Source organism: Elephantulus edwardii, unplaced genomic scaffold, assembly GCF_000299155.1.
Source record: "Elephantulus edwardii isolate Elephantulus edwardi_28Jun2011 unplaced genomic scaffold, EleEdw1.0 scaffold00227, whole genome shotgun sequence".
In the NCBI taxonomy this organism is placed as follows: Eukaryota; Metazoa; Chordata; class Mammalia; order Macroscelidea; family Macroscelididae; genus Elephantulus; species Elephantulus edwardii.
In genome coordinates, this window is record NW_006399977.1 from 1,414,506 (window position 1) to 1,477,806 (window position 63,301).

The 63,301-nt window shown below is 39.6% G+C and overlaps 2 protein-coding genes across 2 annotated transcripts; one reads left to right on the forward strand and one right to left on the reverse strand.

Moving 5' to 3' along the window:
- Positions 1 to 13,012: 13,012 nt before the first annotated feature.
- Positions 13,013 to 44,794, forward strand: RPF1 (ribosome production factor 1 homolog (S. cerevisiae)). Its single transcript, XM_006898357.1, has 9 exons — positions 13,013 to 13,272; positions 23,687 to 23,743; positions 26,001 to 26,081; positions 27,381 to 27,476; positions 28,374 to 28,527; positions 37,347 to 37,429; positions 37,746 to 37,927; positions 38,087 to 38,213; positions 44,605 to 44,794. Exons 1-9 carry the CDS (start codon positions 13,048 to 13,050, stop codon positions 44,644 to 44,646), a joined length of 1,047 nt encoding a protein of 348 aa, XP_006898419.1. The 5' UTR covers positions 13,013 to 13,047; the 3' UTR covers positions 44,647 to 44,794.
- A 1,294-nt stretch (positions 44,795 to 46,088) lies between these two features.
- On the reverse strand, positions 46,089 to 55,745 carry GNG5 (guanine nucleotide binding protein (G protein), gamma 5). Its single transcript, XM_006898358.1, has 3 exons — positions 55,649 to 55,745; positions 49,193 to 49,337; positions 46,089 to 46,315 (listed from the first exon to the last, which is right to left on the reverse strand). The coding sequence occupies exons 1-2, from the start codon at positions 55,727 to 55,729 to the stop codon at positions 49,212 to 49,214; spliced, it is 207 nt and encodes a 68-aa protein (XP_006898420.1). The 5' UTR covers positions 55,730 to 55,745; the 3' UTR covers positions 46,089 to 46,315; positions 49,193 to 49,211.
- Between the last annotated feature and the right edge of the window lie 7,556 nt (positions 55,746 to 63,301).

The following is a 63,301-nucleotide window of genomic DNA, read 5'->3' on the forward strand; positions in this document are numbered from 1 at the left end:
ATTCTTATTCTTCACCACCCCCCCCAGAACATCTTTTGTTGTTGTTGTTTTTTAAATTTTTAAATTTATTATCTATCACACATTTCCCCCCCTTTCCTTCCAGCTCCCCTACCCACTCCCACAATGGCCCCCTTGCTCCAAACTGTTCTCATACATATAATGTATAATCATATATTCCTTTCAAACAGTTCTTCCCTTCATCTGTTTCAATCCAATGTTCATTTTCTATCCACCCCTTCCCCATTCCTTCTCCAACTCCCCTATGTCTGCCATGTTTTAGAACAGCAATGCTATGCAGTAATTATCCTTTTGTTACTGAGATATTTCACTTAACATAGTGACCTAAAGAAGCTCCCATATTGTGTAATGTTTTACTATTTCGTTATTTTTCAATGATGTATAATATTCCATATTGTGGATGTACCACAGTTTTTCCATCCATTCCTTTATTAAAGAGCACTTGGGTTGCTTTCATCTCTTTACTATTGTGAATAATGAAGCAACAAACATGGATGTGTATACATCTGTTTGAGTTGTGCCTCTTACTTCTTTAGAGTATACTCCTAGAAGTGGAATTGTTGAGTCAAATAGTATTTCTATTTCCAACTTTCTAAGAAAGTGCCAGACCACCTTCCATAGTGGTTGTACCAATTTACATTCCCATGTACAGTGAGTAAAAGTTTCAATCTCAGTCACAAAAAGACAAATACTGCATAGTGCCACTGCTGTAGAATGGGACTGACATCAGGGTTGGGTTAAGAATGAGAAAAACTGGATAAATTATGTATACTGCATTGAAACGGATAAGGGAAGATAACAGTTTAAAAGCAATATATTACAGGGCATTATGATTATCGTAAGAATCCGGAATGAAGGTTGCAGAGTGGAGTATACTTGGGGTGGGGATGGCGGGAGTGCGGGAGGATTGTATACCAATGAAGGAATTTTTCTTTTACTTTTAGAGCAAACTGAGGTTTAGGGGGGTGTGGTGGGAGGGGAGAAAAGTGCAGCAGTGAATTAATGGAAACTGCATATCTCTGTAATTGTTCATTGAAATTCATTTTAAAAAGTTCCAATCTCTCCACAACCTCACCAGCATTTGTTGCTTGCTACAATGTTGAACTTTGTTGCTGGCCTGAGATGGTATCTCAGGGTTGCTTTGATTTGCATCTATCTAATAGCTAGGGATTTTGAACATTTACTCTTGTCAGATTAATTCCTTGTCCAAATGCATAGAAATAACTGAAAAGACTATGACCTGAAATAGGAACACCACACTTTGTCTTCAATCATTGCTCTTCAGTAATTTGTAGAGGTCTCAGACAACAGACTTGCTTAAATGCAATATCAACTGATTGCTGGTACTAAGGGTGTGTGAGTGTAAATTCAAGTAAGATAAAATTATTGACAACTTCAACCTTTTCTCCATCTATCATGTTGTTGCTTATTGATCCAGTAATGAGGACTTTTGTCCTCTTGATATTGAGATTCAATCCATATTGAAGACTACAGTCTTTGATCTTCTGCAGCAAGCATTTCTTTCTCCTGCTGAGAAGATGGAGGTTTAGTGGTACCACATGCCTTCTGTTTGATAGCACAGTTCCTTACCACCAGACCAACAGAGCTCATTACTCTCTGTAAAACCATTTCAACAGACTTTCTGGGCCAGTGAACCCTGGCAAACAAATCTCATGAGTCACAGAGAAAACATAAGGTATCACTCACTCTCTGCTGCCGAGTTGGTTCTGATTTACTGCACCCCTTCACTGGATTTCCAAGGCTGTAAATCATAATGAAAGGACACTGCCAATCTCTCTCCCAAGCAACAAGAGTGGATTAGAACTTCAGGAGATACATAGATTAGCAGGGCAACTTTTATAGATTTTATCACCATAGCTTCGCAATTTTAAGTACAGAATGAAACGAAAAGACAACTCTCAGAATTCCTTGCTGTAATACCTGGAAAACATCAAAAGATGAGAGTCTAGGTCTCTAACAGCATTGCTTTTCTTACCAATAAACTGTATAACTTAAATTCAAATTCATTCATTTATTTTTTTATTTGCCAAATAAAATCTGCAAACCTCAAAACTGGTATCATTACTCTTAGACATTGTATTGATTTTGTATGCATGCTTTTGTACTATGTTCTGTTATATAAAGAACTTAAAATCATATTGTAAATAAACAAGATCAAATCTTCTTAAAAGAATCTTCATTTGTTTGAATAAAACAAGAATTGTAGTCTTTCTGCCATCTTTCCATGCTACCACATGAATGACCTCACTGATGCTCACAAGAACATCAACAATGCCGAGTAGAGAAGCAAGCACCAGATTCTTATAAGGCCGTGCTCTAAAGTCATAGCTCAGACCTTAAGAGTGATGATGCAGCATGGCTACACTGCCAAATCTGAAATCACGATCTGATGATTACAGAGCAGGGAAAATTGTTGTCAATCTCATAAGCAGGGAAGCAACTGTAGCATTATCTGTTCCAGATTTAATGTGCAACTCAAAGATTTTAAAAAGTGGAAGAATAATATGCTTCCATCCCGTCAGTTTGTTTTCATTGTTCTGCAACCTCAGCTGGCATCATAGACCATCAGGGAAGCAAGGCTAACACACGCGAGAAAAAAATCTTGGGATTCTTTTTCTAGGGATTTAATACACAGTGCACATAAAATGCCTGAGTGGGGAAAAAAAACCAAACAAAATTAAACTCTAAGAGTCTGTCAAATGTCATAATCAAAACAAATAAGCAAAAAAAGTTGTTGAATACTAAAATTACTTATTTTCTTAAAAATAAAACACCATACCCTATTGGTATGGGCCCTTAGAAATGAGAAACAATCAGTGAGAAAAAGCAAATGGTCAAAATGCTCTTAAAGTTAAGGAAGAGTTTACATTCCCCTCATTTTAAAACCTGATGTCATATATTACTTTTCTTCTAAATTGTAAATTCATCTTCTAAATTGTAAGCTACTTGAAGGCAAACATTGTCTTCCTCCCTCTGACTTCAAAGTGGACTGTGGGAAAAGAGAAGGAGGAAATTGTGGAACAGTGAATTTTTTTTTAAAGAGAAAAGTGAACTGGGTGAGGGATAGGGAGGAAAATGTGCAAGAATGGATCCAAATTGTCTATAAACTTTCGTTAAAACGGCAATTGTTGTTGTTGTTGTTTTTGTTATGTGCCATCGAGTCACTTGCGACTCATAACGACCCTATGTACAACAGCCCTAAACTCTGCTCTGTCCTGCGCCAGTCGCACTGTCTCTGACACTCCCATCCCAATTATCCCAGTCATTGAATCAATCCACCTCATAGAGGGCCTTCCCCTCCTGTGCTATCCCTCCAACCTCCCAAGCATGATGTCCTTCTCCAAGGACTGGTCTCTCCTCACACCATGTCCAAAGTATGTTAGACGGAGCCTCAGAATCCTTGCCTCCAAGGAGCCACCCGGTTTAACCCTTTCCACGATGAATCTGTTTGTTTTCCTAGCAGTCCATTATACTCTCAGTACTCTTCTCCAGCACCACAGCTCAAAGGCATCAATTCTCCTGCTATCCTCCTTGGTCATTGTCCAACTCTCTGATGCATAACAAGTGATTGTGAAGACCATGGCCTGTATCAGACGCCCCTTAGTCTCCAGAGAGACACCATTGCTCTTCAGTACTTTTGAGAGGTCCCTAACAGCAGTCTTTCCCATGGCAATGCGCCTTTTAATTTCCTGGCTGCTGGTGCCAAGACTGTTGACTGTGGAGCCAAGCAAACTAAAGCTGTGTACAGTCTCAATCTCTTCACCATCCATCCTGATGCTGCCAACTGGTCCAGTGGTGAGAATCTTTGTCTTCTTGACATTGAGCCTCAATCCACATTGTAGGCTGCAGTCCTTGACCCTCTGCAGCAGGTGCTTCAGGTCCTCCTCAGTTTCAGCAAGCAGGGTTGTGTTATCTGCATAACGCAGATTGTTGATAGATCATCCACCAATCTTGACCCCACATTTCTCTTCATAGAGCCCAGCTTCCTAGATAATCTGTTCTGCATACAGGTTGAAAAGGTATGGAGATAGGATGCATCCCTGGCATACGCCTTTCCCAAATTTGAACCATGCAGTGTTCCCTTGCTCTGTTCTGAAGAGTGCCTCCTGGTCCAAGTATATGTTTCACATTAGAATGATCAAGTGTTCTGGGATTCCCCTTCTTCTCAGAGTCAGCCACAGTTTGTTATGATCTACACAGTCAAATGCCTTTGCATAGTCAATGAAACACAGATAGACATTCCTCTGGTATTCTCTGCTTCAATTAAAGTTTAAAAAATATTTTTTTAAAAAAAACCACATCGGTGATTTTACAGCTTATATAAATTTTCTTCTTTTTAATTTTTTTTAATTTTATCGTGTGTGTGTGTGTGTGTGTGTTGCAACATAGCTTCTTGCCATTTTGGCCACTAGAGTTCCCTTAAACTTATACTCTTTATTATATAAATATGATTATTTCCATTTTTAAATGCAATTTTGTTCTTGGAAGCTAAAGGCAGGTTTTCATGGGTCTTTCATTCTAAATGTAGTTTTGGTGGTTTTCAAATCAAACTTTTGTTTACAAGAATTTGAAGCAGTGAAAAATACAGTAGAGACACACACAAATTGGATTATGAAAACCCTCAAGACACCAGAGTTGAAAGTAGGCAATTTCTAGAAACTTGACTTTGAACAGTAAACCAAAAGACATTTTTCCACTCTTTTTGGAGAGCGTTTTCACACAATTAAATTGCAGAATATAGCAAAATAAACGGTGAGGGAAACTCTTAATTTGACTTCTAAGACTCTTGATCTTCCCTTTTCTTTCTACTTTGCTAATTTATTTTCTTTCCTGCTTTTGATATGGAAGTGCTTCAAACTTAGCACTTGGTGGTTTTGATTTTTTTTCCTTCATTTTTCTCCATACAATCACAATTATAATTTAACATATTTTCCATACACTGATAATGTCTAAATTTTATTTGAAACATCACATAGCTTTTCTCCAAACATTCAATTGACTCCCTTACAGGATCAATTAGTCTGTGTTGTTGGGTCAGAACTGGCTCACAGCTGTCTCTCCAGTAGTTTCTCCAAGGTAGTAAATCTCATGGGAGATTTCCCATTTTTTTCTCTCATGGAGCAGCTGGTAGATTTGAACCACCTGCCTTTTGGTTGGCAGTATAACTCCTTACCACTTAGCCACCAGAGCTGCAAGGCAGAAACAATTTTAGTGCCTGAAACATAATTTTCAAAACTGAAGTTTTGAAATTACTTCTCAAAATTGTTCCACCTACCATCTTTGCCATCTCAATTGATAGAAAGCAATAGAAAGCTACCAACTTCCTGACACTTCACTAGTGAGTGAACAAGTTTCTGTTTTAAATGCCCTGTAATCACTTGAAATTAATACTCTGCACTACCTTGGCCAATAAGAACTGTCTTTTGCAACTAACAGATAAAATAATTTACAAGTAACCTCTCAATCAAGAGATGTTGTTATTATGTGCCATCAAGTTGCTTGCGACTCATAGTGACCATTTGCACAAGAGCCCTAAACCCTGCTCCAACCCTGTGCCAACCTTATTGTCTTTGATACACCTACTCCCATTACCCCAATCACTGAATCAATCCATCTTATCGAGGGTCTTCCTCTCTTGCTCTCCTTTCACCCTCCCAAACATGATGTCCCTCTTCAAGGACTGGTCTCTCCTTGCAACACGCCCCAAGTATCTCAGACGAAGCTTCAGAATCCTTGCCTTCAAGGAGCAGCTCGATTTCACCCACCCCAGAACAAAACTGTTTGTTCTCCTAGTAGTCAACGGTATACTCAACATTCTTCTCCAGCACCACAGCTCAGAGGTATCAATTCTCTTTCTATCATGCCTAGTCATTGTCCAACTCTCTGATGCTTTGCATTTGTAATTGTGAAGACTATGGCCTGGATCAGGTGCACCTTAGTCTCCATCCTGATGTCGTTGCTCTTCAGTACTCTGGAGAGGTCCCTCATAGCTGACTTTGCCAGTGTAATTCGTCTCTTGATTTCCTGGCTGCTTGTACCAAGAGTGTTGACTGTGGAGCCAAGCAAACAAAAACTGTTAACGATCTCATCTTCACCATCCATTATGATGCTGCCAACTGGCCCAGGAGTGAGAATATTTTTGTTTTCTTGATAGTCCTTGACCTTCTACAGCAAGCATGTCAGGTCTTCCTCCATTTCAGCAAGCAAAGTCATGTCATCTGCATAACTCAGGTTGTTTATTAACCTTCCTCCAATCCTGATGCTACATTCCTCCTCGTATAGCCCAGCATCCCAGATGTTTTTGCATACAGATTGAAAAGGTATGGAGACAGAATACATCCCTAGTGGGCACCCTTCTCAATTTTGAACCATGCTTTGTTCTGAGAACTACCTCTTGGTTCAAGTTTAGGTTTTGCTAAGCACAATCTGGCAGCAGCCTGAGGTGTTCAGAAACACAGAAGCCTCCAGATGGCTTGAGATTTAAGCCATCATATTAAGGCCTGATTAAGGGGGGAGAGAGGTGTTGAATGGTGTAGGTGGAAGTAGAAAGGGATGCTGGTGGAGTAGGGAAAGGGGTGGGTCAAGATACACATGATGAAGGTGGGTGGTAACACTAAGTCTATCCATCATTTCTCTAATTGGGTAAATATCTTTCATCTGCTACCTTCTGTAAAATACTTGTCTGTCAGATAGTATTGTTGTTGTTGTTGTTGTTAAGTGCCGTTGAGTTGTAGGCGACTCATAGCAACCCTATGAATAAAAGTCCTCCTCGACCCTTATGTGACTTTCATCCTTTCTCCAGGTTCACAGGGTTTCCCGAGGCAAACTATTTACAGAAGCAGATGCTACTGCTGCTTCCAAACTTATTTTAACCAGGGAGCATCACCAAACACTGTCCACCATGGGTAACCATTGTTGCATTTGACACATCCTTGTCACAGTGTTCACCTTCACAAGTTATCTCTGTATAGAAGTGGACATACCAGGGTTATACAACCTAGAAGAATGTTTGAACAACACGATTTAAAATAGGCCTTAGGGTCGCAGATTAGAGTCACCCATCTCTGGCTTGGTAGCATCGCTTTCGGTCCACTAGGCCAACTGGTCTCTCTCTGTGTTGTTAAGTGCCGTCGAGTTGTAGGCAACTCATAGCGACCTTATGAACAAAAGTCCTCGACACTTGTGTGCATGACTTTCATCCCTTCTCCAGTTTTATAGGGTTTTCTGAGGCAAGCTAGTTAGGGAAGTGAATGCCACTCCTGATTCCAAGCTTGTTTCTCTAATTGGGTAAATATCTTTCATCTGCTCCGTTCTGTAAAATACTTGTCTGTCAGATAGTATTATAAAAAAAATTAAGACAGATTAGGAAGAAGGATTGGCCATCCACTTCTTAAATAACACACTGTCAAAAACCCTGTGTACAATAGAGTACACTTAGACTAGAAGACATGGTAATTGAGGTTAAGATCTCAAATATGGAAACACAAAGAAAGAGGAACAGTTGTAAGCAGACACTAGTGATTGGAACATGGAATGTGAGAAGCATGAACATAGGAAAATTAGATGTTAAGACAGAAACGGAATGCATAAAAATTGACATACTAGGTATTGGCAAAGTAAGATGGCTTGGCATGAGTCATTTTGAATCAGATGATCATAAGATCTCCTATCCTGGGATGAAAAGGTGAGAAAAAAACAGGGTTGCTTTCATAATTAAAAAACTCATTTCTAGAACTGTCTTGAAATACAGTGAGTGTCAAGATAATATTCATACACCAAAAAGGAAGTCCAGTGAATAATACCACTATAATTCAAATATATGCACCAATAACTGGAGCCAAAGAGGAGGAAATAGAAGATCCCTACCAACTTATGCAGTCAGAAATCAATCGAACATGCAATCAATTAAGGATAATAACCTTTTATGAGATGGATTGATTCAGTCACTGGGGTAATGAAGGTAGGCATATCAAAGACAATAAGATTGGCACAGGATAGAGTAGGGTTTAGGGCTGTTGTAAATAGGGTCGCTACTAGTTGCAGGAGACTCAGCAGCACATAACAACAACAACCTTTTATGAGAGAGCTTAGTGTTAAGGATTTGTGCTATCAACCCAAAGGCATTCAGTTTGAATCTACTAGCTGCTCTGAGGCAAAAGATGGGCAATTTCCTCTTAAGTGATTTAGTGTCTCTCAAAACCTTCTAGAAGGTCAGCTATGGGTCAGTTCCAGATTTATGGTATACAGCATTTCACATTAGGAGTTGTCTACGACTCGATGGCACTTAGCAACAATAACAACAACATAGAGAGAGTTCTGTTGACCTAGTGGACAGAAAGTTATGCTACCAAGACAAAGGTGGGTGATTTTAATCTGCAGCCCTCAGGCCTGGTTTTGTTATTGGTCAAGCATTCTTCTAAGTGGTATAGCACTGATCTGTCCACTTTCTGTACAGAGGTAACTTGTGGTTGTGGTGATGCTAAACACTGTAACACTGATGTGTCAAATGTAATAATGGTTACCCATGGTGAAGAGGAATGTGGAATCAGGATTGGTGGAAGAATCATCAAAAACCTGCGTTATGCAGATGGCACAACCCTGCTTGCTGAAACTGAGGAGGACCTGAGGCGCTTGCTGCAGAAGATCAAGGATTACAGCCTCCTATGTGGACTGAAGCTAAATGTCAAGGAAACAAAGATTCTAACCACTGGGCCAATTGGCAGCATCAGCATGAATGGTGAGGAGATTGAGATAGTTAACAGTTTAAATTTACTTTAATTTAATTTAGTTTACAGTCAACACTCTTGGTAACAGCAGCCAGGAAATCAGGAGACGAATTGCATTGGGAAAGTCGGCTGTGAGGGACCTCTCAAGAGTACTGAAGAGCAACGATGTCAGGCTGGAGACTAAGGTGCGCCTGATCCGGGCTATAGTCTTAGCAGTTATGTGCTATGCATCAGAGAGTTGGACAGTGAATAGGGCTGATAGAAAGAGGATTGATGCCTTTGAGCTGTGGTACTGGAGAAGAGTGCTGAATATACCATGGACTGCTAGGAGAACAAACAGGTTTGTCCTGGAGAGGGTGAAGCCAGAGTGTTCCCTGGAGTCAAGGATTCTGAAGCTTCGTCTGACATATTTTGGGCATGTTGCAAGGAGGGACTGGTCCTTGGAAAGGGACATCATGTTTGGCAGAGTGGAGGGGCAGCAAAGGAGAGGAAGACCTTTGGTGAGATGGATCGATTCTGTGACTGGAGCAGTGGGAATAAGTGCGTTTGAGATGGCTAGGTTGGCACAGGATAGAACAGCATTTAGAGCTCTTGTACATAGGGTAGCTATGAGTCACAAGCGACTCGATGGCACATATAACAACAACAACAACAACATGGTGGACAGTGTTGGGTGGAGCTCCCCACTTTAAACAAGCTTGGAAGTAGGAGTGGCATCCACTTCCAAAAAGCTTGCCTCTGGAAATTCTATCAACTTGGAGAAACGATGATAATTATACAAGTGTTCAGGTCTTTCATTCATAGGGTTGCTATGTGTCATCTACGGCTGGCTCTATGGTACTTAACACCAACAACAACCACAATTCAAAGGCATCAATCCTTCTTAAGCCATCCTTATTCACTGTCCAACTTTCAGATGCATAGGAAGTAACTTTAAGTTTGTTCTTGGAAAAAGTACAATCAGGTTGATCCTTCTAGAGGTCAGGTTGGTAAAATTCCATCTCACATACTTCAGGCATGTTCTCAGGAGGAGCCAAACCTTGGAAGAAAACATCATGTCAGGAAAGGTAGAGGGTCAGAGAGAGAGAAAGAGAGGAAGACCCTCACAGAATTAACTGACACAATAACAATAACAACGGGCTCAAGCCTGTCAGAGATTGAAGATGGCACCGAATACAGCAAGGCTCAGATCTGTTGTTCATAGACTTCTCTGTCCTTGTATCTTTCTCAGCATTGTGTCTCTTTTTCCAAGAACTGATGTAAGATGAATTTTCACCATCCTTATCATTAAGGAGAAACCTGGTTGGGAGATCATAGTGGCATGTTTTTTGACTGCTGATCTTGAGCTTCTTCATTGACTCTTTCCACAGATATAGACAACTTGATTCCTGTGTAGTCCATCAGACTATGTGTATAGATAATGTATGTTTTCTAAAAAAAGATATTTGCAATGAATAAATCATTTGTTGTGCAAAATTCTATTATCTGAGCTCCAACCTCATTTCTGTCACCAAGCCTATATTTTCTACTAGTCTGTCATCATTTCTACCTTTTTTATTCCAGTCATTAATTATTATTAATGTTTCTTGATTGCATGTCCCATAAATTTCAGAAAGTAAAAGTTGGAAGAAGTCCTGAATTCCTTCATCTTTGACTTTAGTGCTTACTGTGTATATTTGAATAATAGATGAATTATCAAATCTTTTTTGTAACTTCCTTAAAGCTCAGTATTAGCATTCAAAACAAGGCCAGAGGCTGACTGTGGAATAACCATCAGTTTGCAACTCACATCCAAGTTCAAACTGAAGGCAAGGACAATTAAAAGACTTCAAAAATAACTGAAATACAACTTTAAATTTATCATACCTGAATTTAAAATCTATCTGGATAGATTTTAAGAACTAGTTAGAAGAGCTAGTGAGTTGTGGGAAGATATCAAAGATATCATCCATGAAGAAAACAAAAGGTCATTACAAAGACAAAAGAGGGGGAAAAAAGAGCCAAAATGGGTCGGAAGAGAAACTAAAACTTTTACTAGAAGGTTGAAGGCCAAAACAAAGGGAAGAAATGCTGAAGTAACTGAGATGAACAGGAATATCAAAGGGCACCTGGAGAAGACAAATAAAATATTACAATAAAATACACGAAGTGGGGAGTTAGAAAAGCAAAAGGGAAGGACATGCTTAACATTTATGAAGCTGAAAGAACTGAAGAATAAATTCAAGCCTCAAGTTACAACACTGAAGGATATTCTGAACAAATTTTGAATAATATATGCACCAAAGAAGATAGAAGGAATACATAGGGTTGACATGTAGTCATTTCAGGAACAATGAAGGAAGAAATTAAAGCTAAACTGGAATTGATGGAATATCAATTGAGGTGTTTCAATAAACAGATGCAGCCTTGGAAATGCTCATTAGTCTATGCCAAGCCAGTTACATGGTCAACTCACAGGGGGTAAAAAATCTGTATTTGTTTCTATTCCAAAATAAGGTGTTCTGAAACAATATAGAAATAATTGAACAATATTATTAATATTATATGCAAGTAAAATCCTGCTGATGATTGTCTTTAAATGGCTGGAACAGTACATTATTAGGGAACTGCCATAAATTCAAGCTGGATTCAGAAGAGGCTTTGGAACAAGTAATATCCTTGGTGGTATCAGAGGGATCTTGGCTAAAGGCAGAATATACTAGAAAGATGTTTACTTGTGTTTTATTGACTAGACAAAATCATTTAACTGTGCGGATCATAACAAATTATGGCTAACAATATGATGAATATGAAGCCCAGAACACTTATTCATGCAAAACCTATATATTGAAAAAACATGTTGTCTGATTGGAACAAAGAAACACTGCACCGCTTAAAATCAGGAAAGGTGTGTGTCAGAAAGCTGTATTCTCAAAAAAAAAAAAAAAAAGAAAGCTGTATTCTTTTTTAATATTTATTATACTAATGGTGGACAGTATTTGGTGAAGCTCCCCGATTAAAACAAGTTTGGAAGCAGGAGTGGCATCCATTCCTACAATAACTTGCCTCTTGAAACCCTATGAACCTGCAGAAAGGACAAAAATTACACAGGAGGTATCTAGGAATTTCGTTCATAGGGTCGCTATGAATCGCCTGCAACTCGTTGGCACTTAACAACATTTGCTAAGTAAATAATTTGAGAGGATGGACAATATGAAGAACCTGGCACCAGGATTGGAGTAAGACGCCTCAACAATCTGCATTATGCAGATAATACAACTTTACATAAATAGTGAAGAGGAAGGACGTGAAGCTCTTGCTACAAAAGAACAACAACCGCAGCCGTCAATATGGTTTACATATCAAATTAAAGAAAATTAAAATCTTCACTACCGGACCAATAGAAAACATCATGATGGAGAAAGAATTGAAGTAGCCAACGATTTACTTGGACTTGGATCTACAATCAACACCCATGATAACAGCAGTCAAGAAATCTAAAGATGGGTCAGGAAAAGCTGTTGTGAAGAACTTCCCCAAAGTCCTAAAGAATAATGACGTCCCCATGTTATTTTCAATTGATTTGTTTGCATCTGAAAGTTAGATAATGAATGACAGAAGAATCGATGACTTTGCGTTTTGGTGGTGGAGTACTGAATATCCCATGGACTGCGAAAAGAATAAATAAGTCAGCCTTGAAGGAAGTGCAAACACGGGACTCCTTTAAGAGGCAAGGATGGTGCATCTTCCTCTCACATAATTTTGAGAATGTTTTCAGTAGGAAAAACCTTGGGAAAAGACAGGCTCAGAAAAGTGGAGAGTTAGAGCGGGAGGATTTTTTTTTTTATCTTTAGTAAAGTGGGATTGTTAAGATGCTGCAGGGCAGGGTAATATTTTTTAAAAAATTTGCTGTTTATAAAATCAGTATTGATACTCAGTTGATTCGATGGAACCTAACAAGTAACATAAGTGTATGTAGTCCATCGGGAGCTGGGCGGTTAACCTCAAGGCTATGTATAGCCTGAGGTTTTAATCTATAGGACAGAGATGTGGAACCTCCACGCTTGTGACTCATATTTTATGTGCCGTGAAGTCGCTTGCCACTCATAGCGACCCTATGTTCCCTATGGGGCTCAAAGCCTGTGAAAATTCTCCACTGGAAATCCAGGCTTGCGTCTAAGTCAAAGCCTTAAGCCTTACCCAGGAGGTGTCAACACCTGTGCCACCCCGGAAGTAAAAGCTTAAAGCCGAGGTCAGAGTAAAAGCACTTCCGTTTCCGTACAGAGGCTAAAGAGCAAACACGATGGAGAAGGCCGGCGGGAATGTTAGTGATGGGAAGAAAGCCCTGAAACGAAAAGCTGTTTCCGAAGAACCAGAGGAGACTACAAACTCTGGAGATGGGAACGTGGAAGGTGGGGTCCACCCGCCGAAAGCGGCTGCCTTTCCCCCTGGTTTTAGTATTTCGGAGATTAAGAACAAGCAGAGGCGACACTTAATGTTCACGCGGTGGAAGCAGCAACAGCGGAAGGTAAGCAAGGGGAACGAGCGGACGCGGCCAAAGCATGCGCGATATTCTTATCCCCGCGGTGTCTTGGGCTTGCTTGCCCTAGACGTGAACTCATTAATTCACAAAGTAGATTCCGCCACTCACCTCACTTAGATTTTCTTTTAGCCAGTGCCTTCCTAGTCCCCTCTGGTAGTGACAGCCCCTCCTGGCTTAGAAAGAAGGAGCTCGGATTGCGTTGTGGGTTGTTTTGGATTCCTAACTGAAAGGCACAACCCACCCACTAGCAGGAATAGTGGAGAAAGATGGTTACACTCTGCTACTAAAAAGAGTTACTGTACTGCCACAGAATCCCAAAGGAGTTTTCTGATCAGTATAACTGGAACTGACTCAAAAATATGTTGTTGTTGTTGTTGTTGTTGTTGTGTGCCGTCGAGTCGCTTGCGACTCATAGCGACCCTATGTACAACAGCCCTAAACTCCGCTCTGTCCTGTGCCAATCGCACTGTCTCTGACACTCTCATCCCAATTATCCCAGTCACTGAATCAATCCACCTCATAGAGGGCCTTCCTCTCCTGCGCTGTCCCTCCACCCTCCCAAGTATGATGTCCCTCTCTAAGGACCGGTCTCTCCTCACAACATGTCCAAAGTAAGTTAGATGGAGCCTCAGAATCCTTGCCTCCAAGGAGCCACCCGGTTTAACCCTTTCCAGGACAAATCTGTTTGTTTTCCTAGCAGTCCATGGTATTCTCAATACTCTTCTCCAGCACCACAGCTCAAAGGCATCAATTCTCCTTCTATCCTCCTTGGTCATTGTCCAACTCTCTGATGCATAACAAGTGATTGCGAAGACCATGGCCTGTATCAGACGCACCTTAGTCTCCAGAGAGACACCACTGCTCTTCAGTACTTTGGAGAGGTCCCTAACAGCAGACTTTCCCATCGCAATACGCCTTTTAATTTCCTGGCTGCTGGTGCCAAGACTGTTGACTGTGGAGCCAAGCAAACTAAAGCTGTGTACAATCTCAATCTCTTCACCATCCATCCTGATGCTGCCAATTGGTCCAGTGGTGAGAATCTCTGTCTTCTTGACATTGAGCCTCAATGCATATTGTAGGCTGCAGTCCTTGACACTCTGCAGCAGGTGCTTCAGGTCCTCTGTTTCAGCAAGCAGGGTTGTGTCATCCGCATAACGCAGATTATTGATAAATCGTCCACCAATCTTGACCCCACATTTCTCCTCATTAACCCAGTGTTAATTGCTACACTCTGTATCAAGAGGTGCATTATGTCGAGATTAGTAGTTTCTAGTAACATACGGCCTTTACAGCATTGTTCTCGGTTTGAAATCATTAGCCATTGATGAAAGTGCTTATCTGTAATGCATTTGAGATTCAAAGCAAACATTTGTTTGTTCTTACACATCTAGGAAAACTTAACATTCTTAAACTTTTTATTTCCTTGCTTCCTCACACCTAACTTTGTCTAACTTAAAAGATGTATTTCAATTATAAGTTAACTGTGGTTGTTGTTAGGTGTTGTGGCATTGAGTACAAATTCATTAGCGACCCTTTGTACACCCTCGTCAACTGACACTCTTGAGCCTGTTGCTGCAATCACTGTGTCTGTCCATCTCATTGAGAGTCTTCCTCTCTTGTGCTGATTCTTCAACAGGAGTGGAAGCTTTGCCTCCAAGAAGCATTCTGGCTGCACTTTGTACAAGCCATAACTATTTGTTCTTTTGGTAGTCTACAGGATATTCAGTACCTTTTTTCCCAATGCTACTACTCAAAGGCATCAAAATTCTTCTGTCATCCTTATTCATTGGATTCACTCTCAGATACATAACAAGTGGTTGAAAAGACCATAACCTTAATCAGGCACACTGTAAGCTTCACACTGACATTATTACACTTCAATATTTTGGGGAGATCCCTGATAACAGACTTGCCAAAGCAATAAATGTCCTGACCTCTTGACTGCTTGTTCTGTCAACCGAGGGTGCCAATTGTTGACTCAGGCAAGAGGAAACTATTGACAGTTCAGTCCTTTTCCCATCTATCATGATACTGCCTATTGGCCCAAAGGTGAGGAATTTTGTTTTCTTAATATTGAGATGTAATGACATACTTTGGACATGTTGGCAAGGTAGGGCAAGTCCCTGGAGAGGGACATTATGCGTGGGAGGGTGGAGGGACAGTCACAAGAGAGAAAGACCCTCGATGAGATGAATTGATTCCGTGACTGGGGTAATGAGGGTAAGTGTGTCAGAGACAGTAAGATTGGCACAAGATAGAACAGGGTTTGAGACTGTTGTACATAGGGTCACTGTGAATCACAGGCAACTTGACTTCACATGACAACAACAATTCATATTGATTAATGGTAGTTTCATTGAAAACAGTGTTGAAACACTACTCCTCTTTTCTCCTTTATTTTTAGTATTTTCCTAGACAAGTAGAAAGCGTAGCTATGGCTTTCTTTAGCATGAAACTAGGTGAAAAGGAGAAAAAAAAATCCAGACAACTTGTTTAGATATTCATCTTGGTATTTAACTAAATTTGAGAATTTATGGTAAAAGTTAAGCAAAATTTTAGATTCTCAAAATTGTCAGTTTAAACGTTTTTGAATAAATGAGATTTTTGGTAAAGAAATCTTGTTAATTGGCTGTTACTAAAATTGATGTCAGGATTTTATCTTACTAAATTATCAAGATTGCCTAGTTTGAGTAACCATCTTCTTACGTGCTGTTGAGGTGGCTCTGACTTATAGTAACCCCTACCAACAAAACAAACTTTTCCAATCCTGTGCCATCCTCACAGTCTCCTCTGATTGTGATTTAATTCATTGTTGCAAGCACTGTGTCACTTCATCATGTTAAGGGTCTTCTTTTTCATTGGCCCTTCTACTTTCAAAGGTGGTTGTTGTTGTTATGTGCCATTGAGTCGCTTGTGACTCATAGCTACCCTATGCACAAGAGCCCTAAACACCATTCTATCCTGTGCCAAACTTGCCGTCTCAAACACATTCATTCCCACCACTCCACTCACAGAATCGATCCATCTCATTGAAAGTCTTCCTCTCCTGTGCCGTCCCTCCACTCTCCCAAACATGATTTCGCTTTCCAAAGACCTGTCCCTCCTTGCAATGTGCCCAAGGAGCACTCTGGCTTCACCTTCTCCAGGACAAACCTATTTGTTCTTCTAGCAGTCCATGGTATTTTCAACACTCCTCTCCAGCACCACAGCTCAAAGGCATCAATTCTCTATCATCCCTATTGCATAGCACGTAATTGCGAAGACTATAGCCTGGATCAGGCGCACCTTAGTGTCCAGCCTGATGTCGTTGCTCTTCAGTACTCTTGAGAGGTCCCTCAGAGCTGACTTTCCCAATGCAATTTGTCTCCTGATTTCCTGGCTTCTGTTACCAAAAGTGTTGACCTGTGGAACCAAGTAAACTAAAACTTAACTATCTCAATCTCTTCACCATCCATACTGATGCTGCCAGTTGGTCCAGTAGTGAGAATCTTTATTTTCTTGATGTTGCGCTTCAATCCATATTGAAGGCTGCAGTCCTTGACCTTCTGCTTCAGGTCCTCCTCAGTTTCAGCAAGAAGGGTTGTGTCATCTGCATAACGCAGGTTGTTGATGACTCTTCCGCCAATCATGATGCCACATTCCTCCTTGTACAGCCCAGTGTCTCAGATGATCTGTTCTGCGTACAGATTGAAAGGTATGGAGACAAAATACATCTCTAACTGACCCCCTTCTTGATTTTGAACCATGTAGTGTCCCTTGCTCTTTTCTGACGACTGCCTCTTGGCCCAATTATAGGTTTTGCATTAGCACAATCAAATGTTCTGGGATTCCTATTCTCAGAGTCAGCCGTGGCTTGTTGTGATCCACACAGTCAAAAGCCTTTGCATAGTCAGTGAAGCACAGATAGACATTTTTATGGTATTCTCTGCTTTCTGCCAAGATCCATCTAACATTAGCTGTAATATCCCTAGTACTATGACCTCTTCTCAATCTAGTCTGCAGATCTGGCAGTTCTTTGTTGACATATTGTTCCAGACATTTTTGGATAATTTTCAGGAGACTCTTGCTTGCATGTGATACTAATGATATTGTTCAGTAATTTCCATCCACAACTAAAGCCAAAGAGGTGGAAATAGAAGATTCCTACCCACTTTTGCAGTCAGAAATTGATCAAACATGCAATCAAGATGCATTGATAATAATGGGTGACTGGAACGCAGAATTTTCAGCAGAATCTTGCTTGCACGTGGTATTAATGATATTGTTCAATAATTTCCACCAACAACTAGAGCCAAAGAGAAGGAAATAGAAGATTTCTACCAACTTTTGCAGTCAGAAATTGATCAAACATGCAATCAAGATGCATTGATAATAATGGGCAACTGAAACACAAAAGTTGGGAACAGGGACGAAGGATCAGTAGCTGGAAAACACAGACTTGGTGAGAGAAATGAGGCTGGAAATAGAATGATAGAGTTCTGCACATTCAGTGATTTATTCATTGCAAATACCTTTTATAAGAAACATAAACACAGGCTATACACATGGATTTCACCTGATGGTATGCACAGGAATCAAATAGATTACATTTGTGGAAAGACTCGGTGAGAAGCTCAATATCAGCAGTGAAAATCAGTCCAGGTGCTGGTTGTGGGACAGACCACCACTACTCATATGCAAATTCAAGCTGAAGTTGAGGAAAATTAAATCAGGTCCACAGGAACCAAGATTTGACTTTTAAGTCTGTCCCATTCGAATTTCAAAACCATCTCAGGAACAGGTTTGAGGTTTGAGCACCAAGGAGCGTAGACCAAATAAGCTCTGGAAGGATATAAAGAAAATTGTCCATGAAGAATGCAAAAGATCATTACAAAGGCTGAAGAAGAAGAAAAAAAGACCAAGATGGATGTCTTGACTCTGAGTATTGCATTAGAGCACCAAGAAGCCATAGCTAAAGGAAGAAATTAAGAAATCAAAGAGCTGAACAGAAAATTTCAAAAGGCAGCCTGGGACGACAAAGCAAGACACCATAATGAAATGTGCAGAGAGCTGCAGTCAGAAAATCAAAAGGGCCAAACTCGCTCAGTGTTTTTTAAGCCGAAGGAGTTGAAAAGCAAATTCAAGCTACAGATGGCAGTACTTAAGGATACTTTGAGGAGAATGTTAAATGATCCAGGAAGTATCAAAAGAAGATGGAAAGAGTACACAGAGTCACTGTATTAGAAGGAATTGGCTGACACAGAGGAATTTCATTAAATAACATATTAGCAGGAGCCTATGGTGATGAAGGAGGAAGTTCAAGTTGCTCTGAAGGAATTGGCAAAAAACAAGGCTCCAGGAGTTATTAGCATACCAATTGATTTATTTCAACAAGCAGACGCTGCCCTGGATGTGCTCACTAAGTTGTGCCAAGAAATCTGGAGGACAGCCAGCTGGCTGACTGACTGGAAAAGATGGATATTTTTTCCCATTCCAAAGAAAGGTGACCCAACAGAGTGTGAAAATTATTGAACAGTATATTAATATCAGAAGCTCTGGTGGCCTAATGGTAAGAAGCTGCACTGCAACCCCTGAGGTGTGCGGTTCGAATCTACCAGATGCTCTCCTGGAGAAGGAAGGTGACCCCACAGAATGTGGAAACTATAGAACAATATCGTTGATTTCACATGCAAGCAAGATTCTGCTGAAGATTATCCAAAAACTACTGGAACAACACATCATCAGAGAACTACCAAAAGTCCAGGCTGGTTTTAGAAGGGGTCGTGGTACTAGGGATATTGTAGCTAATGTTAGATGGATCTTGGCTGAAAGCAGGGAGTACCAGAGGAATCTGTACTTCATTGACTATGCAAAGGTGTTTGACTGTGTGGACCATAATAAGCTGTGGATGGGAATCCCAGAACACTTGATCATGCTAATGCGAAATCTGTACTTGAACCCAGAGGCAGTCATCAGAACAGAGCAAGGAAACACTGCATGGATCAAAATTGGGAAGGGCGTACGCCAGGAATGTGTCCTGTCTCCATACCTTTTCAACCTGTATGAACAGATCATCCGAGAGGCTGGGCTCTATGAGGAGAAATGCAGCAGCAGGATTGATGGAAGAATCATCAACAACCTGCATTATGCAGATGACACAACCCTGCTTGCTGAAACTGAGGAGGACCTGAAGTGCTTGCTGCAGAGGGTCAAGGACTGCAGCCTACAATATGGATTGAGGCTCAATGTCAAGAAGACAGAGATTCTCACCACTGGACCAATTGACAGCATCATGATGGATGGTGAAGAGATTGAGCTTGTTCACAGCTTTAGTCAGCTTGGCTCCACAATCAACACTCTTGGCACCAGCAGCCAGAAAATTAAAAGACATATTACGATTGGAAAGTCTGCTGTTAGGGATCTCTCTAAAGTACTGAAGAGCAACAGTGTGTCTCTGGAGACTAAGGTGTGTCTAGTACAGGCCATGGTCTTTGCAATTACTTGTTATGCGTTAGAGCTGGACAATGACCAGGGAGGATATAAGGATAATTGATGCTTTTGAGCTTTGGTGCTGAAGAAGAGTTTTGAGAATACCATGGACTGCTAAGAAAACAAACAGATTTCATCCTGGAGAGGGTTAAACCAGGCTCTCCTTGGAGACAAGGATTCTGAGGCTTTGTCTGACATACTTTGGTCATGTTGTGAGGAGAGACCGATTCTTGGAGAGGGACATCATGCTTGGGAGGGTGGAGGGCAGGCGCAGGAGAGGAAGGCCCTCTGGGAGGTGGATTGATTCGGTGACTGGGACATTTGGGATGAGTGTGTCTGAGACAATGAGATTGGCACAGGACAGAGCAGAGTTTAGAGCTGTTGTACATAGGGCCGCTATGAGTTGCAAGCACCTCGATGGCACATAACAACAACAACATCATTTATATCACTTTCAAGGGTAGAGGGAGTTTTTACAGCCTAGTGGTAAGGAATTATGCTGCCAACCCAAAGAAACAAAGTCAAAATCTACCAGCTGCTTGGTGGGAGAATGATGAGCAGTCTTCTCCTGTGTGATGTATAGCCATAGAAACCCACTGGAGGGTATTAGCTGTGAGTTGGTTGCAGCCCACGGCACTTAACACTAACTCTACCAAGCATAATGTCTTTCTCCAGGGATTTGGAGCAGACAGATAATAGTCAAAGGAATAAGTCTCATAATACTCCTAAGGAGCATTCTGACTGCATTTTTTCTGAGACGGATTTGTTTATTCTTTTAGCAGTCCATGATATATGCAGTATTCACAGGCATCAATTCTTTGCTGTTCTTCATTCTTTATCCAGTTTAAACATATGTGAGACCGCTTGCATGGGAAGAGATTGCCAGTCTTTCTTCAAAGAGCAAGTGAGGAGCAATCGATCTAATCAAACCCTCTCTGCCTTTTGATTAGCAGCACAACTTCTCACCAACTAGGCCACCACCAGGGGAACTCCCCCTTTTTCTTTCTTTCCTTTTTTTTTTTTTTTTTTTGTAATGAGACTACTGTAAATACTGTGACTTGAGGCCAGGCACAGCTACCAAGTCTAAACTGGTATTTTTGGTCTTAAGTACTTTAAAAGATTCTTTGCAGCAGATTCACCCTAGGTAATAATTGGATTGTTTTGATTACTATTTTCATGAATATTCATTGTGATTAAGTAAAATTAAGTCCTTGAAAACTACAATCTCTTCTCTGTTTATCTTAATGATCTTTATTGGCTTAGCTGTGAGGATTGTGCTTTATTTTGAAATATATCCATACTGAAGGCTTCATGAGTATTTCAGATATTCCTTCCTTTTTTGCAAGATGACATCTGCATACTGGTAAAATGAGTCTTCCTCCAGTTCTGATGCTACATTTTCTTACGATCAGTTTCTTTTTTTTATTTATTCAACATACAGGTATGGTGGAAACTTTTTCTGATTTTAAACCATACAAGTATCCCCTTGTTTTGTTTGCACTGTGTTTGTTGGACTACATGTTCTCTTGAGTGTTCTGAACTTCTCTTTCATCATAAGTGTACCCATAATTTGTTAATGACCCATACAGTAGAATGAATGTTTTTGCATAGTCAGTAAAACACAAGTATACATTTATCTAATTTGGCATACTCTATTTAATGAGGGACCTCTGAGTGTGGTCCATAGAGTGCTTTGCTTGTAGTTCAGTGGTCACACCTCCAAGGTAGTTCATACATGCTCCAGATTGTCTTATTTCCTCTGTAATTGTGTCCTCTGAAACCCAGTGGAGGGTTTGCTGTAAGTCATTTCCCACTCAACAGCACTGATTTTGAGTATTTTGGAGTGACATTAACGATTTAATTTCCCGTTCTTTTGATTCATCTTCTCTTGGAGTGAGGACATATAGAATCTTTAGTAGGTTGGTCACATAGCTGCCTTCCAAATTTCTTCATATGGCATCTTTTTGCTGCAACATTTCAGTTAGTATTCCATTATTCCTGTGACTTTGCTTTTCATTGATGATTTCAGCGCAGCTTGGACATTTTTTTTCAGGACCAATGATTCTTGATCATGTGCTGTCTCTCCTAAAATGGTTGAGCATCAACCAGTTCTTACTGGTCCAGTTACCATCTTCTTGTGATGCTTCCTGCATAATTCAATATTTTGCCCATAAAATCCTTAAGTATTAAAACTTGGGGCTTACATTTGTTCTTCAGTTCTTTCAGTTTGAGCAATGCTAAATATGTTCATCCTTTTGTTTTTTTAACTCAAGGTTTGTACACATTTCTTTATAATACTTTGTCTCATTGACCTGTTCTTTGAAACCTGTTTAGCGATTTAATGCCTCATTTCTTCATTTGTTTTCACTTCTCTCTTCTAGAACTAGTTTCAGAGTCTCTTGTTACATCCATTTTGATCTTTATTTTTCTGTGACTTTAGGTTTTTATCTCCTATGATCTTGATAGTATCTCAGATCTTACCTAGTCTTCATTTATCAAATCTGTTCCTGAGATAATCTTTAAATTCAAGTAGGATATATTAAAAATTTAGCTCTCTTGGACTTGTTCTAATTTTCTTCAGCTTCAACTGAATTTTCTTAAGAGCAATTGATAGTCTGTTCTACAGTTGGCCACTGGTCTTACTCTGACTGATGATACTGAGTTTGTCCACCTTTCTTTCTTTAAATGTGGTAGATTCTTTGGTATTCTATCTGCCAAGCTCCATGCATATGGTTTCCATTTATGCTTTTAAAATATGATGTTTTGAATAAGTAAGTCACTTGTCACACAAAATTGTCTCTTGATGTTCAGTCTCATTTCTCTTACAAAGCCCCTATTTCCTAATCGTCATTCCTTTTTTTCTCATCCTTATTCATTGTCTAGCTTTCAGAAGCATAGCAAGTAATTGAAAAAACTATGGCCTGAGTTGGGCACGCTTTAGTCTTCAAAGTTGACATCATTGCTCCTCAGTAATTTGGAGAGGACCCTGACTGCAGACTTTTCCAGTGCAATATGTATCCTGACCACTAGTACCAGTGGTATTGTCTATCCAAGTAAGATAACATCACTGACAGTTTCAGTCATTCTTCCATCTATCAGTGAATAAGGATGATGGAAGAGGAATTGATGCTTTGATCCTGTGGTGTTGGGAGATACTGAGTGTCCCATTGCCTGCTAAAAGAACAAGCATATATTTTGGAGGAAGTACAGTCAAAGTGCTTCTTTAGAAGTAAAGATGACAAAACTTTGTCTCATATACTTTGGGCATGTTGCTAGGAGAGGTTATTTCTTGGAGAAGAACATCATGCCTTGGAAAGGTAGAGGAATATGAAAAGAGAGGAGGACCCTCGACCAGATGAGTTAACAGAGTGACTAGAGCAATGGGCTCAATATGTCAGAAGTGCTGAGGATGGCACAGGATAGGGTTCAGATTGTTATTCATAGAGTTGCTCTAAGTTGTTTTCCACTCGGTGGCACATAACAACAGTCTTTTGTTTCCAACTTTTGCATTTCAGCCACTGGTTATTACTGTAGCTCAGTTGAGACAGTGACTACAGCAGTGGGCTAAGCATATTAGAGATGATAAGGATGGCACAGGATAAGGACAGGGTTCAGATTTGTTAAAAACAGTGGTTGTATGTTTGGTCCATTTCAGGCTTCAAAATTTGGTAGAGAGATTCAAAATTTTTCATCTTTGGTCTTAGTCCGTAAGTGTGAATAATAATTGTCTTAGCAGGTCTTCCTTTTTTCGTATGGGTATTATCTTATCATTGACACTTTAGGATAGGTCTTGAAATATTTTTTTTTATTTTAAGTGGTTAGTTAACTGTGTTGGTAATTTATCATTTTTATGTGATACGATCGTTGCATTTTTGTTACATTATTTTTCTGATAATCTTTCAATCCCCCCTCCCCCTCTAAATTCCTTTAGGAAAAGTTGGCAGCTAAGAGAAAACTTAAGAAAGAAAGAGAGGCTCTTGGTGATAAGGTAAGTAAAATTTTTAACACTCTTCTATTGAGAAATGTTTTGCACAGGAGAGAAAGAGCCAAAAATCAGTAGAATGAAATGCACTACATGATACCATCATTAAACTAAGCCATTTGATTGCATTATTAAGAATATTTACCTAAAAAAAAAAAAAGAGTATTTACCTAGATCATAGTGTTCTTATAAAGATTTGTGTGTATGAACTTAATAATCTAAAGCAAAAACGAGAGCTTTAAAGGGCAAACAGTTCTACTCATGGCCTTCGAGTTGAAATGGACTCGTAATTATTTTTACAGCAGGTTTTCAGAGGTTGTAAATCACATGGGAGGAGATTTCCCATCCTTCTCCTGCTCAGATGTGTAAGAAGATATAAAATTAAGATAACAAAGCATTCTATTCTCTGTTCAGCTTAATAACACACTAGCAAATAATGTTGGAAGCCCTCTGTGTGCTTCTAATTGTATTCCTCTCCACAGATAAACACTATGAAATTTGTGTTTGTTATTCCCTTGCAGTTCTTTATGATTTTTATGCCTGTATTCCTAAACTTTAAATGATCCTGTTTATCTTATGCATCTTCAAAATCATAAGTAAATGAATGAATACTCTTTAACTTGCTCATTTTAGTTAACTTGATGTGATCGAGGGACAGTAACAGCTTCCTGACTTTGAGAATAAGGGAGTCCTCAGTTTGAGTCTTACAACTTAGGACAAAGATTCTTTGCTAGGCAAGAATGGGGAAAGAGGACAGAGTGGCATCTGGAGGGATGTGGGATGTGGAAGAAGGATGAATTTACACAGGTTGTGATCCTGTGAAGATGTGTGAGGAGAGAGAGAAGCCTAGATGGAGTCTGGCACGGAAAACAGATAATGCAACAAGAAAGGCTTTGACTATTTTTGTATTATCAATATGAAGTAGAAGATTTCTGCTGAAAAGTCTTAAAAGAATTAAATACTCAGCAGTATAGCAGAATTATTTTCATTTAGTTATATTTTATTTATAATTACTCTTAGATTATAATTTATGCCAGCAAAATTATTAAACCATGCTGCAATAATCATTCTTTTCTTTTATCTTAAGAAGTAATACCAAGTAACATCTTTGAGAAAAGGAAAAAGAAAAGATCATTCAAATCAAACATTCTATTTTATCATCTATTTACTTTGTAGTGTTAGGTTAAACTGTCTGAAATATCCAATAATCGACTGTTTTGATCTGAGAAATTGTATCAGGTAATGCTAGTGTTTTGTTTTGGATTTTTTAAAAATATTTTTGTGATCATTCTTTTATTCATTTCACACATATATGCAGTTTCTGCCTTGACATTTGTGCATAGGACAGTTAATCTCCCAAATTTTCATAATCTTTTATTAATCTTCATTGACTAAGACTTCAAGAACAGTTTATCATTCTCAGTTATAGCAGATTAATATACTGATCACCATTTGAAAATAGTGTCTTTTTTTTTTTTACTAGAAGATAACTTCTAGGACTACTTCCTTTAAGAAATTAAGATAATCTTTTTCTCATACGGTAATAAAAATATAAAGCTCTAAATAGGTCTCATCTCTAGTATGCTAGTATGCTTAGTATTTCCACTTAGTTTTAGTCATAATTCTGTGTTTCTCCTCTTTCATTTAACATTTTATTTATCATTAATTGGTCATTTTTCTTGATTCTGATGAAATACCATAATTTTCATACCATATACCATTTTACCCTGTTGGACATTTGTATTTTCTTTTTATTTCTTTTTCATTTTGAACAGTTCTAAAACATATCCTATAAATATTGTTCCTTTCCCCTTTTTACTCCTTAAAATAAAGAAATAGATGTAATTACTGGAAAGTTCTGGTAGCCATCAAATAGAAATAAATTTGTACCTTTTTTGATGTCTTTCTGAATAGCTTTCTGGAGCTATTAGAACAAAGCTACAGGCACATGCATTTTGTAGCTTTTCCTTTTGATTTTTTTCTTATTCATTGATATTTTTCTCCGTGGTAGAGAATTACTTTGATCCCTACATCTTCTCTTTGCTGCTACCGCCTAATTTTAAGCCATTTTTTTTCTGTATTAGCAGTTCCTTCAGCATATATACAGCTCTATGTGTATGACTCATCATAATTATCAGTGTGATTGTTGTAGCATGGGGTTGAAATGAGTAATGGATTCGGTTTATTATTTTTAGAGTTCTTTTAGAAGTGTGCTGAAGTTCACTAGTGTACTAAAATATATTTCTAAACTTTCATTTTTTAGGCTCCGCCCAAACCTGTGCCCAAAACTATTGACAACCAACGAGTATATGATGAAACCATAGTAGATCCTAATGATGAAGAGGTAATGTTAGAAATCTCAAATAAATTTAAATGACCACATTTGTTCGTTACCTGTGCTTGTGCAGATACTTTGTTTAAAACGCTGGTGAAGTTGTATAATGGATTTATTTAGATAAGATATTGGCATACTGTTCATAATTTAAATTCCCAATAATATTATAGGAAAACAAGCATTTCTTTCCTAGAAATTATTATTTTTATGCCTAGATATACTTTTATGTTTATTATTTAATATTTGGTAATACTATTGATAATAGCTTTTTATATGAGGAAGACATTGGTATTTAACTTATTAGACATGTTTTTGGTGGGTTTTTTTCCCATTTTATTTATTGTGAAAAACATGTATGGGGATACAAGGGTGTGAGGATTGGGAGCAGAAAGGTAAGGATGAGCAGGGATGAAATTGCAGGGCTGTGTATAATTTGGTGGGCAGGGGGAGTAGGTGAAGGAAATGAGAAAGACCCAGTGGGGCCAGAAGAAACAGGATAATGGTGAGCATAGTCCACTGGTGATTATTGTTTGTTTGTTTGTTTTTAACAAAGAAATTGTTTTATTCACTTGTGGGTTTCCCATTTGAGAATGGAGCACAGACTGTCTGGCTTCTTCGTGCTGAACAGGGGTGTTGATGTGGAGCAGGGAGGGGGAAGGGGAGTCCGTATAAATACCTTACTGGAGGTCCTGAGTTGAAGCTACTTGCCTTCTTGTTCTGTTAGAAGATATTTCCCTGATGTTTACTGCCCTCTGGACTGCAAAGTATTTGCCATGGTGGGTCCAGTGGAGATGGCTGGCTGAACCCTGAGGCTTCATCCTCCTTTGCTTCCTTAACTGGCAGTTATATTTACCTTTTGTCTCTGGAACTGGGTCAGGGTTCAGGTCTGAAGTAAAACTCAGTGTTAAGGTTACTTATAGGAAAGGGAGCAAACCTCCCACTCTAGGCTAAGGGACCTGTGGGCCCTGGCCACAGTGAGTGCATGGGGTCCTGGCAGGCACAGAGAGGAAGTGGGACACACCCATGTTCCCCCCAGAATCCTCTTCCTCCTGATGTTGAGCTCCAGTCCACACTGATGACCAGCAGTCAACCGCTTGGCTGTTTGGGCACATTTAAGTTGTGTTGCCTGCCTCAATGTGGCTGGCCAAGCCTGCTCACCACGCCACATCTCCTGCTGCCGCCATCTTGGTTCAAGTCAAGTCTATTCTGCGGCAGTGTGGAGGCCCGGCCACACCAGCCTCAGGGCCTGGTGTCAGCATCTTGCCTCAGTACATAATTTGTTCAAAATAAAATAATCTTTCTTCATAGGTTGCTTATGATGAAGCTACAGATGAATTTGCTTCTTACTTCAACAGACAAACTTCTCCCAAGATTCTCATCACAACATCAGACAGACCTCATGGGGTAAACATATTGTTTAGTATATAGTTCTTGAACTCTTAATTTCATATATTACATTACTTTGAAAACTATATTCAGAAAAAGTCACTGTTTTTGATAATATCTATGAACAAAATATAGTACTGGTGATTCACTAAACATGATTCTTTATGGTAGTGTTTCTTAATATTTGTACTATTCCACATTTTTGGATAATTTGTATTCTGGAAGTCCATCCTGTGCATTATAGGATGGTTAACAGTATACTTAGCCTCTGTCTCCTAAAAGCAGTGGCACATGCACTTTATTTCCATTCATAATACTAAAAAATGCCTTCAGATTCTGCCAGGGACTCCTGGGAGGGCAGAATCATTCTCGGTTGTGAACCAGTCCTATATTAGACTATCTGCCTTTAATAAAGGATGAGATGCTACTTAGACCTCATTCTTTCCCTAGTCTTGCTCATCATGTTCATTCCAACTCATAGTGACCTTATCGGATGATACTGAATTCCTCTGTACAGTTTCTGAAGCTGAAAATCCTTATGGAAGGGAACTGCCTCCTGCAATGTGACTAGTGGATTTGAACTTCCAACCTTTAGGTTAGCAGTTCAACAATTAACCTATTACACCGAAAAAGAGTTTCTTTTAGTAATAATCATTGGAGTCTCTTGGTGGAACAGATGGTGAGTGCCATTGATTGCTAACTAAAAGGTTGAAGGTTCAGGTCTACCTAAAGGCATATAAAAAAAAGGCCTGGTGATCTATTCTAAAAAATCAACAATTGAAACTATTCTACTTTGAGATTTTTGTGATCTGTAAGAGTTGGAGTGGACTTGATGTTATGTAATAACTATTCTTTCCCTAATGTTTTACCACAGTTTTTTTCATGTTTGTGGATTTTTGTTACTTTGTTTTTCAGAGAACAGTAAAACTCTGTGAACAGCTTTCCACAGTTATACCAAATTCACATGTTTATTACAGAAGAGGACTGGCTCTGAAAAAAATTATTCCTCAATGTATCTCAAGAGATTTTACAGATCTGATTGTTATTAATGAAGATCGTAAAACACCAAGTATCCTTCACTTTCTTGTTCTGCTTATTTTAAAATATATTTAAAAGAATAGGGATTCAGAAAGAATAAGTTACCTGTAACATTCAGAAAATAATTTATTTAGCAAGAAAATTATACCTTTCTATATAAAATTCTGTAGGGAGCTCTGGTAGCCTAGAGGTAAGAAGTTGTTTTGCCAACTCAATAGGCACATGGTTCGAATCCACCAGCTGATTTGTGAAAAAGACTGGCAGTCTCCTCTCATGTGACTTAAAGCCTATAAAAACCTGCTGGAGGGTCATCTGTGAGTTGGTTCCACACAACCACAAAACACATAAGGTTCTATGAAATGATGTTTTTCTTCCTTCTGCAAATGTATATCAGGTAACATGCTCTGAGCAAAGCATTATTTTAATGATTCCGTAAAAGATTTAGAGATAAAAGAAGCCAGCAGAAAACTCATACTGTAGTAGGAAAAGATAGATTTGTAAAATAACAAAATGTAATGTGACGAGTAGGGATTACACTATCAATCCAAAAGTACGCAATTCAAACCCACCAGCTGCACCATGTGAGAAAGATGGGCAGTCTTCTGCACACCTGCCTCTGAAAATCTACTGGAAGGTCAGCTGTGGGTTGGTTCCAGTTCAACAGTACACATCACAGCTAGTACAATGAAATAAAAAGATAGAGGATACAGTGGAAACACATTGACTTATAAACTCTACACTAGGCATATCAAGGGGAGAAGAGCTTTATATAAGAGTTCCTTGAACTGAGTCTGTGTAGGTGTGAAAACCATATAGAAAGCCTGACTTGGTTGACAGTCTGCAAGTAGTTTAGTCTGACTAGATTTTTTTCTTGCTAGTGAATTGGAACTGACAACAGTGGGTTTGGTTTCTATTTTAGCATTAGCTATATTTTGCTATAATGCTGGTATCATAGGGTTAAGTTTTTCAGGTATGTCATCAATCCTCTATTTAGTCGTTTTTCATTCATGCTAGTGAATGTCAAATCCAAGGTGAATGTGTCACCTGATTCTAAGATTATTTCTGTCTGTTTTGAGGTAAGAGATTATGTAAGAATATAGAGGCTTGTTTGTTGGTGCACCTATTGTTTTACTTAACAAATGGTACGTGTGAATTCAGTTTCTATAAAAGTAACTGAGGTGAAAATCATTAAAGCTAAAAATTTATGAAAACTAGAATGAAGATTTTGTAGTATGACCAGTTTCTTGTTTGGTTTTGACTTCACTGAACCCTTCTTTTTAATAGGTTAAAAGACTATTTTTAAAAATGAAAATTTATGATTTATTAATTTATGGTGTTAAGACACAGTTTTATTCACTTGTACAAGTTGCTTTCCAGAAACTGAAGTAAGCTAAAGCCAGTTGGTGATGTGGCACTGTGTTAGGCATATTATAATTTTACTTAATTGCTGGTTAATGCATCAAAGTAACTAAGATCTCTTGTATACTTAAATATTCCATGGAAGATCTGTTTTTAGGATAGTGGCTGCCCTAATTCTTTTTTTCTTCCCCCATTTTTCCCTCCACCTGAAAATAAACTTTCCAGATTTTATTCTCATCTGTCAGTAACTCTTTGGGTTACTAACCCTGATACCCACCTTTCCTGACTGTATGTTCAACTTGAATGGCTCCTTCTTGGTCTGTTTGCAGGTACTACATAAGCACAATTAGATTTTCTGGAATTCCATTCTTCTCAATGTTAGCCATAGTTTATTGAGATCCATACAATCAAATGCATTTATGTAGTCAATAAGATACATATAAACATCTTTCTGGTATCCTCTGCTTTTAGCTTTTATCAACAATCCTATCTTATTTGATTTCTCTCTTTTCTGGAGTTGAAGATCAAGTTTCAGAGTCTCTTCTGACATTTATTTTGGTCGGTTTTTTAAATTTTTGTTTTGTAATTTTAAGTCCTTTGCTTGCTTCCTTATAGTACCCTTGATAATATCCTACATTCTTTGGTCATTTTTGTTCATTGGATCAAATTTATACTTGACATAATTTTAAACTGAAGTGGGATAAGTTCACAGTTACAGTTTGACTCTATAGATTTCTTAGTTTCTTCAGCTTCAGCCGGAACTTGCATATAGTAATTGATGATACCTTCCACAGTCACCTCATGGCCTTGCTTTGACTGCTTTGTCTTATTTTACAAATGTAGTCTTTGATGCTTGTGTAATTCCATCAGGTAAGGTCCATGTATATAGTTGTTTCGGGGTTTTTTTAAAGGTATTTGCAATTAATAAGTCATTAATTCTACAAAATTCTATCATCTAATTTCTGTCACTAAGGCCATAATGTATCACTATTTCAGGAGATATATAACATTGAGAAAGTGCTGTCAAGGCCTCGCCAAAGTCCTGAAGAGTAATGGTGTGATTTTAAAGACTAAAGTGTGCCTGATTCAAGTATGGTTTTTACAGTCACTTGCTATGCATTTGACAGTTGAGCATTGAATAAGGATAACAAAAGAAGAAATGATGCTTTTGATCTATGTTGGAGAAGAGTGTACTACATATCCCAAGGACTGCCAAAAGAACAAACAGATCTGTCTTGGAGTTTAGCCAGAGTGCTCCTTAAAGACAAGGGCGGTGAAGCTCCATCTAACTTATTTTGGGGATGTCAGGAGAGGCTCTTCCTTGGAAAAGAACATGATGCTTGGGAAGGTGGAAGGTCAGTGAAAGAAGAAAACCCTCAGTGAGATGCATTGATACAATAACTGTGGCAGCAGGCTTAAGTGTGTTAGGGATGATAAGAATGACACAGGGTAGGACTGGGTTCAGATTTGTTGTTCATAGGGTCACTATGAGCCATGCTCACCTTGACAGCACTTAACAACATCAGTTAGTAATACTTCTTAATTGAATGTTTGTTCAATTTTTAGTACAAAAGTGAATAGAAATCCTCAGTTTCTTCATCCTTAGTTTTAGAATTTTGCTTGGTCTGTATATTTAACTATTTGTATTAATAGGTTTTCCTTGTATGGATATGGATATTGTCCTATTACTGATAACACTGTTCTTCACAATAGATCTTGAAATGTTCCTTGATGAATTTGACACATTCCTCTTAAGTTGTCATTTCCACCATAGAAAACCCTTTGACTAGCAGTCCGGTTTCTTGTTAGGCGTCAAGTTGATTACAACTCCTAGTGACCTGATGAACAACCTTGGTCTCTTACCTTCAGCTGTGTCAGTCCATGTCATTGAGGGTCTTCCTCTTTTTAGCTGACCTTTCCCATCATGATGTCTTTATCCAAGCACTGGATAGTAATGTGCCCAAGATACGGGAGATGAAGGAATATCTGGTTCTACTTCTTCCAAGACAGACTTATTTGAGGGGTCATTTATTTTTGTGGTTGGTTTTGGAGTTCTTTTGCAATCCACAGGATATTTAGTACCCTTTTCCAGTGCCACAAATTAAAGGTTTCTGTTCCTTTTTTGGTTTTTCTTACTCATTTTCCAACTTTCATATACATAGAAAACAATTGAAAATACTTGGTTTGATGATTGCCTTTGAGTTGAGCGTGACTCATAGCAACCCTGTGAACAAAAGGCCTGAAACCCCTCTACAACCCATAGTTTCCAGAGGCATGTTCTTTAGGAAGCTGATGCCACTCCTGTTTGGATCAAAAAAATATCTCTTCAAACTTGTAAATGAAACTCTACTACTCTTTTAGAAAGATGAGTGATAGGTAGAACTGGAATTTCTTAAGGAATGAGGAAGGGAAAAATACAGGTTAATCTTTGCTTCAGTGTTGAAAAAAAATGTAGATCAATTAAACTAAATAAAAAAGCATCTAATGATTTCAAAAGATAAGTTTCTTGGCTTGGCTAGCCACTTTTCTCACCTTTTAAATAAAGGAACTATGATTCTACATAGTTATTTGTACTGTCAGCAGATTGTAAGAAGTTTTGCCGTTTCTTTCTTTTGGCACTAAATGCCAGTCCAGTCAGCATGACAAAAATGCCTCCATATGTTTCCAACTGAGAGATAGCTGGGGTGCAGAGAGCTCTGCCAGTTAAAAGATCAGGTGCGTGTGCCTCCCATGGTTAAGATTTAGTACCACCTTTTTATAGCTGTTGGGGGCTATTGAGTCACCAACAACTCATAGCGATCTGTGAACAACAGATCTGAATCATACTCTATCCTGTGCCATCCTCACAATCTCTGATGTGCTTGAGCTCATTGTTACATTGATTGGGTTAGTCCATCTTGTTGGGGGCCATCTTCTCTTTCACTGACCCTCTGCCTTTCCCAGAATGCCGTGCGCAAGAACTGGCCTCTCCTGAAAACATGCCCAAAATATGAGGCAGTTTCACCAACCTTGATTCTAAGGAGCACTTTGGTTGCACTTCCTTCAGGACAGACTGATGTACTCCTCTGACAGTCTATTGGATATTCAGTACTCTTCTCCCAACACCATAACTCAGTCATTGATTCTTCTTCTGCCATCCTTATTAATAAATGTTGTTGTTACTGTTGATTGCCTTCGAGTTGAGAACACCTATGAACAAAAGGCTTGAAAACCCTCTACAACTATCAATATTTATCAAAGTTCATAGAGTTTTTGGAGACATGTTATTTAGGAAGTGGATGCCACTCCTGCTTCCAAACCTGTCACAGTTTGGTATTATTGTTATGTGACATTGAATCGCTTGCAATGTATAACACACCTATGTACAGCAGCTCTAAACCCTTCCCTGTCCTGAGCCAGTCTCACTAACTCCTACACACCAACCCCCATAACTCCAGTTACTGTATCAATCCATCTCATTCTGGGTCTCCCTCTCCTGTGCTGTCTGTCCACCCTTCCAAGAATGATGTCCTTCTCCAGGGACCGATCTCTCCTGGCCATGTGCCAAAGTAAGTGAGGTGGCGCTTCAAAATGCTAGCCTCCCAAGGGAAGACTTTGCTTCACCCTCTACAAGACAGACCTAATTGTTTTCTTGGCAGTCTGTGGTATGTTCAAGACTTCTCCAGCACCACAACTCGAAGGCATCTATTCTGTCATCCTTAGTTCTTGTCAAGTTCTCTGAAGTATAACAAGTAATTGAGAAGACCATGGCCTGGATTAGGCATACCTTTGTATCTAGACTGACATCATTGCTCTTCAGCACTCTGGAGAGATCCATGACAGCAGTTTTCCCAAAGCAATTCGTCTTTTGATTTCCTGACTGCTTGTGTTAAAAGAGTGTTGATTGTGGATCTGAGCAAGCTGTAATTGTTAACAACCTCTATCTCTTCTCCATCTAATATGGTGCTGCCAGTTGGCCCACAAATTTCATTGGGAAAATCTGTTGTCCGGGATCTTTGCAAAATGCTATAAAGCAATGATGTCAATCTAGAGATTAAGGTACGTTTGATCCAGGCCATGGTCTTTGCAGTTACTTGCTGTGCATCAGAGCTGGACAGTGACTTAGGATGACAGAAGAATTGATGCCTTTGAGTTGTAGTGTTGAAGAAGAGTATTAAATATATACCATGTACAACCAGGAGAGCAAATAGGTCTGTCTTGGAGAGGGTGAAACCAAGTTTCTCCTTGGAGGCAAGGATTTTTAAGCTTCATCTCACATACTTTGGGCACATGGCCAGGAGAGACCAATCTTTAGAGAAGGACATCAAACTTAGAAGGATGGAGAGAGACTGTATAAGAGGAAAACCCTTGATGAGATGGATTGTCATGGTAACTAGAGCAAAGGGGGAAGTATGTTGGAATCACTGGCTCAGGATAAGGCAGAGTTCAGAGCTATTCTATGTAGGGTAATGGTAAATCACATGCAACTCGATGGCACATAATAACAACAGGAGCTATAAAGATTTTCTGTAAGAGAGGTGAGTGCTGAGCAGTTAAGAACTAGCAGAGGGATGTTTGAGGGAATTGCTTTGATGACAAGTGGAGTCTTTTTTGAGGAAATACCATACACAGCAAAATTTACACCAGTTTGCAATTTATGCATATACCATATAGTGACATTGATTACAGTATTTAAGTTGTACAACTGTTCTCATCCTCCTAATGAGTTACTTCTTTTCACTCGCATAGACTCACTGTCCTCTAAAATCCTATCTAATCTTGGGAATTGCTGTTGTGCATTTGATACATAAATTTTAAATGCTCAAAACAGACAGTTTTTATTAGTTAAGCCATTGCTTAGTTTTACGAATACTTCAGAAGATTTAAAGATTAATTTAGGCAGTAGTTTAAGGATTCATCAAACCTCTCTTGTATCTCCAGGAAATCTGGAGTCTAAATTTGAAATTCTGTTCTGCATTGTCCCCATTTGGGTCAAAATTCTGCTATAGAATCTTTGAACAAGATGTTCAGTATGTTCAATAAAGTTAGTCAGGTTTTGTTCCATTCTTTTGGTAATTTATTTATTTATATTTATATATATACACACACACACATATACATATATACACACACGCGCGTGGGCACACCTATACATATGTAATTTTCTTTCACAGCAAAGAATGTTATAATGTTGAGTATTTATTAGTATCTTTGTTCTCTTGATGGATCAGATGAGAGAATAGTATAAAATTAGCTACACATGCCAAGATTCTTAGAGTGTGTAGGATTTTTTTGTCTTCTACTTAGCACTTGAGAAACTATTGTTACATGTAGTGTACTTGCAGAACCAAGGCCTAAATCCAGAGTTGATTTACATAATTCTGTTAGAAAAATAGCCTTGAAATGGTGAGAAGTTGGTCCAACCAGTATGTGTTCTTAATCTGGGTGAAAAAGCTGAAGGAACTCATGTACTAAAACAGTACAGTGAGGGTACTGAAATAACTGTAGATATAAAAGTTCTTGTAAAATTTTGTGGGGGAATGAATATGAAGGTAATCTGGATTAACAGAAGTTTGCTCAGCTCCACAGTCAACACTCTTGGCACTAGCAGTCAGGAAATCAAAAAGCGTATCGCGATGGGAAAGTCTGCTGTTAGGGACCTCTCTAAAGTACTCAGGAGCAACAGTGTCTCTCTGGAGACTAAGGTGCGCCTGATACAGGCCATGGTATTTGCAATCGCTTGTTATGCATCAGAGAGTTGGACAATGCCTAGGGATGATAGAAGGAGAGTTGATGCTTTTGAGCTGTGGTGCTGGAGAAGAGTACTGAATGTACCATGGACTGCCAGGAAAACAAACAGATTCATCTTGGAGAGGATTAAACCAAGAAACTCCTTGGAGGCAAGGATTCTGGGGCTTCGTCTGGCATACTTTGGACATGTTGCCAGGAGGGACGAGTCCTTGGAGAGGGACATCATGCTTGAGGGGGTGGAGGGACGGCGCAGGAGGGGAAGACCCTCTATGAGATGGATTGACTCGGTGACTGGGGTAATCGGGATGGGTGTGTCAGAGGCAGTGCGGTTGGCGCAGGATAGAGCAGGGTTTAGGGCTGTTGTGCATAGGGTCGCTATGAGTCGCAAACGACTCTATGGCACATAACAACAACAACAATCTGGATTAACAGATGCATTGATATTATTATAAAGAAATAAGATAATGTTTGCTTTTTAAAACTCATATAGATACATATTTTAAACAACCTTGATTCTGGCTGCCATTTAAGGTCTCATCCTTTTCGAGATCTGTGAAATAAACTCCTTAGGCTCTTAACCTTGCTGGTTATAGGTAAATATATTAAATTTTTAGTTTAGCATAATTCTCTGTGGATAGTATGTAGTTACTCATTGATTAATTCTAATTTGTGGTACTATAGTCCCAAGAGGAAAAGGTTGTCTCTTGAGAAACATTAAGAACTTTGACTTTCAGGAGAGAACTTAGACAAGAGTCTTGGTCCTAAGGGAAAATTACTCAGTGCTGACAGAGTATCCTAACTATATAAAACATATAAAGTCATGTATCTTTAGTGTTTTGAACATAAAGGTAAAATATGTGCATTACAGGACTATTCTACAACCTTGCTTTCATACTTTTGCAAGAATAGTTGTTATGTACTCTCAAGTCAAAACCAATCCATAGCTAACCCTCCAGCAGGTTTTCAGGGGCAGTAAATCACATGGGGGGAGATTGCCTATCTTTCTCCTGTGGAGCGGCTAGTGTCTTTCAATTGTGTGCCTGCCTTTGGGTTGGCAGCCTAGCTCCTTACCATTACACTACCAGAGCTCCCTTCAAGAATGGTAGGCAACATTAATTTTTTTCTACTTTAGTTGAATGTCTAATATAGTACACTGATGATGCCAAGTAGTTTACCATTTTGTGAAAAAGGCAGATATTATAGGTTACTCTTTTTTTTTTTTTCTTTTTTTAAGATTTAGGCTGACTTGCATGATTTACATTTTTGAGGTGGTAGGAAATTTTTCATAAACTCAGAGGAATACATTCCCCCACCCATTAACAACCCAGGAGCTGCAGATTTTAGGGCTTTTTGAGCCTACAAGGGAGCCTTGGTGGGCCAGTTGATAAAACATTGGGCTGTTAACTGAAGAATTGGTTCAAATCCACCAGCCAATCCATAGGAGAAAAATGAGCAGTCTGCTTCGCATTAAGGACCTTATGGGGCAGTTTTAAGTCAGAATTAACCTGATAGTTATTTTGGTTGGCGTTTCCAGTTCACTCAGCAGTGCGGTAGATAAAAGGCCTAGTGATCTACTTAAAAATCAGCCATTGAAATTCTGTGGATTATTAGGATTTGATACACATTGTTAGGTTGCCAACAGTCAGAAATAATTGAATAGCAATTGGTTTGGTTTGATTTGAGGTCATACAAGGACTAGTTATTGAAATAATTTAAGATTTAGGTTACAGCATTTCATTATGTTCTTAACTTTATGAACAGATGGAATTATTTTGAGTCACTTGCCACATGGTCCAACAGCTCATTTTAAAATGAGCAGTGTTCGTCTACGTAAGGAAATAAAGGTAAGTTTCATACATTCTTTGATTGGTATTGACTGACTTACCAGAATTTCACTTACGTAGAAACTGACTGAGTTAAAGCAAACAGGCATTATCTTTCATTGCTACAAAATACTGATTTCCTAGTAGTTTCTTTACAGCACATTTACTAATAACAGCTTAGATGTTAATTGTATTTTTTAAATTTGGTAAGCTTTTTGTGATAGTTGATTAAACTTTCAGTTTTTCATATAATTGTAAAGAATCTGATACTTGAAATTGGAGGGGGATATGGTGGTGTTGCCAGCTAGCTTAATTTATAATGTTTCTCTTTTCTTAGCGAAGAGGCAAGGACCCCACAGAACACAAACCTGAAATAATTTTGAATAATTTTACAACTCGGCTTGGTCATTCCATTGGACGTATGTTTGCATCTCTCTTTCCTCATGACCCTCAGTTCATTGGAAGGCAGGTTGCCACATTCCATAATCAACGGGATTTTATTTTCTTCAGATTTCACAGGTAAGGAATGTGTTTTAACTCTCAGGACTGAGTTTAATCATGAAGAACATTTTGAACATGAATCTGTTTGATAATATAACAAATATTCTAGATGGGGAAAAGAAATGTGAATACATCCAGCTATTTTCCTGAGTCCTTAAATTTTCTTTTTCTTTGAAGATACATATTCAGAAGTGAAAAAAAAGTGGGAATTCAGGAGCTTGGACCACGCTTTACCTTAAAATTAAGATCTCTTCAAAAAGGAACGTTTGATTCTAAGTATGGAGAGTATGAATGGGTACATAAGGTATGTGGTTAACGTCTTAAAATTTATCAGGAAGTCTTTTAAAATAACTATGTGCATTAACACTTGGTATTTACCTTAAGTTCTACAGGTAGTTCCTAGGTTATAGCCATCCTACTTACCCTTTTTAGTGCAGCACTTCCAGTCACTTCTGTCACAGCCAACAAAGTGAAATAGGAATAGAATTTTTTTACAATTGGGTGATTTGTTATATAACCATCACAGAAAGAAATTACAGGTCAAAGGCCAGGAACGGGAGATTGAGAAAAGGTGCTATGAGGTCTTTCATGAGCCTGGTATATGTGACTGGGTTACTAAGCTTAACTATGGAGGGCCAAATAAAATTAAATCTGAGTGGTTGGCTGTCATTTCTGAACTGCCATCTTTGAAACCCTGCTTTAATAGTATGAAAATATGCTCTTATTTTAAGTGTTTTGAACCAACCAAACAAGTCCAAATACATAATCACTTTTTGTACAGCTTCCAAATTAAAAATTAAGCCTCCTCTTTCACTAAAGTGTTAAGAGTAAATAAAAATCATATACACCTGTCCCAACTAACTCCAAAAAAGTGTATAAAGGCACACTTGGGAAAAGATCTCATTAGTAACCTAAGGACTGCCTGTATATTTGATCCTTTATTCCCCATTAGCTCTAGTGGTGTAGTCTCTAGTAAAGTGCACTTCTAACCGAAAGGCAGCACATCTCTGGTTTGAATCCACCAGCTCAGTTTCACAGAAGATAGGCAGTCTCCAAGATTGCTTATGAGTTGGAATGGACTCAGTAGCAGCAAGTTCAAATCTAATTTGAGCTAGAGAGGAACCATGGTAGTGTAGTGTTTAATGTGGTGTGCTGCTCACCAGAGTTGGTGGTCTGAATACACTAGCCATTCTGTGGACGAAAAATGCAGGCTCTTCCAAAGATTTAGTCTCAACCACCTAATGAAGGGTCACTGTGACTAAAAATCAGCTACACAGTACTGGGCTTGTTTTTTGCAGCTAGATAGAAACAATCTCTGATTTGGTATTTGGGTCTGAAGATTAATGTTGGTAGCACAAACAGGTAAGGGCTTGATTATCAGCTGAAAGCTTGGTGGTTCAAACCCACCCAAAGTGCTGAGGTGCAGTGATTTCAGTTTAAAACCAAGGTGTGCTTGATTCAGGCCATGGTCTTATAGTCATATATCTAAGAGATTGACAGTGCATAAGGATGGCAGTGAATTGATGTCTTTGAGTTCTTTTGGAGAAGAGTACTGAAGGTGAAAAGAACAAACAGATCTGTCTTGGAGAAAGTTTAGCAAGATTGCTCCTTAGAGACAAGTATGGTGAAGCTTCATCTCATTTACTTTTGGCATTTTTTAGGAAGGGATATTCCCTGGAAAGGAGACATAATGCTTATAAAGGTAGAAGGTCAGTGGTAGAGGGGAATACTCTGAATGAGATGGATTGACAGACTGTAGCAGTGGGCTCTTATGTTGGCAATGATGAGGATGGCACAGGATAGGAGAGGATTCAGTTCTTTTGTTACTAGGGTTGCTGGACTTGACAGCACCTAACAGCAGTAGCTATGGTATAAAGAAATGTTCAAAGAGATGGAGTTAGAAAATAAAATGGGAAGAACGTGCTTGACATTTCTCAAGCTGAAAGAACAAATTCAGCCCTCAAGATACAATGCTGAAGGAGGCCATAGGCAAAATCTTGACAAATCCAGGAAGAATTGACATGGAACCGTTTCAGGAAGTAGCTTATGAACAAGAATCAATGGTAAATAAGTTGTTAAAGCTGCACTGAAGGCATTGGCAAAAAATAAAGCCTCAGGAATTGGTGGAATTCCAGTTGACATGTTTCAGCAAACAGATGCAGCCCTGGAAGTGCTCGTTAGTCTGTGTCAAGAAATTTGGAAGAAGACCACCTAGCTAACTGACTGGATGAGATCCATATTTGTTCCCATTTAGCAGATTTTGGAAATGATCAGATATCACTAATACGTGCAAGTAAAATCTTAATGAAGATTATCTAAAAAATAACTAGTACATCAGCAGAAAGCTGCCAGAAATTCATAGATTTAGAAGAGACTTTGACACCAGGGATATCATTACCGATGCCACATGGATCTTAGTTGAAAGTAAAGTATACAAGAAGGATGTCTATTTGCGTTATTGACCATGTAAAGGCTGTGTGGCAAATTACTGCTAATATTGAGAAGAATGAGAAGCCTAGAACACTTAATTGTGCTCATGCAAAATCTATGCCTAGACCAAGAAGCTACTGTCCAAACAGCAGGGAAACACTGCATGGTTTAAAATTTAGAAAACTGTGTCATACATATTCACTTTGTATGCTGAGCAAATCATTTGAGAAACTATGTGAAGAACAATGAGGTACCAAAATTGGAGGAAGTCTATGAACAATCTGCATTAAGCAAATGACTTGGAAATCTTGCTGCAAAGATCTAAGACAAAAGCCTACAACATGGATTACATCTGACATCAAGGAGACAGAAATCCTCGTCACTGGACCAATAGCCAACAACATGATAGATGGAGAAAAGATTGAAGTTGTCAGTGATTTCATCTTGCTTTGATCCACAATCAATACTCATGTTATCAGCTTTCAAGAAATCAAAAGATGTGTTGCATTGGGTAACTCTGCTGTGAGGACCTCTCCAGGTATTAATGAGCAGAAATGTCAGCAGGGCGTGATCATTGCCCAGCGGAGCGGGGGCAGCACTTCCCTCACTCTTGTTACATTAAAGATCTTTAAAGTAGAAAAAAAAAAAGGTCAGTTTAAAGACTAAGGTGTACCTTATGCAAGCTATGATCTTTTCAGTTACTTGTTATGCATCTGAAAAATGGACAGTGAAAGGATGGCAGAACTGGTACCTTTGAGTGGTTCTGCTGGAGAAGAGTACTGAATATCTTAAGGAATACCAAAAGAACAAGGTGTGTCTATTGGAGAAAGTGCAACCAGGGTACTTCTTAGAGGCAAGAATGGTAAAGTCAGTCTCACATACTTTAGGATGTTAAGAGGGGCAAGTCATTGAAAAAAGCCATCAAGCTGGGAAGGGTCGATGGTCAGTAATAGAGAGGAAGACCCACACAGTGACTGTAACAGTGAGCTTGAGCACATATCAGAGATGAGAACGGTACAGGGAAGGGCAAGATACAGATCCATTACTTATAAGGTTGCTATGAGTAGTCATCAACATAATGGCGCATAACAAACTTAGCCATGGATGTTTTGTCAAGTTTGAGAGTCATAATCTTAAACCATGAATGAAAATATATTTCAGGGAGATGGATTTAGGAAGTCAATCCTCCCTGTCTCCTATAAAATAAAAAGGTACCATATAAAATACCATTGATTTGATAGCTTATATCTGAAGCTTCCTTGACTTCTGTGATTCCAATCACATCAGCTGCTAACAGTTTCTTATGCTGTGTGACCAGTGCCTGTTTAGTGGTAATGTTTCCCGAGCGAAGGTGATGTGTCCTTTAGAACTGGTGTGCAGCCTTGGGGTCTTCACGTTTGCCTGTGGGGTGGCCGAGGATTTTCAGTGCCCATTGTGTTGTCCTGCTTCTCCGCCCACCAAGATCTCTTTCTGCCCTCTCTATGCATCCCGTGAATGATTCCCACGCAGTCTTGGGGTCTTCACATTACCTGGGGGGGAGGGGGGAACTGGGATTTTCAAGGTACATTGTGCTGTCCTTTCTTCTCAACCTGTGAAGACTTCTTTCTGCCCTCAACCACTTGGCCAACTGACTGGAAGAGATCTATATTTGTTCCCATTCCAAAGAAGGGTGACCCAACAGAGTGTGGAAACTATAGAACAATATAATTGATTTCACATGCAAGCAAGATTCTACTGAGGATTATCCAAAAACGACTGGAACAGCACATCAGCAGAGAACTGTCCGAAGTCCAGGCTGGGTTTAGGAGGAGTCTTTGTACTAGCGATTTTGTAATTAATGTTAGATGGATCTTAGCTGAAAGCAGGGAATACCAGAAGGCTGTCAGGTATTAACCTGTGTTTCATTGTAACCTGTGTTTCATTGATTATGCAAAGGCGTTTGCCTGTGTGGATCGGAACAAACTGTGGCTGACTCTGAGAAGAATGGGAATCCCAGAACACTTGATTGTGTTAATGCGAAACCTATACTTGACCAAGAGGCAGTCATCAAAATAAAGCAAGGAAAAATACTGCATGGTTCAAAATTGGGAAGGACTTATGTCAGGGATTTGTCGTCTCCAAACCTTTTCAACCGATATGCAGAACAGATTATCCGGGAGGCTGGGCTCTATGAGGAGAAATGTGGCATCAGGATTGGAGATAGATTGATCAACAATCTGAGTTATACAGATGACACCATCCTGCTTGCTGAAACTGAGACCTGAAGCACTTGCTGCAGAGGGTCAAGGACTGCAGCCTTCAATGTGGATTGAGGCTCAATGTCAAGAATACAAAGATTCTCACCACTGGACCGAGTGGCAGCATCATGATGGATGGTGAAGACACTGAGATTGTTCACAGCTTTAGTTTGCTTTGCTCCATGGTCAACATTCTGGGCGCCAGCAGCCAGGAAATTAAAAGATGTGATGGGAAAGTCTGCTATTAAGGATCTCTCCAAAGTACTGAAGAGCAACAGTGTCATTCTGGAGACTAAGGTGCATCTGATACAGGCCATGGTCTTTGCAGTTACTTGTTATGTGTCAGAGAGACAATGACTAGAGAGGATAGAAAGAGAAAGGATGCCTTTGAGCTGTGGGGCTGGAGAAGAGTTTTGAGGGTGCCATGGACTGCAAGGGGAACAAACAGGTTCGTCCTGGAGAGAGTGAAGCCAGGCTGCTCCTTGGAGGCAAGTATTCTGAGGCTTTGTCTGACATACTTTGGACATGTTGTAAGGAGGAACTGATCCTTGGAGAGGGACATCATGCTTAGGAGGTTGGAGGGACAGCACAGGAGGTGAAGACCCTCAATGAGGTGGATTGATTCAGTGACTGGGGTAATCGGGATAGGTGTTATCAGAGACAGTGCGATTGGCACAGGACAAAGCAGAGGTTAGGGCTATTGTACATAGGGTCACAGTAAGTTGCAAGCAACTCAATGGCACAAAACCACCGCCACCACCATATAAAATAAAATCATTTCAGAACTGTATTAGTGAGGAAGATTCAAACATCCTGCATTAAGCTTTGCTTGCTGAAAGACTTGAAACACTTGCTACAGAAGATACAGCCTTCAGTATGGATTACATCTCAACATCAAGAAGACAAAAATCCTCACCATCAGACCAGGAAGCAACATCGTCATAGATGGAGACAATTGAAATTGTCAGCAGTTTCATCTTCCTTGGATCCACAATCATCACCCTTGGTACCAACAGTCAGGAGATCAAGAGATGTATTGGGAAAGTCTGCTGTCAGGGACCTCCCCAAAATAATGAGGAACAGTGATGTTAGTTTGAAGATTAATATGTGCCTAATTCAGGCCATGGTCTTCTGCCATTTGCTGTGCATCTGAGATATTATTAATGCCTTTGAGTTGTGTGCTGGAGGAGAGTACTGAATATTTTATGGACTGCCAAAAGAAAAGATTTGCCTTGAAATAAGTTCTGCCAGAATGCTTCTTGGAAGCAAAGATGGCAAAGTTTTGTCTCATATTTAATGCCTGTTGTTGAAAAAGGCATTTTATTCCTTGGAAAGACACATCATGCTTAGAAAAGTGGAGGGTCAGCTAAAGAGAGGAAGACCCTCAATGAGATGGATTCTCACAGTGACTGCAGCCAATGGGCTCAAGTGTGTCAGATGAAATGATGGAGGCACAAGAAGACAGGGTTCACATTTGTTGTCCGGAGGGTCACCGAGAATCATACTCAGTTCAGTGGTACATTACAGCACATAACACTTTAAAAACTATATACACAATATGGAAACAGCCCAAATCGAATGGACTGAGAAATTATGGTATATTAACATGATGAAATACTACACAGCACACAGAACAACGGTTTTGTAAACTACCTAACTTAGAAGGGACTGGAGAGCATTATGTTGTGTGAACTAACTCCTTACCATAAGGACAAATACTGTGTGAGACCATTATTGTAGAAATAACTAGTAAAATGTATATGAGGCTCTAGAGGGGGGGAAGGAGAGATATGGAAGTGGGAAAGATCTGATGTGAAAAACAATGTATATGAACTTTGTAAGCAAACCAGTATAATTTTGTATTTAAAAAACCAAAACTATACACATATGCAACTAGAACTTCCAATTCCTATGTTAGGCCTAAGACTCTTTTGATATCACAAACCAAATTATTTTAGGACTCTAGATTTAAAATATAAAGTTGAATTTCATGTTTTCTTACTCATTTTCTTTTTTTTTTTTTTCCAGCCCCGGGAAATGGATACAAGTAGAAGAAAATTCCATTTGTAAAGTAGCTTAATACTGGATTTTGCTGAACCAGGGCTGTCTTCACCTTGGTAAATTACTTCTGAAGAAACCCTTTTCAAATGGGCATTTCTTGATTTCATAAATTTACTTTCTGGAAAAATTAAAAATACCCTGAATTCCCAGTTTGTATACAGCAAGTATAAATATTTCAGATGAACGTTTCTGAGAAGTTACAGCTTAGGTTTCTGAAAACTTATTTTCAAGGTAATTTTAATTAAGTTGGAATCAAAAGCCGTATGTTCCTGTTTGCACTGTCAAGGGTTAAGTGGGCTGTACAGAACTAAAATCCTTGGTAGACACCTTTAGCCCACTAGTTCAACACTAGACTAAGTTTAGATCCCAGTGTTTCATTAATATAGGAGCTTGGGATGTTTTAATATTGTGCGATTTACTGCCTCTGAAAACCTGCAGGAGGTCAGCTATGGGTGTATCTGATTCTGATACACAGCAGCAGTCCTTTTATAAGGAAGAATTCTTTCAAGGAAAATGATTTACCAAGTTACCAAACCTACTGATGATCTTCGAGTCTTTTTTTCTTGCCACTTTATACCTCTTTTTACTGTACATAGTACTCTATTCAGGTATTGTCTAGTGTGATTTTTTTTTTTTGTCTTAAGAAATCTTTGAATTTTTTACTAATTATAGGGGCATCAGTTATTCTTTAAAATGGATTCCTTAGCCATTGACTTTCACTTTGCCACATGAATGAGCAGAATCATACAGATAGGATGTGTTCATGTTATACACAAAGGGAATGGCTAGTTTCACCATCTCACTAGCTTTAAATTGAGCAGATCCAGTGACAAATTGGGAATCTCAGCACTAATAAGGAAGAGGAAATAGTGTGAATCCTTCAGTGCTAGAGATTTCCTATGCCAGCCAGACTGGGCTCTACTTAAGAACAGGAGCCTCAACAAAGAATCAGAGACCAGTATGAGAGAGAGCTGACTTGGGAACTAAATGCCCCAATGGAACTAAAGTTAGACACCGTAACTGGCAAGACTAAGGGAACTTTGTAATACCGACCTAAGCAGACACTGAAGGTCAGAGGAACTGCAGCCACACTAAGAGATTGTATTCTGCTGTCAAGCTAATGAAAGCTTGAATGGTAACCTGTTAGTTTCCCTATTAAACTCCATAACCCTGTTTTGTGCCATCTTTGTGGCCACTGCAAGGGATTAAAGACCCAAGAGTAAAGCACTGACAGTTTAGGAAGGGGAAATTGGTATTAGAATTGGTAGTAGGGTGGGAACTTGAGCGGCATCTGTGACCTCATAGGAATCTGTTCTGTACTCTTAATGGTGTAGAAGGGGATTTGTTCCTTCTTGTGAAATTAGTGGAAGGTGGTCAGATGAAGTCATGCCCCTCCCTCCTTTTATATTACCATTTTTTGAAACTGATGACTATACATTTAAGAAATCAGTTTTTATACCAAGGACTTTATTATATGCAGCTACCAGTGTATATAAAATAATTACTACCCTTGTGAAATAGAAACTCATGAAAATTCAGAGAGGTAGATGTTAAGAACTGACAAAAGTAGAAATCTGTAGAGTATGGCACATATGTTGTAGGGATAAGCTTTTGTACAAGTTTCATATTTTAGCTCTCCTTTGAATATTCACTGGTTCTTAAGAGTGGTTTAGGAAACCTGAAATGGAAAGAAAAGGGAAATTAGGCTGAAACTGCAAAAAATAGTTAATTTTTAAAAAATAATGTTAATTAAATCATTGTTTATGTCTTATTTTTTATTTGCTCATATCCTTTGCTTCTTTTTCTGAATAACAGTGCCCATTTATAAAGTGCTTCTAATTAAATTGAGCTTATTTTCCTAATGAGAAATTGCATGTATAAAATGCCTAACTCCTAGTAGGCAGCCAAATATAAACTTAATTTTCCAAACTTCTCAGAGGTATGTATCACTCCTGTTTTAAAGACTTTTTATTTGCCAAAAGTATTCAGAATATACTGCATTATAATTTAAAAACTACTATATTTAATATAAAAAATATGGCTATCCCTAGAATACTTAGGAGAGCAGTTTTGCAATATCTAGTAAAGTGAAAGATTCAACTACAATTCTACTTAAGATAAACATACACACAAAGGGAAATGTGTTAGGATACTGACTGCAATAAACTGGAAACAGTGGAAATGTAACTCAGTTGGGGAAGCGATGTCACAATGAGTTCCAGTTTACTGAAGTGCAACTGGTATAAAGGATAGAAGCAATCAAAATGACTGAATTATCTACCGGGACCAATGGCAACCTAAAATCTCAGAAAAGCCAAACCAATAGTAGTTGTGTCTGAAAAACAATCATGTTTTAAAACTATGCAAAAAAAAATATGTAATAGAAATACAGGCTACCATCTTCAGGATAAGTTATCTTTAGGGAAAGGTGGTTACTGTTAAGAGTTATTTTCATTGTTTTACTACTCTTTAAAAAATAGGAACAAAACATTAATTTAGGATGGTACATGTATGATTCATTTTTACACCTACTGGAAAATTGAAAACTTTCCCAATAATAGTGGAGGCAGGAAAAACATGAAAAATGCTTACTGGCCTCACTTAAGATCAGGCTAATCTGCATATTATAGTAAGACAGGCAGAAAGTAATAGCAAATACTAATAGAGGAGCAAAGTATAATTTTGACAGTAGATCTCAAGGGTTTTATTAGTTTTAAATGCCCTTTATGATTAGTTTTATTTAAAAAAGATGAGGCACAAAATAGCAGGTTCCAGAATGTTCATGATAGGACAGTTTTAACTTTGGAAACATAAAATGTGAAGTATTATATAGTACTACTGAAAAATCTTGTTTATAAATAATATTTAATGAAACAGGAAAATAAGTTTTTAAAACTAGCTTGAAAAACTACAATGTTTCTAAAATTCCATTTTAAAGGAAATTAATCTGTTAATAGTTACGGAGGATGAAATAACATGATTTTCTGTTTTCCCCTTGATTTCTAGTTGCTAAATTTAGTTGTTAATTTTAAACTACCTTTAAAAATTATGAGTACAGGCATGTAAGTGAAATTCTCTACTCTAAACAAGAACTAACAGTATAATATGGGAACTTGTTAGAAAAATGGAAATCTGTATTTTATAAAGTAATCTGATATTAAAATTGAGTAGCACTGTTTTCTTATATGATCTTCCCTACAACTATAAATTGTAATATACCTCTGCATAAAACTTAACTATTATTGGGATTAGTAGCCATCAGTTTACTTTGAAATTTGGGTATAGAGCCATACATAGTTATAACCTCGAGAGAGCTATTTTTAAATCATCTCTACATTTCCTGTGAAATGAAATTAATAGTTCCAAACTAAACCTTGTATTAAATAAAATCAAACCACCTTTAAAAATGAAAACAACAGAAAACAGGTTAAAAAAGGAATCTTTACTATGTAAACATATGCATATTCTAAAAACACCATTAAGAGGTACATTATTATTATTACAAGAAGCAAGGAAATACTAAAATGTTCAGTATAAAGCTGTTAGATGGGCAGTCTCCTATGTGATTTACTACCTTTGAAAACTGGTTAAAAGTTCCATCTATTAGTCCATTCTGACTCAACAGTATATAACAGACCATTAAAAATGGGTTTTTTATGGTGAATTCATACTCAAAGCTGCTTTTTTCTGGAGTTTCAAACCTTAATCAACGTCAATCATTGTATGTACTGGAAACATACTTAGAGTTCCTGCACACTCCCAAATTTACAAAGCTTAATTAGGGAGGGCACAACTATGTAACTGGTATTTTAGGAAGCAGCTTCCTGGACTTTGAGAAGTCAGAATGTTGGGAGAGGTATGTGCCATATAATCCTCCATCCCTTTCTTAAAGCACTAGATGAAGGTTATTTCTTACAGACTAGTGAGTATTCTCTTGATTAAAAGTAGGAAGGATTTAGAAGATGGTAGCCCCCTTCAATTTTAAATTATCTAAAGCACTATTTTAGTCAGATCTATTTTTATACAACTATAATTTTGACATGTGACATTTGATCAAATCTAGAAGGTAGTCACACTTAATAACCACTCCAAATAAATGCCCACACTGTCAGCTTATTTAGGTGCCTCCTAACCTTTCCTTTCATTCAGGACTCCCAGTTAGTTCTTTGTTACTGCCCCACAGTTGGGTTCTTTCAAATCACTATCAGACTTAATCTTTATCATATGACAGTATCGTAAACCCTGCAGAACTGGAAGTGGTATAAAGTAGAAGAAACCTGTCAGAGAAGGAAACATTTTCCATTAAAAGAAACGATGGACTACATTGCCACTGTGGAATATTTGGAAGGCCTCAAACAACAGGCCCATTGAGTTCTGACAGGTTTCACAACTACTGAAAACCAGCTAGTTCCTCAAGCCTCATTTTCCCTATGACAGACTGGGAGAGTGTCAAATCAAAACAAGATGATCTGTCAATTCTGTAAACAACTTCAAAGAAAAAGATCATTAAGTACTTCTATTTTGTGAAGTTTTGTTTTTAATTAGCAAACCTCACCTTTGGAAGATTCATTTTACTACAAAAATGAACAGACTTTCTGGGGTCTAAAAGGATTTGTACTTGAAGATACTCCAGTCAGCAAGGGGTCATGTTGAGCATTCTGCAGACAGAATTGTTTCAAATCTGCAGCTGCCTGGGAAACCTGCAAATAATGAAAGAAAAGGTGTTAACATGTGGTAAAAATGTTGTAATAACTTCTGAATCTTTCCAAAGATCTGCAATAAATATCACTTCTCTTTTGTTCTCTCCCCACTGACCTCCTAACACTTCTGGCCCCTCACCAGCCTCTTGCTGCCCCTGCAACCTCATACACAGCCCACTAGTGCCTTCTTGACCAAGATGTTGCAGGCAAACAGGAGGTGTCCTGTGACCAGTCATCATCAGGACCTCTGACATACCATTGAGAGTGACCTGAAAAGGACACCCTGGATCCAGTCAAGGCAACATCTGATAATTTTTACAAAGTTGTAACAAATGTGAAATACTAATTAGGTAATTGAATTGATAAGAATAGGCACCTACTCACCATTATGATCACAGTAAAAAAACTTACTGTTATAAAAGTATAAAATTTATGACATCAGTAAAAAGTCTACAGTTCTCATGTCTGTAATGCTCACACACAGCTAAAAGGAGCCAATTCTCCAGAAGACCTTTTGCCAATCTCATAACTGACGACAGCAGCTCTTCATGCAAAAGAGGCAACTGGGGCAGATTTGGGGGGCAAATGTCCTGAGTGGTTCCAAAGGAGGTGGGAAATTTCTGCTGCTGCTCCCTATTGCTGAAGTGCCCCCACAGAACCAAATCCTGCAGTGAAGAGGGTACCAGGCATAATTCCAGATTTGGGGACTGCAGCAAAAGCTGGCGAGACCCTTCTCCAAAGCTCAGACTGCTAAGCAGCTGTTGGTCTCTCTAAGCATCAGGTTCCATGTCCTCTAAGACATCACTTCTGTGGAGTCCTGTTCAGCCTACAGGTGGCTGGGACTATAGAGGAGGCAGCTGCAAAGGGTACAGGCCGCAACCCCTCAGAAACCATCCTGATCCACAGCCCTAATGGTTGCTTGGGCCTCAGAGCAGCCAACTACAACTAATCCAGTTACAAGGAACCAGATTCACTTCACTGTCAGCCCCAATGGCAAGGCCTTAAGGGTCAATGCAGGGGTGCAGCAGTTCTAAGGGTCTGGGCTGAGGCCCTCTCCACATCGTGCTCCTTGCATAGTACCAATTTTGTATAATGACCTGTTTGAAAGAGTATCAGGTCAATAAGTGAGAAGTAGGTGTATTCTGTTCAAGTGATAACAGAAAGTACACAAAATATAAATATGTCAAAGTTTCACAAGTCTTTGTGATAAGTTATTCAATATAGCTTTTCTAGCCTTTGGCTTTGAATTTCTCCATATACTTGGGTTGATTGTCATTGAGTCCCGCACAACTGATAGCAACCCTATGAACAAAAGACCTGAAGCCTTTTCAGTAACTATCATTTCTCAAAAGTTCGTAAGTGTTAACAGAGGTATGTTGTTTAGGAATTGGATGCCACTCCTGTGCCCTACCAAGGGGACTGGACAGCTTCGTTGGTAAATTATGCCTTCCAGGTAGGAACATATAAGGAGGTGTATAGACCACTTAGGAGATTAGACAGTTTTGCCATCCTGTGAGGCAAACTTGAGCAGGTTTGGAGGCAGAAGGAGAATTTCATTACTAGCAGCAGTGAGTTTAGCTTGTCCTCTGGGCCAGAGATTCCTATGCCAGATGGAATGAGGCAAAGATGGCAGAGAACTGGAGACCTGCACAACAATGCTAAAATGGATTTGCTGCTGCCCCACTGAACTATAGCCAAAGCCAAGTGGCACGGTATGGCCTGGAGGGGGTGGGGGAGACAATGTAGTAGGGCAGAGAGCTGTAAAACAGACTAGTGTTCAAAATGAAAAAGACTGAAGATGATGAAGACATGCCTAAATTCACAAGACTCAGTTTTGAAGCTTCCTCCCTCTTATTAAGTTAGTGGAAGTCAGATGTCATCACCCCCATTACAGCCTACACTGTATTTTTTTTTCTTTCCCTGGCTTGGGTGGCATGCTGTATGTATATATGAAAATAGCTAAATCAGACTTTCTATGCCATCAGAATATGGTACCAAAGAGTGGGAAGGGCATCCACAGCCACAAAAAGAAGAGCTGTACTTCACCCACCTTTCGGCAGCATCTAGGCCAAGATTCTCAATGCAGCCCAAATACTCCCGAGAAAACACCCCAAGGAGAAACAAGCTTGACTATTATACCATCATCAGGTTTCCCCGGACCACTGAGTCAGCTATGAAGAAGATAACTCACTTATATTCAATGGGATGTCATGGCCAACAAGGATCAAACAAGCTGTAAAGCTCTGTAACATTGATGCAGCCACCATGGTCAACTTGTTCTAGACTAAGTCCAGCTGGCTAATTCTAAATACAAATTTTCACACCCCACCAAAAAAAAAAAAAAAACCAACCAAACAAACCTGCTAAATCACCTTTACAGCAAATACACTGCTCCTAAAAAGGCAGGAATGCTGTTTAATAAAGTTGGCAAATTATTGCATGCTGTATTAGTCCTTGACTTACATGACAATGAGCAGAAACCTGTCATTGTAAAGTTTCTTAATATTAAACAGTTGATGGTACACTTTTATAAAAATAGTTAAGATGTAAAACCATACATCTAATGTGCTACTTTAAAAGACATATCCTGTCATGAATTAAGAGGTTTAGGAGGATGGATGAAATGAGAACTATTTATTTCTTGAAGTTTTAACTATTACCAAAGAGACTTGGGGCAGATAAGCACTCCAGCTGAGTATGTGGCTCTTAAAAGGAGTTTTAACAGCATTAAGATGTCCTCTGTAGCAAGAAGCCCTACAGACTCTTTAACAGTATAGAGGTTTATTCACTCTTGTATAAAGAATGTCAACAAATAGTTGCCACTCTTATCCAAAGAAAATGTGTAAGAAAAGGGAGAGAAAGTGCCCTTGTGGTATAGAAGTATCTGGCAGCTAACTGAAAGGTCAAAGAAGTTACCCACCAGTAACTCCTCAGAAGAAAAGATATGGCAATCTTACTTTATAAAAATCGCAGCCTTAAAAGTACCATAGGGCAGTTCTACTCTATCCTACGGGGTCTTGGAGTTAGAACCAATTCCAACAGTGGGTTTGATTTTTTCGGTTTATAGGAAAAGAATCAGAGTTACCATTTTCTTTTTTTTCAGAGTTACCATTTTCACTATGTTATACTGCTTGGCTGCATTTACCTTAAGCATCCCTAAGTTAAGAGTAAAAAGTGTCAATTTTTTATCTAAAATGTAGACAGGCCCTAACTTAATTTTCTTCCTTTCACAAACTTCTCAAACACTGTTGTTGTTGCTATGGTTGAGTACTGTCCAGTCAGAACCCACCCAGAGCTGCAGGTTTTCAGAGGCAGTTAATCACATGGAACACTGCCACGTGCCTTCAGGATTGCAGAGCCAACTTCTTGCCACTAGGCTACCAGAGCTCCAAGCACTGCTATATGCCAAATTTATTTCTAGGCACTGAGAATATGAAGCTGTCCAAGAGACAAGGCAGATAAAGTGGTCAGCAGATAAAAAGTGTATTTGTAAGATGATGACTCGATGACCCCTACCTAAAGTAAGGACTCTCTGAGGAGGTGACATTTAAACAGAGACTGCAGTAACAGATTCAGCCAAGTTTCCCCATCAGAAACAGTTTTTTAAGCAGTGAGGGGAGCTGAAACAAAGGCTCTAAAGCTAGAACAAGTGACAAGTTCCCAAGGCAGTGCAGTAATGTCTCAACAAGTGTGAGACCCTTTCAAATTCACCAAAACATCCTGATATGTGCAGATTGTTACCCTACTATGGGAGAGTTTGCCAGAAACTTTGTATTACGAATTCCTATCATTTTATACTTAAGTGAACCTTGACAACACATTGTGTAAAGCAGTGGGGCTGATGGCCAAAAGGTGGACGGTTCAACTCTACCAGTCTGAACATGGGATAAAAATGAGGTCCTCTAAAGATTTATCACCTCAGAAAATTCAATGAAAGCTTGCTATGGGTCACAATACTCAATTAAGTTTGGGTTTTTTGGTATACAGACATAAATGGTAAATACAGTAAACGTGTGTTAGTTTAAAAATATGTATTATCTAAGGAAAAGTTTACACATAGAATTATTTTTGGGTGGTTCCTAGGGAAGGAGAAGGCTGTAAAGAGTAGGAAATAGGTAACAGAGAAATTAGACCACTAAAGGGGAAAATAAACAGAAATACGTTATCATAGAAAAGCATCTAGCAAAGGTGTGGATAAAATGAAAGCATATGGTTCAAATCTACCAGCTGCTCCTCAGAAGAAAGATGGACAGTCTCCTCCTGTGCCGTTTATTGCCTCTACAAATCTGCTGAAGGATGAGCCAGTTCCTACTCAACAGTACACACCCCAACAACAAATCTGAAAATGACCCTAACACATTTATCACTAAATCTAAAAAGAGCTAATTTAGCTCCCAATATGTCTTGCCTTGCCCTTCTCTCATCAACCAGAATTAAACTCTAAAACCAACTCACGTGTAGCATAAATGATCCTGACAAGAATCTTCAGAATTAGGTATATAAGGTAGACATTAGGCTGTGAAGTTAGTAAGGGGCCAGTTGGGGGGGGGGCGCGGTATGGTGAAGCCCTCAGCACACTTTGGCCAGAGGATGTCATCTTATTTTCTTCATTTTCATTCTGTTATACACAGGATCAGGAGAAACCATAAGTTATTCAATGGCACTTAACAACAACGTTAATAATCCTATTTACTCATACTGCAAGTAGCATTTGAAAGCTCTGTGGGGAGTTATACTCCCCCCATATTTTTTTCTTTTCTGATCTTAAGATAGTCACCTCAAGGGCAATGGTTTTAGGAAATACGGTAAAACCTGTGAAAGCCAGTGCTCGCGTAAGGCAACCTGTAAGAAAATGAAAACATTTTCCATAAAATGAGCAATAGAAAAGACTGCACTCTGTGAGAGGAGGAAACCTGGTGAGAGCTGGGAAAACAGGGCAGTCCCATGGAATTCTGTCTCCACGTATGTGATTTCAAATTCAGAGTTAAACCAGCCAAGCCTAAATGTAAACCACTGGGATGAGGGCGAAATCTAGGGATCAAAGAAATTATTTCAAATAGGAGTGGACTGTTGTTACTTCAAAGGAAAGGCAGGGAGGAAAAAAAACTCCCATTATCAAACTTTACGGAATTTCCCTTCCCTCCTGAGGTAAGCAAGCTGGTCTCTGACATTTATGTGTAGCTCACAGCCATAGAGTGGTTCTTACTCCGAGCAACACCCAATCAGGTCTCCAAGACTGTAAATCTCTGAGGCGACTGCACATCTGTGTCCTGACACCCACAATGCCAAGAGCGCTCCTCCTCCTGTGAAGGAGAGGGGATCTGATTTCACAAAACACTTCAGTGAAGTTAAGACTGCTAAGACTTGGAGAAAGATACAATCACCTTGGTAATATAGCTGTTTCAAAAGGGTACAAGGTTTATATTCTTTACAAGAATATATTCTTTTCTGTGTTGTTTGTTTCTAAACACGGGTTAACACGTAAACGGATCTCCCGCACTACAAATAAGCGAACTCATTTAGAATTTTAAAACGGGGAAATACTTGGGAGTACAAAAAGAAAAACAAAAAAACTGATTCCTTTAAAGTAAATACTCCTTTAAAAGGGCAATGGTTAACAAGCCCCAAAGGTGGGGGGGGGGAATCAATACTGTCCAACCCACATCACCTCGGCTCGGGCCAGCAGATAGTCCCAGGGTCGGACAGGTGCAAACAGTGGAGAACTGGTCCGTACAGGGAGGGCACCGGGGTAACCTTGGACAGCCAAGACTTTTCGAAAACAAACTGGTTTCTTTAATCCATAGTTAAACTTACTTGTTCGATAAACAAAAACTTTTAAGGATCTATTGTTTACTTAAAGGAGTTAAGTTCGGGTAACAGATGACATGAGAAGAAAAACAAAAGTCAAAAACAGTTCTGTAGGGAGGGGGAAAAAACCCAAAGAGAGTGGAGAAGAGAGGAAGGGTGCGGACTGTGAGCCGAAGAACAACAACTGGCAAGGCCAGCCGAGGAGTCACTGAAGAGGGAAGGACTGAAGGAGGAGAATGAAAATGTGGGAAGTCGCTCTGCAGTCCAGGACCCAGGCCGCCTGGGGCGGAAGGGCGGGCTAGCTGGCCTCCAAAGCACTGCGCAAACCCGCTCAGTTACTTCTCTAAAGTTGGGTGCACTCCAGTCGCCGCCGCCTAGCGCCCTTTCTCCCCAAGAAGCAACTAGAGCCAGAGGCGCGTCTAGCTAGTGCCCGCCAACAAGGCCCCCGGATCCCACCCGCCACCGCCTTCCTCTCCCCCTCCACCCGCCGGCTCCCCGCACACCTTCACGCGGTTGAGCCCAGCTTCCAGTCGAAGCTGCTGAACCACTTTCTTCATAGCGACGACACTAGAAGAGCCAGACATGGCGAGAAAGCAAGCGCGGCCGACTCTCCTTTCAGGATCGGTCCCGGTGCGGGTGGGTCGGCTGGTGACTCCGCGGGCCAGACGGCAGGGCAGGGGGCGGGGCACCTCCGAACTTTGTCTCTTAAGTTTCCGGTTCTTCGCGGAGCGGCTCCACCCTCGGCGCGCATGCGCACCTCGCTCCGTCCCAGCTGCCAGGGGGTACAGCGCGCGAGTGTAGGGTAGGAGGAGGAGAGGGTGAGGCCATAGCGGGAAGGGGTGGAGCTGCTGCGAGAGGCGGTGCTAGCGGAAGTCCAAACTCTCCAATTTGAGTGAGGTAAGCATAGACCTTGTCCTTGGCCGCTGAGACTCGCAAAGAGCAGTGAGTGAAGTCAGATGCTGAAGTTTATGAAAGACCTGGTGGCTGCTTGACAAGGAGGTCTCTTTACTTTCGACGGGGATTGACACAGAAGTCAAATGGAGGCAGAAGAGCTAGAAGTTAGGTCATCCACTTCATAGAAGTGGCTTCTAAGACAATTGAGTTTGTCCATCTGGGATCCTGCTTGCAGTCCGCTTCTCCTTAATCAGACCCTACGAGGGGAAAAAGCGTTGAGGGCTCTGTAACTGACCAGGGAGGGCAGGACCGGGGGAGGGGAGGGGGGAAAAACACCTCAGTATATGATCTGTATAAGAAATAATGAAGCCATGGTGCTGACTGGGTTACACCTCTCTGATGCGCTATTGTTTTCATCTGGAGCATTAACAATTAAAGATAAAGTATCTTTAAGTTTCGGGACAAATTGTTCTTTTTCTTTTCAGTTGTTTTGTTATATCCTTGGAATTGATCCCAAAGAAGTTATTAATAACTTGTGTTACCAGCCCTAAGGCACATGGTTCAAACCCACCTGGTGCTCAGCAGCAGAAAGATGAACAGTAACCTGTCTTGGAATTTAAAGCCTCGGAAAACCCGCTGTACAGTTATGTGTCAGTTCCAACTGGATGGCAAACAACAGCCAAAATAGGCTCAAGCCAATGCATCTTCCATCCATTGTACTTCTGTTGATTTAGGGTAGTGAATCATTCCGGATTGAGGGCTCTATAACTAACCAGGGCAGACTGGGGACGGGGAGGGGGAAAAAAATCTTAGAAGCCACGTCTGTAAGATGGATAATTGTATCCCATAATTTCTAGCTCCAAAAGAATGTGGAAGTGATCAAACAATATCATCAATATCACATTTAAGCAAAATATTTCTGGATCCAAGAACAGCTACAACAATACATTGACAGAACTGCCAGGAGGCCTTTTTTAGAAAAAAGGCTAAGGTGCCCAGAGATACCATTGCTGATGTCAAATGGATCCTTCTGGAAAGGAGACAATACCAGAAGAATGTTTGTTTGTGTTTAATTGACTATACAAAGGCATTTGATTGTTGTTTTTAACAAACTGACTAACATTGAGAAGAATGAGGATCACAGAACACTTAATTGTGCTCATACGAAACCTATATTTAGATGAAGTAGCTGTTACCTGAATAGAGCAAGGGAACACAGCTGTTGTTGTTATGTGCCGTTGAGTCGCCTGAAACTCATAGCGACCCTATGTACAACAGCCCTAAACTCTGTCCTGTGCCAATCGCACTGTCTCTGAGACGCCCATCCCGATTATCCCAGTCACTGAATCAATCCACCTCAGAGAGGGCCTTCCTCTCCTGCGCCGTCCCTCCACCCTCCCAAGCATGATGTCCCTCTCCAAGGACCGGTCTCTCCTCACAACATGTCCAAAGTAAGTTAGACAGAGCCTCAGAATCCTTGCCTCCAAGGAACCACCCGGTTTAACCCTCTCCAGGACAAATCTGTTTGTTTTCCTAGCAGTCCATGGTATTCTCAATACTCTTCTCCAGCACCACAGCTCAAAGGCATCAATTCTCCTTCTATCCTCCTTGGTCATTGTCCAACTCTCTGATGCATAACAAGTGATTGTGAAGACCATGGCCTGTATCAAATGCACCTTAGTCTCCAGAGAGACACCATTGCTCTTCAGTACGTTGGAGAGGTACCTAACAGCAGACTTTCCCATGGCAATGCGCCTTTTAATTTCCTGGCTGCTGGTGCCAAGACTGTTGACTGTGGAGCCAAGCAAACTAAAGCTGTGTACAATCTCAATCTCTTCACCATCCATCCTGATGCTGCCAATTGGTCCAGTGGTGAGAATCTTTGTCTTCTTGACATTGAGCCCAATCCATATTGGAGGCTGCAGTCCTTGACACTCTGCAGCAGGCGCTTCAGGTCCTCTTCAGTTTCAGCAAGCAGGGTTGTGTCATCTGCATAACGCAGATTGTTGATAAATCGTCCACCAATCTTGACCCCACGTTTCTCCACATAGAGCCCAGCCTCCCGGATAATCTTTTCTGCATATAGGTTGAAAAGGTATGGGGATAGGATGCATCCCTGGTGTATGCCCTTCCCAATTTTGAACCATGCAGTGTTCCCTTGCTTTGTTCTGACGACTGCCTCCTGGTCCAAGTATAGGTTTCGCATTAGCACGATCAAGTGTTCTGGGATTCCCATTCTTCTCAGAGTCAGCCACAGTTTGTTATGATCCACAGTCAAATGCCTTTGCATAGTCAATGAAACACAGATAGACATTCCTCTGGTATTCTCTGCTTTCAGCTAAGATCCATCTAACATCGGCTACAATATCCCTAGCACCACTACCCCTTCTAAACCCAGCCTGGACTTCTGGTAGTTCTCTGCTGATGTGCTGGTCCAGTCGTTTTTGGATAACCTTCAGTAAAATCTTGCTTGTATATGAAATCAGTGAGATTGTTCTATAGTTTCCACACTCTGTTGGGTCACCCTTCTTTGGGATAGGAACAAATATAGATCTCTTCCAGTCAGTTGGCCAAGTGGTTGGTCTCCAGATTTCTTGGCACAACTTGGTGAGCACGTCCAGGGGAGCATCTGTTAGCTGAAATATGTCAATTGGTATACCATCTATTACTGGAGCCTTATTTTTTGCCATTTCCTTCAAAGCAGCATTTGCTCACTAGGAATACTTAATTCTTTGTTGCTGTTATGTGCCATTGAGTCACTTGCGACTCACAGTGACCCTACATACAAGAGCCCTAAATGCCATTCTATCCTATGCCAACCTCTCTTCCAGTCAGTTGGGCAAGTGATTGTTCTCCAGATTTCTTGGCACAACTTGGTGAGCACATCCAGGGCAGCATCTGTTAGCTGAGATGGTTCAAAATCAGGAAAGGTGTTTATTAGAGTTGTAGCTTCATATTTATCCAGTGATATGATGAGCAAATCATCTAAGAAGCTGGACTTTATGAAGACAAATGTGATACTAGGATTGGAAGAAGACTCATCTAAAACCTGGACTCTGCAGATGACTATGCTGAAAGTGAGGAGGACTTGAAACACTGCAGAGGATAAAAAACTACAGCCTTCAATACAGATTGCATCTCAACATCAAGAAGGCAAAAATCCTTTCCACTGGATCAATACGCAACAACATGGTAGATGGAGATAAGATTGATGTTATCACTGAGTTCATCGTACTTGTATCTATAGTCAGCACCCTTGGTACCAGCAGTCAGGAGCTCAGGAGACACATTGCATTGGAGAAGTCTGGTGTCAGGGACCTGTCCACGTCCTAAGGAGCACTGATGTGTTTAAAGACCAAGATGTGCCTGATTCAAGTCATGATCTTTTCAGTTACTTGCTGTATATCTGAGAACTAGAGAATGAATAAGGATAATATAATTGATGCCTGTGAGTTGTGGTGTTGGAAACTAGTACTGAATATCCCAAAGATAGCCAAAAGAACCAGCCAATATGTCTTAGGGAAAGTTCACCCAGAGTGCTAATTAGAAGCAAGGATGGTGAAACTTCATCTCACATACTTTTGACATGTTAGGAGGGGCTGTTCCTTGGAAAGGGGCATCGTGCTTGGAAAAGTAGAGGGTAGGTGAAAAAGAGGACCACCATCAGTGAGCTAAATTGACATGGTGACTATGGCAATGGACTTGAGTTTGTCAGAGATGATAAGGATGGCACAGGAAAGACAAGATTCAAATCTGTTGTTGATACTGGCACTATAAGTTACTGGCACTATGAGTCGTACTCAAATGGATGGCACAGAAGTTTCCTAATATTGCTAGTTGCCATCGATTACCACTCAAAGCATTCTTGTATACAACACGAGGAAATATCCTGTCCTGACCCATCCTTCCCATCGTTACTACATTTGTATCCATTGTTGTAGGCCCTGCCCATTCGTCTCCAAGAAGGGCTTCCTCTTTTGCAATACCGCCAAGCATAATGTCCTTCTTCAGGAACTGATCCTGCCTGATACTATGTCCAAGGTACATGAGAAGAAACATCACTATCTATGATTTTCAGGAACATTCTGCCTATAATTCATATAAAAACAGATTTATTAATTTCTCTAATGATCCATATTCAGTATTCTTTATCACCACCTTAATTAAAAGGTAGCACTTTTTAAGTCTTCCTTAGTTATTGACCTATGAGGCAGTTGAAATAGTTGAGTTAGCACAGTACCAAAATGACATCGTTACTTTTGAATAAAGAGGTCTTTTGCAGTTGTTAGGTGCCACCAGATTGACTATGACTCAAAGTGACCCTATGAACAACAGATCTGAAACTTGCACTATCTTGCCTCATCCTCACAATATATGAAACACTCAAGACCATTGTTATAGTCACTGTGTCAGTCATTCGTGTTGGAGATTTTCCTCTCTTTCTCTGACCACCTTTCTAAGCATGATGTCATTTTCCAAGGAATGACCCCACCTAAACAATATGTCCAAAGTGAGATGAAGTTTCACTATCCTTTCCTCTTGGGAGCACCCTTCGTGCACTTCCTATAAGACAGATTTGGGGAGGAGGTTTGGCACTCTCTTATGGTATATTCTCCAGCACCCCAAATCAGAGACATAAATTCTTTTATCATCATTATTCATTATCCAGTTCTCAGATAAATATGGCTTGAATCAGGTCAGCCTTGTTCTTTAACCTTGCATCTTGTTCTTTAGAACCTTGGAGAGGTCCTTGCTAATGGATTTTCCCAGTGCAACTGCTTTGGATATTAAGCAAAGTGAAACAAAATTATTGACAACTTCAGTCTTTCCTCCATTTCTTCCAGTGTTGCCTGTTAGTCTACTGGTGAGGATTTTTGTTTTCCTGATGTTGAAGACTATAGTTTGATCTTCTGTAGTAAGTCCTTCAAGTGCTCTTCACTTTCTGCAAGCAAGGTTGTGTCATCTACATAATGCAGCTTGTTGGTGAGTCTTCCTCCAATTCTTACACCACTTTCTTCTTCATATAGTCCATCTTCTTGAATGATTTTTTCAGCATACAGTTGGATGAGAATGGAGAAGGACTGCAACCCAGAAGTACACCTTTCCTGATTTTCAACCATGGGGTGTTGCCTTCTATTCGGACAACAGTTTCTTAGTCTAGGCACAGCTTTTACATTAACACAGTTAAATGTTCTGGGATTTCCATTCTTCTCAATGTATCCACAATTTATTTTTATGATTCACACAGTCAAAAATGCCTTTGCATAGTAAAGGAAATACAAACATGTTTCTGGCATCCTCTGCTTTCAGCCAATATCCATCAGACATCTACAGTGATATCCCTTGTGTCATGGTCTCTTCTAAATCCAGCTTGAATTTCCGTAAGTTCCCTGCCAATGTACTATTCCAGCTATTTTTATAATCTTTTGCAAGATTTTACTTGCATGTGATAATGATGTTGTTGCTAGGTGTCGTAAAGTCAAGTATGATTCATATCAGCCCTGTTCTATCCTGTGCCAACCTCACAATTTCTGACACACTCAAATCGAATACTGGAGTAATAATGTCCTTCCCCCTGGTTGAGGGTCTTCCTCTTTTACATCTTCCTCCCACCTTTCTAAGCATGAGGTCCTTCTCCAAGGAATAACCTTTTTCGCAACATCCCCAAAGTACACAGGATGAAGCTTCACTATCTTGCCTCCAAGGAGCACTCTGGGTTCACCTTCTCCAAGACATATCTGTTTGGGGTTTTTTTTTTTGGCATTCCATGAGATATTCAGTACTCTTCTCCAACACCACAGTTCAAGGCATCAATTTTTCTTCTCTCAATCCATTCCATGGTGGTTGGGCATTTGGGCTGTTTCCATATTCTTGCGATGGTAAATAATGCTGCTATGAACATTGGTTTACAAGTCTGCATTTGAACCTCAGTTCTCATTTTCTCAGGGTATAGTTCAAGCAGAGGAATAGCTGGATCACATGGAATTTCCATGTTCAGCTTTTTGAGGATACACTAAACTGCCTTTCAGGTGATTGTACCATTTTACAATCTGACCAACAATGTGTAAGAGTTTCTATCTTGCCACATCCTCTCCAAAATTTATTACTTGCTGCCCTGCTTTGCCACTACACCTAGGGTAAGGATGGTATCTCATTGTGGTTTTGATTTGCATCTCTCTTAATACCAGTGATTTGTAGCATTTCTTCATGTGTCTGTTGACCATCCGAGTGTCCTCTTCTGTGCAGTCTTTCCGTGTCTTTTGGATTATCAGTCTTCTCCTGGTGACCCTGTAGGATTCTGTAAACTTTCATTATGAAACCCTTATCAGAGATGATATTGCCAAATGTTCATTCCAAATAAGTAGGTTTTCTTTTCACCCTTTTCTCCTGTAGTTTAGTATCCTCCTTTCAAAAACAAAAATTCTTACTACTGGACCAGTAGGCAACATCTTGATGGATAGAGAAAAGATTGAAACTATTAACAACTTCGTATTGCTTGAATCCATAATTAACACCCTTAGTACCAGCAATCAAGAAATACAGAGACACATTACACTAGGAAAATCTGCAGTTAGGGACCTCTTCAAATTATTGAGGAGTAATGATGTCTGTTTGAGGGCTAAGGCACATCTGATTTAGGCTCTAGTCTTTCTGATCACTTGCTTTGTTTGCATCTGAGAGCTGGACAATGAAGAAGGATGACAGGAAAAGAATTGATGCCTTTGAGCTGTGGTGTTGGAGAAGAGCACTGAACATCCCATGGACCACCAAAAGAACAAACAAATATACTTACTCTAGTGAAGCCAGAGTGCTCTTTGGAGGCAAGAATGATTGAGGTTTCAACTCACATATTTTGGGCGTGTTACTAGGAGGGGCTTTTTCTTGGAAAAGGATATGATGGTGGGAAGGGTGGAGGGTCAACAAAGGACAGGAAGACCCTAGACCAGGTGGATTAATGTGGTGACAGCTGCAATGGACTCTTGTGTGTCAAGAAGTGTGAAGATGGCACAGGATAGAAAAAAGTTCAGATCTTTTGTTTATAGAGTCACTATGAGTTGTAGTCGACTCAACGGCACCTGACAACAAGAGTTGTTGTTGTTGTTATGTGCCATCGAGTCGCTTGTGACTCACAGCAACACTATGTACAACAGCCCTAAACCCTGCTCTATCCTGTGCCAATCACTCTGCCTCCAACACACCCATCCTGATCACCCCAGTCACTGAATCAATCCACCTCATAGAAGGTCTTCCCCTCCTGCGCT

Bases quoted from the DNA above. Each gene is read 5' to 3' on its own strand.
- RPF1 (XM_006898357.1), top strand. From the start codon at position 13,048: ATGGAGAAGGCCGGCGGGAATGTTAGTGATGGGAAGAAAGCCCTGAAA. The intron at 26,082-27,380 runs GTAATGTTAGAA...CTTTCTTCATAG, and splicing joins TAGATCCTAATGATGAAGAG to GTTGCTTATGATGAAGCTAC. The intron at 37,928-38,086 runs GTAAGGAATGTG...TTTTCTTTGAAG, and splicing joins ATTTTCTTCAGATTTCACAG to ATACATATTCAGAAGTGAAA.
- GNG5 (XM_006898358.1), bottom strand. From the start codon at position 55,729: ATGTCTGGCTCTTCTAGTGTCGTCGCTATGAAGAAAGTGGTTCAGCAG. The intron at 49,338-55,648 runs GTGTGCGGGGAG...CATTATTTGCAG, and splicing joins CTGGGCTCAACCGCGTGAAG to GTTTCCCAGGCAGCTGCAGA.